The sequence below is a fragment of the Cyprinus carpio genome, chromosome A4 (genome assembly GCF_018340385.1).
Source record: "Cyprinus carpio isolate SPL01 chromosome A4, ASM1834038v1, whole genome shotgun sequence".
Classification (NCBI taxonomy): Eukaryota; Metazoa; Chordata; class Actinopteri; order Cypriniformes; family Cyprinidae; genus Cyprinus; species Cyprinus carpio.
In genome coordinates this window covers 29,433,633-29,505,721 of record NC_056575.1, presented here as the reverse complement: position 1 = coordinate 29,505,721, position 72,089 = coordinate 29,433,633, and the positions used below count along the sequence as shown (strand labels likewise).

General features: G+C 39.1%; 1 pseudogene; it reads right to left on the bottom strand.

Annotated features, from left to right (window-relative positions):
- Nucleotides 1–22,398: 22,398 nt before the first annotated feature.
- Nucleotides 22,399–46,064, bottom strand: LOC122141011 (annotated as a pseudogene).
- Between the last annotated feature and the right edge of the window lie 26,025 nt (nt 46,065–72,089).

Here is a 72,089-nt window from a genome sequence, read left to right as displayed (position 1 = left end):
ATTTCCTTCAGGTGTGCCCCATCACACGCCGCCAGCCCTGACTCGTCCAGCGCCCCTCCTCTCCCCCACACCCACTCCTATCGGGAGCCTGGTGAAGGGCGGCGATTTAGGAACGGGTGCCGGTGATTATCAGGGAGGAGGCAGCTGACTCGCCACATTCCCCCCCCCAAGCGACATCCCCGTCCTCAGGGCGCAGCCCACACGGGAGTGCTACCTTCCTCAACCAGGCCCCAAACGGTCGGAGTGGGCGGGGCGGGGATTCCTCTCCGGGCAGTCCTCCCTCTCGCAGCGCGCCGGAACAGGGACAGAGGAAATGGGATTTAGTCGACAGCCTCAACCAACCACAGGGTAAAATGACCGTAAAAGAGAAGTCACTTACCCCTTTGTGGTGGTTGGGAGGCCGTCTCCTCCGTTTCTCTCGTCCCAGTCCGGGTACGCGCACTTTTGCAAACGAGAGGGAGTGACGTCCATCAGATGTTTTCCCAACTGCGCTGTCTAGGCTCCGCCTTGCCCGCATTCTCCACCACTGTGACGGGATGAGCCAACGACAGACACAGTGGGCGTGGCGTCAGGCCTCGGAGAGGTTTTTATTTATTTTCACCTCTTTTATTTTATTTATTTCACCTCTCTCTACCATCTTGTTAGCCAACATACAGTCTTTGGATAACAAACTTGACGAACTTAATGCAAGAATCACATACCAGTACTGGACATTCTTAATTGCTGCGTTCTGGCCTTCTGTGAGACGTGTTTAAACTCAGAAGTACCCGATACGGCCATTACACCACCTGGATTCTCAGTTTTTTCATGACAGATCACTAAACTCTGGTAAGAGCAGAGGTGGGTTGTGTTCTTTATGATTAACACTCGCTGGGGCACTGATGTTACAGTTTTATCTACACACTGCTCCCCTGAGATCGAACTGCTCTCCATTAAAAGTGCGTCCCTTCTACCTCCTGCAGGAGTTTAATTCAATCTTTCTCACAGTTGTTTACATCCCGCCTCACGTGGACAAAACTAAAGCATTGGACGAACTGTACAGCACCATAAATGGATTAGAAATTGCTCAACCTGAGGCTGCTTTCATCATTGTTGGGGATTGTAACAGGGTGAATATGAGGAAAGTTCTTCCCAAATTTTACCAGCACATAAATTTCCCCACACGAAGTGATCAGACATTAGATCACTGCTGTTCAACACTAAAGGACAGTTACAAACCCCTCCCCAGACCAGCATTTGGCAAGGGTGACCACATTAGCATACTGCTGTTACCAGCCTACAGACAATGCCTTAAACAGGAAAAAACGGTTTCTAAAACAGTTCACAAATGGAGTGAAGATGCCATCTCCGCACTGCAGGACTGCTTTGAATCCACAGACTGGCAGATGTTTCAAGATGCAGCAGGAGACAACATACAGGAATACACAGATTCTGTGATATGCTACATTAACAAATGCACAGAGGATGTTGTCCCATGCCTTAATGTTAAATCATTTCCAAACCAGAAACCATGGGTCAACGGTGAGGTGCGTGCCAGATTAAGAGCACAAACTGCTGCCTTTAACTCTGGGGATCTAACTGCTTACAAGAAGTCCAGGTATGACCTTCAAAGAACCATCAAATCAAAAGAGAAAAACCAAAAGAGACTTTAGGAACAGAGTGGAGTCAGAATATCATGGCTCTGACCCCCAACGCATGTGGAGCAGTTTGCACTATATCACTGACTACAAAGGAAGGAAAAGCAGTGTTAGGTCTTTGTCTGCCTCCTTACCGTATGAGCTCAATACATTCTATTCTCGCTTTGAGACAGGCAACACATTCCCTGCTGTGAAAATACCTGCTGACCTTGACACTTGCCCTTTGGTTCTAACCACACTCAAAGTTAGTAAGGCCTTCAAGAGAGTCAACGGCCAGAAAGCTCCAGGTCCAGATGGCATACACGGACGTGTCCTGAGGACCTGCGCTGTCCAGTTAGCAGATGTCTTTACCAACATCTTCAACCTCTCCTTGAGACTAACAGTGATCCCCACATGCTTCAAGCAAACCACCATCATCCCTGTTCCCCAAAAAAAACAACTGTCTCCTGCCTGAATGACTACCACCCTGTAGCACTGACATCAGTCATCATGAAGTGCGTTTCGAACTTCTAGTCAAGTCCCACATTTGCTCCTCTCTACCTGACACCTTGGACCCATTCCAATTTGCTTACCACTCAAATAGATCCACTGATGACGCCATTGCAATGGCCATACACTCTGCCCTGGAACACTTGGAGGGAAGAGACACCTATGTGCAGATGCTGTTCATTGATTACAGCTCTGCATTTAACACCATCATCCCTACCAAACTTATAGCCAAACTGAAAGATCTGGGTCTTAACAGTCACTTATGTAACTGGGTCCTGGAATTCCTGACCGGCAGACCCCAGGTGGTTAGAATTGGCAATCACACGTCCTCCTCACTTTCACTCAGCACTGGTGCCCCACAGGGATGTGTACTCAGTCCTCTCTTGTACTCCCTGTTCACTTACGACTGCTCTGTTAAGCATAGCTCCTACATCATCCTCAAATTTGCTGACGATACAACTATCCTAGGACTCATCACTAATGGCGATGAGACATCCTACAGAGATGAGGTTAATGCACTCACAGCATGGTGTGCTGATAACAATATCTCTCTAAATGTCAGCAAGACCAAGGAGATGATTGTGGACTACAGGAAGTCACAGAGAGAGGTTCACGTTCCCATTCACATCAATGGAGAGATAGTAGAGACAGTTAAGAGCTACAAGTTCCTTGGCATTCACATCTCTGAAGACCTTTCCTGGAGCCTACACTCAGAGACCATAGTGACTCAACAGCCCGTCAGCGTCCCTACTTTCTGTGGAGGCTGAATAGGTTTGGCATCTCCTCTAACATCATGTCAAATTTCTTCCGCTGCACTATAGAGAGCATTCTGACTGGCTGCATCACTGTATGGTACGGCAACTGCTCTTCTTTTCAACCGCAAAGCTCTTCAGCGAATGGTGAGAACAGCAGAGCTCATCCTTGGACATAAACTCCCAGCCTTACACTGTGGGGAAGTCGTGGCCTAATGGTTAGAGAGTTTGACTCTTAGTAATCCAGTTATCCTTCATCTAAAAACCGGAATACATGCTGCTCTTATGTTTACTTTTATTGTACTTGCACTGCCACTTTTTAATATTCCTTCATGTAGCTCTGACACTCTTCAATGACATTTTGGACATTGCTCTACTCGGAAATACAAAATCGGAATGTGTGCTGCTCTTAAGTTTATTTATTGCATCTGCACTGCCACTTTATTTTTCTTTCATGTAGCTCTGCAACACTCTACAATGACATTTTAGACACTGCTCTACCCCAATAATCTTATATTAGTACCTCAGGACTACTAATGACTACTTAAAACTCTTAACACTGTCTACCTTTATTGTATCTGTTACTGCCACTTATTTGTATATAATGCTCTGTCCATGTCTTTTCTGCCTATGGTCACAGAAGTCACTCAAAATCTCAGTGCCCTCCACATACGTCTATGTCTGTTTATGTCCTATTATTGTCACTGTATGTCTGAGCCTCGTCACAAGCATTTCAATGCCCAGTTTTCCCCAGTGTTAACTATGCAAATGACAAATAAATGCCTCTTGACTATTGACTCTTGATGTCCTGAAAGTTTTGATGATGTCAATTTTCTGTTGATTGGAACCCCTTAATTATTCCCCTGATGGTGGAAATGGGAATTTTCACTGCTCTAGCTCTTTTCTTAAAGCCACTTCACTAATTTGTGAAGCTCAATCATCTTTTGCTGCACATCAGAAATATATTATTTGATTTTTCTCATTGTGATGGATGACTAATGGAATTCGGGCTTTGTTTTCCCTCCCATTTATATATCTGTGAAACAGGGAGCCATGGCTGGATAATTCCATGTTCATAATCACCCTAGAGTGCTCAAAATTGTAAATATGAATGGGAATACAGGTGCTGGTCATATAATTAGAATATTATCGAAAAAGTTGATTTATTTCACTAATTCCATTCAAAAAGTGAAATTGTATATTATATTCATTCATTACACAGACTGATATATTTCAAATGTTTATTTCTTTTAATTTTGATGATTATAACTGACAACTAAGGAAAATCTCAAATTCAGTATCTCAGAAAATTAGAATATATCTTAAGACCAATACAAAGAAAGGATTTTTAGAAATATTGGCCAACTGAAAAATATGAACATGAAAAGTATGAGCATGAACAGCACTCAGTACTTAGTTGGGGCTCCTTTTGCCTGAATTACTGCAGCAATGCGGCGTGGCATGGAGTCGATCAGTCTGTGGTACTGCTCATGTGTTATGAGAGCCCAGGTTGCTCTGATAGTGGCCTGCATTCTTGGGTCTGGCATATCGCATCTTCATCTTCACAATACCCCATAGATTTTCTATGGGGTTAAGGTCAGGCGAGTTTGCTGGCCAATTAAGAACAGGGATACCATGGCCCTTAAACCAGGTACTGGTAGCTTTGGCACTGTGTGCAGGTGCCAAGTCCTGTTGGGAAATGAAATCTGCATCTCCATAAAGTTGGTCAGCAGCAGGAAGCATGAAGTGCTCTAAAACTACCTGGGCATATGGCTGCGTTGACCTTTGGACATCAGAAAACACAGTGGACCAATACCAGCAGATAACATGGCACCCCAAACCATCACTGACTGTGGAAACTTTACACTGGACCTCAAGCAACGTGGATTGCGTGCCTATCCTCTCTTCCTCCAGACTCTGGGACCCTGATTTCCAAAGGAAATGCAAAATTTACTTTCATCAGAGAACATAACTTTGGACCACTCAGCAGCAGTCCAGTCCTTTTTTATCTTTAGCCCAGGCGAGAACGCTTCTGACGCTGTCTGTTGTTCAAGAGTGGCTTGACACAAGGAATGCGACAGCTGAAACCCATGTCTTGCATACGTCTGTGCATAGTGGTTCTTGAAGCACTGACTCCAGCTGCAGTCCACTCTTTGTGAATCTCCCCCACATTTTTGAATGGGTTTTGTTTCACAATCCTCTCCAGGGTGCAGTTATCCCTATTGCTTGTACACTTTTTTCTACCACATCTTTTCCTTCCCTTTGTCTCTCTATTAATGTGCTTGGATACAGAGCTCTGTGAACAGCCAGCCCCTTTTGCAATGACCTTTTGTGTCTTGCCCTCCTTGTGCAAGGTGTCAATTGTCGTCTTTTGGACAACTGTCAAGTCAGCAGTCTTCCCCATGATTGTGTAGTCTACAGAACTAGACTGACAGACCATTTAAAGGCCTTTGCAGGTGTTTTGAGTTAACTAACTGATTAGAGTGTGGCACCAGGTGTCTTCATTATTGAACCTTTTTACAATATTCTAGTTTTCTGAGATACTGAATTTGGGATTTTTCTTAGTTGTCAGTTATGTTCACAGAGCTCTGTGTCCAAGCACATTAATAGAGAGGCGAAGGGAAGGAAAAGATGTGATAGAAAAAAGTGTACAAGCAATAGGGATAACCGCACCCTGGAGAGGATTGTGAAACAAAGCCCATTCAAAAATGTGGGGGAGATTCACAGAGTGGACTGCAGCTGGAGTCAGTGCTTCAAGAACCACTACACAAAGACGTATGCAAGACATGGGTTTCAGCTGTCGCATTCCTTGTGTCAAGCCACTCTTGAACAACAGACAGCGTCAGAAGCATCTAAAGATAAAAAGGACTGGACTGCTGCTGAGTGGTCCAAAGTTATGTTCTCTGAAGGATCGTGTGACTGGAGTAATGATGCTAAAAATTCAGCTTTGAAAGTCAGCTTTGATTGTTCCTAATAAAGTGTTTAACTGCACTCGCAAGTGAATCTCAAGTTATTTTGTGGGATAATAAAATATATTCTAAATAAACTACAAACCTAAAAATATATACATTTATTTTGTCCTCACATTCTTTATTGTAACTCTTCCCTCTCAGTCACATACCTGACTGAAAGGCTCATTATGCAGCTCATTATGTGGGTCTTTGTCTTCTCAGGTGTGAATCACACAAATATTCATGATAGTTGACACCTACTCGCATATGCCCTTTTGAAACAAAGTTTCTTAGAAAATTTAAATTAATCTATTGTTTTCTGTGAGTGAGTAGTCAAGATGATTTTCACATCATTTTGAAGCAAAAATTCTAGGCTACAAGCTCCAGGTTTGACAGTCTTGTGAACAAATGTTTTGTATGTTTTTTTTTAAGACCTTATTTCAGTGACTTCAAAATTGTTGTTTTTTACTAACCATGCATAAATTCTGTTTTCTCAAAAACACAATCATGTACATACATGCTATTTACATATTATTGTAGCCCAGTTTGTATTGATTACAGTGTTATTAGACTTTAGCAATGTATCTATTTATAAGCAACTGAAAAATCACAAACGTCAGGGGATGTCAAAACTTCTCCAGGCCCCCAAAACCCCTCAGACCCCAGAGGGTTAACTAACAACTACATATGTTTTATAACTACCTGAATTAACCCTGAATTACAGTAGAAATACATGTTAATAAACCATTTATTAACACTCTAAGTAACTATAACTATGTCTGAATAATAAAATGTATGAATGCACATTTAAATAGTTTATTAATCATTTACTTACAATTTTCTAAGTGATCTTATGAACCACTGACAACTCCTTTATAACTGGTGTGTAAATAATGCTATACTTCATTTAGAAATAATAAATTGATCATTAATAAAGTATGAAAAAACAATTATTAAATACATTATAGATATGCTTTTAAATCAAGTATAAAGCATTTATATCTGTATTTATAAACTGCTTATTAATGTCTTATTAATGCTTTATAAATGATGAATTAACTGTTTCCTAATGCTTAACTAATGATTAATAGCGTGCAGTTATTATAAAGTGTTACCATTATTATTATCTCAACTCCTGGAAGGGGGAGGAGCAGGAGAGTACTGGCTCTCTAGCCCTGTCTGTGATCCTCAGATCATGATGGGCCAGAATCTTCAGAGGGAAAGAGGACCTAAACTGGCTAGGCATGGACTTCCCGATACTGCTGACCGCACCCACGCCTTCCTGAACTCATAGACCATCGCCTCGACGGATATGTCAAAGGAGCCCTGACAGCCAAACTAACTAAAGATACAACATCATGAGCATCATGGCCACCCATGCTCTCAAGCATTGGCAGCAAAAAACTGACTGAGGCGCAACACAACAGTTGTTTCAGGGGACGCCCCCAAACCAATCTAGGTCACTAAAACACCATGGGAGATAAGCTTGCAAGCATTTCTCCACAGTAGTATTCATTTCATTAACGAAGACTATGATGAAAAATGTTCGTTGATAAACTTTTTTTTCCATGACTAAGACAAGACAAAGACGAGATGACAATAAGGTCAATAAATGATAACTAAGACCAGTGATGGTCAGTAGCGTCGCTACAAGTAGTGACGGTAGTAGTTTAACTACATTTCTCAGTAGCGTGGTGGTAGCGTCGCTGTTTTCTTAATCAAATAGCTTTTCAGTAGCTAAGCTCTTTTTTGATCAAGTATCACAGTAGCATCAACAAAAGCTAACGTTACATTATCCAAAGCATTTCTGAAACTCAAGCTCAAATCGGAAATATAACTGCTAAGGATCACTGATCCTGGACCAGTAAAAGTGACACTAAACCTCGTAACATCATTGGCCCCTCAAACTGTCAGTCAAACCTAATTATTCTTCCCGCCTCTCTCATGAATGAAGTGCAGCTCAGCTTGTTTGCAGTCTGAAGGTAAATAAAAGAACTGTTGATTAAATAAGTACAGCATTATCTCTACTCAAGAAACACAATCTTGTCAGCAATAACCTGTCCATGGACTTTTTTGATTACTGCCAGTTTAAGTCCCGGCGATGCAATGTTGCCAAATATTGCTATTAAAATAAACAAAAACCTATAAATAAATCAAATAAACCGAAATTTTTTCACATCTTTTGGAAATTAAATAAGATAAAGATATCGCTTAACTTAAACCACAACTTCCTATTTTATTAACTTTGTAATGTGTCAAATTAAGTGGAAAAGACAAGTCAAAAAATGCTTATAATAGCTGGATCTGGCTGCATCCACGCTCTCGCTCACAACTCTCCGAAGACTCATTCACTTCGGCAGCGTCTCACAGCAATCTTTTTTATACCACGGACGTTAAACATTCTGAATTAAACTGAATTATACATGCAGACACTAAATATGAGTGTCATGAATCTGGTCTTCGAACTTCCGTTCACTCACCACCAGAGGTCAACCGCTCACTACATAGACTCTCACATTACACAGACTGTTACACATACCATGGACTACATTTCCCATCATCCATTACACTGATTGCACATAGCTGTCAACAATCTCAGATATGCAAAAGAAATCTATTGTATCTCTTTCTCTGGCTACTGTGTATAGACCACCAGGGCCATATACAGAATTCCTAAAAGAATTTGGAGATTTCCTATCAGACCTGTTGGTTACCGCTAATAAAGCGCTAATTTTCGGAGATTTTAACATTCATATTGATAATACAAATGATGCATTAGGACTTGGGTTTACTAACTTATTAAACTGTTTTGGAGTAAATGCAAAATGTCACCGGGGCCCACTCATCGTTTTAATCATACGCTAGACTTAATTATATCACATGGAATCGATCTTACTGACATAGATATCGTACCTCAAAGTGATGATGTTACTGACCATTTCCTTGTATCGTGCATTTTGCGTATTGATGATAATAACTATATGGCTTCGCGTTATTGTCCGGGCAGAACTATTGTTCCAGCCACCAAAGACAGATTCGCAAATAACCTGCCGATTTATCTCAACTGCTCTGTGTACCCATAAATACACATGAACTAGAAAAATGACTGGCAACATGGGAACTATCTTCTCTAATACATTAGAAGTTGTTGCCCGCATCAAATTGAAAAAGGTTAGAGAAAAACGCACTGTGCCATGGTACAACAGTAATACCCACGCTCTCAAGGAAAGAAACTCGTAGTCCACCGTGAGCGCAAATGGAGAGAAAACGAACTTGGAAGTTTTTAGAATTGCGTGAAAAAACAGTATGTCCAGCTACAGACAGGCTCTAAAAACTGCCAGGGCCGAGCATATCCACAAATTCATAGAAAACAACCAAAACAATCCAAGGTTTTTATTTAGCACAGTGGCTAGATTAACAAATAACCAGACGCCACCCGATCTAAATATTCCCCTCACAGTGTAAATAGTAATGACTTTATGAATTTCTTCACTGATAAAATAGATATACATCAGAAAAGTACAACCTAACAAATGTTAGATTCTACAGCGTCTAATACTTTTAGTTTTATCCATCGCACCCAAAGATAAACTGCAGTGCTTTACAACTATAGGACATGAAGAGCTAAATAAACTTATCACTGCATCTAAACCAACAACATATTTATTAGATCCTGTACCCACTAAATTACTGAAAGAGTTGTTACCTGTAGCAGAAAAACCGCTTCTCAATATTATTAACTCGTCGTTATCTTTAGGTCACGTCCCAAAACCATTCAAGCTGGCGGTTATTAAGCCTCTTATTAAGAAACCACAACTAGATCCTAGTGAACTGGCAAATTACAGACCCATTTAAAATCTTCCATTTATGTCTAAAATTTTAGAAAAAGTTGTGTCTGCTCAATTATGCTCCTTCCTGCAAAAAAAAAAAAGATCTCTATGAAGAATTTCAGTCGGGTTTTCAGGCCCATCATAGCACAGAAACTGCACTTGTTTAAAATTACAAATGACTTGCTTTCTTGCTTCAGATCAAGGCTGCATCTCATTGCTAGTTTTTAACTTGATCTTAGTGCTGCTTGCGTTCGACACCATAGATCACGACATACTCATAGATAGATTACAAAACTATACAGGTATCCAAGGGCAGGCTTTAAGATGGTTTAGATCCTACCTGTCCGAGCGCTACCACTTTGTTTATCTAAATGGGGAGTCATCTCATTTATCACACCAGTAAAATATGGAGGCCACAAGGATCTGTCCTAGGTCCTCTGCTATTTTCAATATACATGTTGCCCCCTTGGTAATATCATTAGAAAATACGGGATTAGTTTCCACTGTTATGCTGATGATACTCAACTATATATCTCAACAAGACCAGGTGAAACTTCAAAAATTATCTAAGCTAACAGAGTGTGTTAAAAATGTAAAAGATTGGATGACCAATAATTTCTCCTATTAAATTCAGATAAGGACAGAGATATTACTTATTGGACCAGAAAACAATACACAGAGACTCGTAGATTACAATTTGCAATTAGACGGATGTACTGTTACTTCCTCTACTGTCAAAAATCTGGGTGTTATATTAGACAGTAACTTGTCTTTTGAAAATCATATTTCCCATGTTACAAAAACAGCATTCTTCCATCTTGCCAAGCTACGAAAACATTGCCAAGCTACGAAACATGTTACCTGTTCCTGATGCAGAAAAGCTAGTTCATGCATTCATGACCTCTAGACTGGACTATTGTAATGCACTTCTAGGTGCTTGTCCTGCATCCTCAATAAACAAGCTACAGGTAGGTCCAAAATGCAGTGGCTAGAGTCCTTACCAGGTCAAGAAAATATGATCATATTACCCCAATACTACAGTCTCTGCACTGGCTATCTATTAAGTTCCGTATCAGTTACAAAATATGCTTACTTACTTATAAGGCCCTTAATGGCTTAGCTCCTGCGTACCTAACTAGTCTTCTACCACGCTACAACCCATCACACTCCCTAAGGTCACAAAACACTGGACTTTTGATAGTACCTAGGATAGCAAAGTCCACTAAAGGAGGTAAAGCTTTTTGCATTTGGCTCCCAAACTCTGGAATAGCCTTCCTGATAATGTTCGTGGTTCAGACACACTTCCTCTGTTTAAATCTAGATTAAAAACACACCTCTTTGTGGCCAAGCATTCAAATAATGCATCTCATAATTTTGGACGGCAGTTATATCTGATCAACATGCGCATTAATATTCTTTAGCTTGGGTTAAACTAATTAATTTTACTTGGCTGGAACAGCAGCTACGCTAATTATGTCTCTATTTGTTTCTCTGCTTTGCCACGAGATTTAACATCCCGTGATAACTAGGATTTACACAAGCTCCAGTCTGGATCCAGAACACCTGAGAAGAGATGATGCCAACCCCCTCAGAGGACCTCAGATGACGCTAACCCAGAGACAACAGACATATACCACATTTTGCTAATAATTTGATGCATAATTGCTGTTAATAGTGTTAATCGTCTAACATTTCTGAACTCTTTATTGATTTTTCTGAACATTTCCTGCATATGTGCATGAACTGACAGTCACCAACTGATAAGCTACTACTAAATATTGTAGAAATTATTTTCTGTAAAGTAGCTTTGCAATGATTTGTAACGTAAAAAGCGCTATACAAATAAACTTGAATTGAATTGAATTGAACTATATAACACACACTCAGATCTTGCTCTAATGGCCGAGTAGTGTTTAGCGCTTATCACTCTCCTAGAAAAGGTACTTTACGGATGTCACTTCTAGTTTAGTCTTAGTTTGTTTCCTGACCTTCTGCCACTGTTTTTATTGGATTAACCCTTTGTCTTCTGTTTCGACGGTTCGCACTGTGAAAGGATCGCATTCGCCTGGACTATTGCTCGTATCATGGGATTCCCCCCTCTTTTCGCTGCCCTCGGGATTCCTGTTTGCTGATTGAAGATCCACGCTTGTGTTCTAGGATTGCTCTTTGTTTTTATCTGTGTTATATCTGATTGCCATTGTTTGACCCACAGCCTGTTTATGACCATTCTCTTAACCCGCTGGGAGTCGATTAACGTGTATACGCGTTTTGGGGAATTTTCTCCTGATAACCCCGAAAAGAACATTAAATTACACTATTCAGTTTTGATCGTACAGATAAGAGGCATACATCAATCGAATCTGTAAAGGGTTCTACTTTTTTTTTTTTGTATACAGACATAATAACAACAACAACTTGTTGCACTTAAAATAAAATAAAAATCAAGATAACAAACCAGGGTGTGCTGTCTGGGGCAGCCTTTTGTCTGCGCTGACTCTTCAGAGTTACAAAACACGTCATTAAAATGAACTGTAACTCAGTGAATACTCACACAGAGACATGGAGAGAGAATCTTATAGAAAGCCTGACAGTCTACTTTAAACTAAAACAATTTCTGACCGAAAACAAATATTCTGTGATAAAGTATCCCATAATGAAAACAACGCGATGTCCGTTTTTCACGTCTCCCTTCATTATCTTGCTAATGCGCCCACGCCCACGCGCCGAGCGCGCTTTTCAAATCTCAGTCAGTTCATGGAACTATGCTTTGTTAATGGGTGGCTCAATGTTCACTGTGGGTGTTGCGGAGGCACACGACCCCCCTACACTCACTCCACGTAATGGGCGGCTGCCCTAGAGCACGATTGCAAAATGGGCGGCGCTTTCACAGGTAAACAGCGCCCTGTCAGGTCACAACTGATCTTCCCTAGTCAAGTCAAGTCACTATTGATCTTCCCTAGTCAAGTCAAGTCACTGCTGATGATCTTCACGAACCAAGTCAGTCACCAGTTGATCTTCACGAGTCAACTCACTGGTGATCTTCACAAACAAGTTCCCTATTGAACTTCCAGAGTCTCGTCACACCTCAGCTGATCATCTAGAGTCCTGTCACTTCCTGTCTGTTGCACACACAACAGTTCTTCAGTATCCCAGACTGGCATCCAGCGTGGAGGACCCACCGCTTGTGTCGGCACGTGCAGCTGGTATCGCTAAGCCAGCGCTCTCAAGCCCTCCATTTCCTGAAAACTAATTTCCCCTGTCTGTATCACTTACCCACTATGGGGATCGCTTTATTGTTATATGGCTGCATACACCACCATTGAAACTTTAAAGATGGTGGCGGCGCCATGTGATTTCTCCCGAAGATGGTGGCTGATGCTGCAGATCCTCCCGAGGTAGGGCACATGCTGCCGTTTTCCCAGAGGCAATGGCGCCTGCTGCAGCTCCTCCGAGGGTGGCGGCCCATGCTGCAGAACCTCCCGAGTGGCGGGCGGCGCTCGCTTCAGCTCACTGTATGATGGTGGCGCCCAGCAATGCACTCTCAACCTGTCATGTTAAAGAGAATGTAAATAAACTCTCCCTATTTCCTGTGAGGCTGCTGCTGTAGAACCTCCAGAGGTGGGCGGCTTTCGCTGTTAGACCCCTCCAGAGGTGTCCCAGTAGTATCCATCTATGAACTCCGTTCTGTCATGTCACGGCTATTGAGGCCGTCTATGAACTCTCGTTCTGTCCTGTCACTGCTACGGAAACCACTTCTGAGCTTGTGCCTGGCTCTGAAGAACCACTGAGGAGTGCTATCTCTAAACTCTCTCAACTGCCTCGTTCCTGAACCATCCATGGTGGCATGATTATGAATCTGTTCCTGCCCACTCAGCTTTGTCACCAGGGGAAATGGTTTATGAACTTCTTGTGTTCCCTGCCCCGGGCCCTTGAGACTCTAATCTGGGTTTTGTTGGTCTCAGTTTTCCTGGGCTCCAATTCTCTGCTGTGGATTTCCGGCTCAGCCTGTTCCATTGTGGTAGTTCTCTCCTGATCCACCCTGTGGGCTCCTGCTCCGTCTCTGCTCCGCTGTGGTGGGGCCTTCTGTCCTGCTCATGTGTCCTTCTGCTCTGCCGTGGTTGTCCCCTCTGCTCCGCTGTGGGAGATCCTCTGACCTTCTGCTCTGGCTGTGGTTGGTTCCTCGGCTTTCCATCCTTCTGCCGGCTCCATCATGTCCCCTGTTTTGCTGGTCCTACCTCATTCCCAGGGGCTGTACACCGTTACATGGACCTGGCCCTCCCATCCCTTCTCATCTTCCCCCCCCTCCGTCTCCACCCCCTCCTGGATTGTGTAATGTTTAGAGCGCTCGGAAGCCGCTCCTGTGTGGGCGTTCTGTCATGAATCCGGGTCTTCGAACTTCCGTTCACTCACCACCAGAGGTCACTCGCCATCACTTACAATGGACTCTCACATTACACAGACTGTTACACATACCATGGAACTCATTTCCCATCATCCATTACACTGACGATTGCAAATAGCTTGTCCACAATGCTCCTGCTCACCTGAGATGTGATCACAGTCCACTATATCACACATACTCAGATTCCTGCACTACTGGCCGAGTAATTGTTTTAGTGCTTTATCACTCTCCTAGAGAAAGGTACTTTACGATAGTCACTTTCTACGTTTAGGTTCTTCGTTTGTTTTCCTGATCCTTCTGCCCTGATGTTTTATTAGAGTACCCCTTGGTCTTCTGTTTCGGACTGTGCTTGCACCTCGCATGTGACTATTGCTTGTTATCATTGGATTTCCCACTGCTTTTTGCTGCCCTCCCTGGATTCTGTTTGCCCCTCGGAAGACCCACGCTTGTTCAAGGATTACTCTTTGTGTGTAACCCTGTGTTATACCTGGATTTGCAATTGTTGACCACACCGCCGGTTTATGTACCATGTCCTCTTAATAAAGGCTTGCATCTGGATCGCGCATGGTTCACGTCTCGTCAGCCCCGTAACAATGCGGAGGTTTAACAATCAAAAATTAAATCAATTCAGGAAACAAATTGTTAATATTTGGACATAAAAAATTTGTACCCCGAGGCGTATGTCGAACGTATGGGCCTGTACATCTGGCTTAGGTCCCTGTACATCTATATGGTAACACTATAAAGTACAGTAACCTAACTAGTCTTTTCTACCCACGCTACAACCCAGCAACGCTCACTAAGGTGACAAAAAACGATGGACGGTTGATAGTAACTAGGATAGCAAAGTCCAAACTAAGGAGGGTAGAGCGTTTTCGCATTTGGCTCCCAAACTCTGGAAATAGCTTTCCTGATAATGTGTCGGGGTTCAGACACACTTCCTCTGTTTAAATCGAAGATTAAAAACACAACTTTTTGGCCAAGCATTCAAATAATGCATCTCCATAATCTTGGAGCTGCAGGTATATCTGATCAAAATGGCGCATTATTATTCTTTAACTTGGGTAACACTAATTAATGTTACTTGGGGTGGAACAGCAGCTATTCTAATTAGGTCTCCTATTTGTTTCCTCTGTTTTTGCCACGGTGATTTACATCCGTGGTAACTAGGATTTACCACAAGCTCCAGTCTGGATCCAGAAACACCTGAGAAGAGATGATGCCAACACCCCTCAGAGGACATCAGATGATGGCTAAACCCAGAGACAACATACCGAACTACACACATTTTGCTATAAGTTTGATTGCCATAATTGCTGTTACTAGTGTTTAATCGTCTGTTTGTGTTACGTCTTTTATATGATTTTATGGCTGAAACATTCTCGCCGTCATCCACATAAATGGACAGTCACCACTGATAAGTACTACTAAAAATAGTGTAGAAACTTATTTTCTGAAAGTTGCTTTGCATGATCTGTTAGCGTAAAAAGCGCTATACAAATAAACGTGAATTGAATTGAAGTGATGTTAGCTAATGTAACTAAACATGACCGTACACAGAAACCCATATACCATTTAACACCAGCCATTATTTAACTTTGTTAATTTCAGTTCAATATCATTTGGATTTCATGTTTATTCATTAGTACATTAAACTAATGTCAACCAACACAGCGTTGGTTTCATATATGCACGTAGGTAATGCGTTCGAAAATCAACATTTAAAAATGCTGCAGAAGTATTGTTCATTCTTAGTTCATGTTAACTACATTAGTTAACTAATTAACCTTATTGTGAAGTGTTACCATTTACATTTAGACATCTATATTTAGACATTTAGCCGACGCTTTTATCCAAAGCGACTTACAAATGAGGACAATGGAAGCAATCAAAAAAAACAAAAGAGCAAAGATTTTTTTTAAATCATATAATAAATAAAAAGAAAACAGTAGAATAGAACAAGGGAAAAGCAGGCTCTGGGGGTGTTATTGGCTTATTAAACTATAAAAGTTTAGAGAAACAAGTGTTTAGTTTTTTTTATTTTTTTAATAATGACAACAGCCGTTAGTAAATAAATAGAGTGCAAGTCTAACACGGGAGCAAGTTTTTTACTATTTTTTTTTATTTTTATTTTATAAAGCATAGAATTCGGAATATAGCGTGTTTAGAAGGTGGAGGTTTTATAACTAACGATGGAAGAGATATGTTTTTTTCGCCTGAGTCTTAACGACTGGCGAAGGACTCAGCTGCTGGGGATTGATTTGAGCCATGTCATTCCACCAGGAGGGAACATTTTAATGAAAAAGTCAATTAAATTGATTTTTGTGATTCTTTTGGGAGGAACAATAAAGCGAACGTTCACTGGCATGAACGCAAGCGTCTAGACGAATGTCTAATGGGAACATCAAAAACAATACAGTTACATAAATGTTATCCGTATACAATAAAGCCACAATACCACTACCAATAGGAGGTTTCAGGCTGACAGCACAAAATTATTTTGCCTGTGTCACAATAGGTAGTAAATCCAGCCCTGTAACATCCAAACTGATTGTTGTTGCTAAAATTGGCTTTGGAACAAGTTGTTGACTAACCTTCAAACTGAATCTATTATCCCTTGTCAAAAAAGCCTAACGGATTACAATAAGAACATTGTACAGGATTCTAATGGTAATTGTCTATCATATTTTTGGAACCGTTCATAGAGGTTTACGATCGGAAAATTCTTATAGGACAGAGACATAAATATCCTGTCGATCATTCCTAATAGGGAGTGTAATGGGATCCCAGTTGGGTGACTGTTTTATATGGGATTTTCTATTTTTTTTATTTTATTCTAAAGGGGACACTTTTCCATTGTATTTTGTTTATGAACAAATAGTACTTGCAGTTTGTTTAAAACTCACCCTGATGTAGACCATTGTTCATTGTATGTTGCACAACCTTCAGTAACATTGGTAAACAACATGAGGAGGTGATTTGTGCAGCACACAGCATTAGTGCAAAAATTTCTAAAGGCAACTGTATAATGGATTGATCACACACCCACACACACACACAGCACAACACACACACACACAAACACACACAGTATGTAGCACTTGTGTCTTCCCAATGTAAATATCCCTGGACCAGTTCTAGACTCTAAAAGGAGTGAGGAGGAACATATAAACACGTATACAGGAGACCAGAAATTGAATATAAAAAAACACTTTCTTATACTTTTACGTAACAATAATATAATAGGCAAATACAATCACAATCACAACACAGACAATAAAACAAATCAAACAATGTAGAATTTGATATAGGAACTCAGTTTAATATTCCCTTTGAGGTGTATAATACTGTTCATTCATGCAATAAATGTAATAAAGTTCCGTTTGTTGTGTAATGTAAAAAGGGAGAAAAAACTGAAAAATATTGTATCAAATATATTCCAAAGCCATCACTAATGCTCCTGTCAATTGAACATATGCACGATTACTTTCCTGGTTTTGTAGATAAGCCACGCTCAGTCATTTCCGTCAATTGTACTGTGCTTTAAGGGGAGTGCCCTTTGGCTCAGTTTTCTCTACAAAATCCCTTCACAATTGAAGAAAATTTTTGTTTTTACTTCTAAGAGGACCAACTTTCCACATTTACCATTCAGGAATGACAAACACGGGTGTTAAATATTACGCAGGTAAATCTGCTAAAATTGTTCTGGACTCATTGCTATGGATTGACAGTAATAACGGGAAGACAAGCCAATGTCAAAATAGAGCGGGTCCCATTAAGTGATTCAGATTAAATTCCAGAGTTGCAAAAACTACCAACAGTAACAAGGTCTGTGTTGACTGAATATACATTTAGCAGCTTTTACAGTTAACAGCTAAAACTTTAAAAATGTAGTTACTAAATTGAATCTAAAAATATTTCAAACATATTAAACTGCCTTATTATTAATTGTTATAGACCCATTGAATATTTAACATTTAATTCATTTGTAGTTAACTAGTCTTCTTCCTTATACGCTGTTTGTGTCGGGGCATATTTTTTTTTGTGATTAAATGACATGATACTTTTGTGATTCCTTGCACTTGCTATACTTTATACTTCAGTACAATAAAAGTACACAAATTTGGAGTTAAAATCTTTAAAGTGAATTGTACTGCACAGGTATAGAGTTGAGAGGGCAAATATAATAAGTGTTTAAAATGTGTTCATGACTATGAAGGTAAGTAATAGATTATCAATCACTACGCATTATGATGTCATTTGGGAGATAGCATCTCTAATGTTAGCCTAAACCAGTGGAATCTCAAAGTGTGGTACGAGTCCCTCTAGTGGTACACAGAGAATCACTAAGTTAATTATAAATTAATGTTTAAAACACAATACATTTTATCTTAAATGTAAAAAACAACTTTATTCAAATAAAGATTAAAATACAATCAGTTTTTATTTAACTTTTAGGTACAACACTTTTAATTTAATCATTATTTACGTTTTTTGTATTTCCTGTATGGTAAGCAAAGTGCAGTGTTAATGTTCAAAAACTGTATATTTTTCAATGTTGAAGTGGCTGACAACGGTAAATAATCTATTAGGAATAAAACTGTCTGGTTTTTTTTGTGTGGGTAATATTTTTTTTTTTTTTTTTTTTACTGTGCAGAGCTGTAGTTGAATAGTTAGGTCTACTATGCTACTGAATTTTAATGCTGGTTAAGTTTGAGCACCACTGGGGCCTAAACAGTTTACTATATAGTGCTTAGTTGGTAGCATTTTAATGTCTTTACATGTCTAGGTATCACCTGGGATTACCCGGCTCGGCATATAAAAAATATTTGTTGTTAAATAACATACAAACATAATGCCATCATCTAGTCATTATGTTATGCTATCATTATTTATCATGTTGCATGTTTTTTGGAATTTTTTTTTTCTTAATTTTTATTTTTTTTAATTTTCTGACAAGAAACTAGGCAGGCAATGTAATGTAAGTATCCCTTATTCTTTCCTTTTTTAGCATCTTTAAATAAACTTTTTAACAAGTTAACAACGTTAATCACTCGATTTCTCAGCTTCCTCGTCCTCACTTGACCGTTCCTCAAAAAAAAATTGTTCAAAGTAGTGCGCGCTACAGTTGCACGCGCACTACGTTCGGACTTTCTTAAAGGGGAAGCGTCCCATTATAGATGTTTGTGTTTCTATGAATTTTGTAGTCACATGTAATACACTTATTTAGTATATTCACATGCCTTACGGTATTAGGAATTTCAGTTTTTATATTTGTGTATATTCATGTAGGCTGCATTTTATAGGTTACAAGCACACACACACACACACACAGTGTTACTCTAAAGTAAAGTTACTCTTAAAAAGTAAGTAATTAACAGAATCAAATAAGATCCTGCAGGACAAAGTGAATTTCCATTTAAAAATCACAATGTCCAATATGATACAAATCAATAAAAGATCCTACATGAAAAATTTAAATCCCATTAAATAAAACCAATGTTCCAATAAGATTCTAAGCATCAAAGAAAATCCTACAGGACACAGTAAAATCCCATTTAAAATCAATCAGAATGTCCAATAGGATTCTAAGAATCAAATTAAATCCAATAGGCAAAGTGAAATTCCATTAAAATAAATCAGAATGTCCAATAGGATTCTAAGAATCAAATAAAAATCCAATAGGACAAAGTGAAATTTCCATTAAAATAAATCAGAATGTCCAATAGGATTCTAAGATCAAATAAAATCCAATAGCACAAAGTGAAATTCCATTAAAATCAATCAGAATGTCCCAATAGGACTCTAAGAATCCAGTAAGATCCAAAAGGATAAACTGAAATTCCAATAGGATTTTTTGACAAGGGATGCCTGTCTATCTGCTTGACTGACAGTTTTATTGATCACTGAGAGAGATGTAGTAAACTACTTTTGCCATGTTGCTGTAGCTTAGCTTGCTACATTTCACAGGGCTGTAGCTTTAGTGTAGTGAAGCTTCATTTAACAAAGACTAACTGTTAGCTTAGCTCACTACATTTTCCAAGTAGCTTGCCCAACACTGACTAAGACTATATCAACATGCAATTTCATTGACGAAATAAGACGAGACTAAAAACTTATCCAAAAACCATAAAAACTTTATCTAAAACCTCTTTTTATTTTCATCAAAAAAAGAGACAAAATGTTATTGTGGACTGCTCTACATGCATCTACTACGCAAGCTTTCATGAGTGCGGTTGCCAGATATCAAGAGTTCTAATCCCCGAATCAGAACTTTGCTGTTAAATTAATAAATTTTCTCCCCTGTGTTTTGCTTATTTTAAGCAATCTGGCAACCAAGCGCACACGCTCGCTCCTCATTGCGGAAGTGCCGCCGCAGATGACCTGAATACACTGACAAATAAACTGGAGTTTAGCGATCTAATTGAAAGCATCATTCAGCTGGTCTGTGGTCTGTCCATGAGATCTCCGACTTTTTTATTGTTTGCGATTGTGACTCGCTGAATAAATGCACTTACTTCATCACTGTTGTTTTTTTGATAGAGAACTAGGCCCCTTATTGCCATTTTAGAATTAGAGGAATTACTAGGAATTTCACTGTTATAATATTTTTCATTTGTTTTAGCTGTTTTCATAATGTAGACAGAGAGATTGCATAAGTCTTTGGTATTGCCAAAAAAAGCCTATAATAAATCAGTACACTAGATGAGGTAAAATACACCATGTATGTGTCCACATTCTATAATAATCTTATTGCTAAAATGTCAAGTTTTCATTGACTGAAACTAGACTAAAATACTTAACGTTTTCTTCGACTAAAACTAGACTAATATACTTTAGATTTTTTTGAACTAAAACTAGACTAAAATGTTGAGATTTTTAGGCCCGCTTAAGCCAGGAGTAGGCCTTAGTTAAATTAAGATATTTAAGCAACTTTTACAAAAATGCTTTAGAAGAAAATGTTACAGGTGTGCATCTTGACGCAGAACAATGACACTGACATATTTTAAGATATATAAGAACAAGAATATTGTCCAGACCCAAGACACTCAGAATGTAACTCGTGCAATTTTAGCAGTCATCTGGGACTAAACCTGCTTAACAAACCTTGTCTGTGAAATCATGGGTTAGTCCCGCACTAAACCTTGACTAAAACTACAATCGGAATAATGTTGAACACACTACTGCCATATGAAATCTGCGATGCTATAAATCCACGCTGCCAAGCGATACCCTTCACACACACAATTATTGCCATAATATAGAAAGCACAGGCCTAGGTGAATATAGCTCCGCTCCAGCCCATTATCTCACCTCAGCTCAGGGCTAAAAACGGACTCAGTGCGTTACACTTCATCTTCATAACAACACAAACCTATCTGCAGCAAAACCATTGCCGCGAGTGGAAGCTTTGACATTGTGCTCATCACAATGAGTGCATAGGACTAAACGCTGGCATGCTCCTCAACTATCCGAGACATTACACACAAAAGACAGAATATAGCCCTCAAAGACAGACAGCTCCTGAAGACACACGGAGGCACACATTTCCTAAAGCGCTGCTCAACTCACCAGAAACATGCTTCACACACACTAAGGAAACAGAAACCTCCTAAACACACGGGCACCCGCCTGTGACATCACTTATATACTCTCCCGGGCCGTCACAGCCCTATGCCTCTTCTGTGGACGTCACAGGCGCTATTGTGTCCAATTTGGATCAGAGTGGTTTCCAATTCACGGTGCTTCATACACGTCCTACTGGCGGCAGTCATAACGTTGTTTTCTGTTCTTTCAAATATTTGGTACTATTTTGAGTAATTTTAAGATTCTCAACTGTCAATACAAAAATCATGCCAAAAGGTAGCCAATTTATTCAAATTAACTTTTAGGCATCTATAACCACTTCATAACCATAACTTAACAATAGAGGCACTACAAAACTTTTTATGCCACTCTAAGATCCTTTCTCATATTTCTCATATTGTTTTAATAAGCAAGTAAGCGCAATAATTTTAAAATCAACTGAATCACTTTTCAAACAGACGCTTAAAATATTTGATCAGAGGACTAATAGTTATCAAAATTGCAACATAGTCCAAAACATAATTTATAGAGTTTTGATAATATTAAACATTTGGTTGATCCTTGCTTGATTTTTAAGATTCTAAATTGTTGCGCGCCAATTTTTTCAGCTGGTTTCCCAGTGTTACTGGGTCAGTGGTTCCCAACATCATCATAAATGAACTGACACTGCTTACCTCTAGGGATTTCAGGTTACTTCCCATTAGTGTCCTTGAAGGAACGCTTCAGTGAAGCGCTTGTGTTGCCGTGCTGCTAAGATGTTTGGTGTTCAGAGAACACATCCTTATGTTCCAGAGGGAAGGAGTCCTTCAGCTTCTCCATTCACTTTGGTAAACCTGAAGACCCGCCCTTCACTGCAGCCGCCATTCTCAGCGTCGTTGCACATCCGCTATTACAGCGTTCTCCAGACATGGCACGCCAAACGTTAGAGAGGATGGTGTCCACATATGTTTTAGCCAGATGACCCAGAACTTCAGGGAAAAGAAATGTTAAACACAGAGCGGCGAGTAGAATGGTATTGATAAGCATGAATGGTGTTTATTGTATGTATGCACATGCACATTTTCTTTCCAATCACCTCTTCCGGTAACTGTGTGTCCATCTTTCAGCCTCTTCACACAGCTGTCATGAAAGACAAACTGGCAGAAATGATCTGTGACCTTCAAGAACTCAGAGGAAATGTCAGCAGAATCCAAGCTCCCCAGGCGAGACATATTTTCTGGGGCTGTTGGAAAGGGGAAAGTGAAGCACTTCCTGGAAGGGAACGAATCTTGGATGCATTCCCTGGGAAAGTTGTACTCGATCACACTTCTTGAAGTGCCTAGAAAAGATGAGCACATTCTCTAGCTGCTCTCAGTTCTAGAAAAGAACGTCTGTTTCAGGAATGTAACTGGTTGAGCTACTGGACATAAAATGCTGAGATATAGGAAATAGTAAACTTGAATACCAAACAATTCAGCACAGTAAAACCATAAATATTAACTCAATAAATTATGAATTTTAAAACAGAAATGCAAAAGATCTGTTGACAAGCCATCAAGTCTGAAAAACTAGTCCAAGTAGTAGTTGTGATAGTGAGGATTCTTAAAAATAATCTTGAATTAGATTATTTTTTAAATTACCATGTTTCAGCTTCAGAGCGAATCTAGATATCCTCCTCCTCTGTTACATCTTTGCCATCGATCTTTAAGCTCCAGTGTGAGTCCCTCACAGCCCAGATGAAACTAGGGAAGAACTTCACAAACTCGCTTGAATCATCAGCATCCTCATCTGATGATTTGACCTTGATGCACTCTGATAGTTCAGTGACATATCTGACAGTTTGTTCAGGCATGAGCTAAACAAAAGTGTCATTCCATGAGGTACTAAGCAAATTCACAACACTGGTTGTGTTTTTAGTATCATTAAACCTAGCTGAGGAAGTGGTTAGTTGTAAAATTAAATTATGACAAAAAATGTGTAATTAAGTATCACTTTAAATATTATGTCTGACTGAATTTGCATTTCTATTTGTATAATTCCAATTTAGGATATCAACACAGCAGCAGTTATGGAATAAAGGTAAAAAAAACGGGTTTATTATCCACAAAATGTTTATTTTAATTATTTTAAAAACACAGCTGTAAGGATGTCCATGGAAAGTATTACTAGGGTTGACACTATCATTCACACAGGACAAATGTGTGACGTGTTTGCAGGGTGAAAAGAAACATGAATGTCAGCATACATTTCATTTTAAAAAAAGGCCAAGCAAAGCATGTTTCTTCTTTGAAATCAAAGAGTAATGAAATAGATTAATAATAATTATGAAGACTTGTAACAAAAAACAGTAATTTCAATGCTTTTGATTTCTTCATCTACAAGTTTTTTAATACAAGGTAAATGTTTTGTAAAAGATTTAATTCCAAAATCAATAATACTGTAAAATGCATAATAAAATGCATTTTAATTAAGTTTCTTAATATTCTATATATTTAAAAATCATATTTAAGCATAATATGGTTCAAATCACTGAAATGTTCAAAGTTTTGCAATTACTTTTGTAGGAGTTAGAATTTAGTTTCTTTTTTAAGGAAACCAAAGTTAAATAATGTTTTTACAGCTGAGTTTTGCAATATGTTTGGATGCACATTTTGTGTTCTTCACTGCATCAAGTTGCCTTGAAAATGTGTAATTTATGGTATGCAGAAGAAAGATATAGAGTTACTTCCTATGTCTTTGCAACAGAAGATGGTGTTTGGATGAATACTTAAACATCTTGTTGTTTCTATAAATGTGGTCGGGTGATTTTTAAAAAAAGAGTTTGTTTGAATACTGTACAGGTATCTATAAATGTTCAGAAGGATACTGTAGATCCATTACAGCCTTGTTGTCAATCGTCCCTCGACTGTTGTAGACCAGAGTGCTGCTAAGTAACACACAGCCAGGACTGAAGATGTTGGTGTCATGCTTTGGGTCTCCCTGTGAGAGACAAAGACAATCATGGACAGGTTTTTTTTGCCATTGTTTAATTATCAGCATCACCACCCGATAAGTTTTCTTATTTGCCAATAATTTGTCCTAAGTGGACTTTTATTCAGAAGTTTTCATTCTCCATCTTTATTCAGTTACTTTTTTTTAATTGTTTGTGCATTTGTAGCCTTAATGATCTGAAATCACTCTTGCAACCAAACTTTAAATCCTTGATTTCAGTTTCAAGGTGCTCTGATATAGAAGGCACCTTATCTTAGTCTTTCAGCTTTGAAAACACTGCACAGAGGAAACACTCATTACACTGTAGTTTTTATATGAATATGTTTTTATCTCTGCTCTGAGATGTGAAAGTATTCTTGAACCCATGATGCTTAGTTGTGTTTTCTTGTTTAGGTCACCTTACTTCCACGTCAATCTCCGAGTCCCTCGGTGTCCAGCAGCACTAGAGTGGTTCTGCTTTATTGGGGATGGGACACACACACATCCCAGATGCCCTTCGTCTTGGACTCAACGTTGTGCTGCCATTGCGCCCAACCAACCGCGTGATGAGGACAGTGACTTTGGTGCCTGTAATGTCATTCACTTGAACTGCATGATGTTTGCGGGTGGAGAGCTAACCTGTTTGTTTTCCCAGCGAGGCGGTTCACTCAGTGGGACTATCCCGGTGCGGTAGAGCCCCACCACAGCCACCACCACCACCGTCTGCTGGATCTGGATGCTCCAGGATCTTCAGCGCTGGACTGCTGCACACGCAGCTTCCTCCAGCTGAGTCCGGTGTCAATGAAGCACTGACTGGTTTTTATCCATCCTCAACTGCCAACACATGTGCACTACTTTTAAACCCTTGAAGAACTGCAGTAATTGGTGCTACTAATTGGTGCTTGCACTATTTTAGATTTCCTAATTAAAATCACTCAGAAATTCCTAACTTTTGTGTGATTCCCTCTATCTGTCATTTGTACCATATTGTGCACAACAATTTTTGGTTTTTACAGGTGCTTACAGAAACCTCAAATCTAAGCTCGACAGGATGATATACGGCCTACGCTTGGTTCTACAACTAAATTAACCCTTTAAGAGCCCTGAAGTCATTTTTGCCTCCCTGAAGGTTTATTTCTGAGTGACATACACAAAAATAATGACTGATAACTCAGGGTTCCTGCGGGTCCTTAAAAAGTCTTAAAACCTCTTAAATTTAGTTGTATCAAGTTTAAGGCCATGAAAAGTCTTAAATTATACAAGAAATTCTTAATTATGATCTCAAGATGTCTTACATTTTGGGACGGAAAGTCCAGAATTGCGATATGGCTTGATGTGACGATTAAACTTCAAAAGGCTATGATTTTATTAAATAAACATAAACATTACACGTTTCAGAGTCTGGTGCTGCGCTCAGAGGGCTACTTTGTGTACTGCTGTTTCTGGCGAAACAGTTATATGTCTGCAGCTCCGAAAGCGCCTCCTGCTGGCAGAGAATGAATGTGCGTTTTCAATCTAAGATCTGTGTGTATTGGGGTTGTTTTTGTTCAGACCAATGTGAAAATTGACCCATGTTTTTACCACTGCAAACATGAAGAGCTGTAAATGTGAACTGGTGGATTGATGAGAAGATAATTCATTATAAAAATCTAAACAGTAAAATGTATTTGTGTTATTTAATTAATATAATTTATTGATAATCGTTTAATTTAATAATTAATACTTTTGACCCGTCTAAATGTGAAGTTGTCAATTTTATTAAGTTTTTGTTTCTGTGAAAACTTGTATCTGAACTGTAAATCTTGCTTTTTACAGTCATTTTAAAGTTTAATATGTTACTTTAGACATTGCCCTGCCCCGCTCATATGGTATTAATTTTACTTGTGCAGGTCTTAGAAAAGGTCTTAAAAAGTCTTAAATCTGATTTAAAATTGAGCTTAAAAATCCTGCAGAAACCCTTTAACTCCAAGACTTCATCAAGGAGAGTCAAAAGGTTGGTATCATTTGATAGAAAACTTTCGGTATTTATAGATATTTACAGAAATAACTTTCTGTTTTCTGAGTGACATTTGCAGAAATAATGCCTCGCTCAAGTTTATTCAAACCCTGCTTGTTTTATTCTACTCTTTGAGAAGTTTCAAATGTCATATGACACATGACTGTCTGAGCTGTATGATATTTTTGACATAGTAAAGTATATGGCACAAAAAACATTTCTTAAATTAAGAAAACATTTTACTTATTTATCAGCAAATAACTCTATAAGCACTACTTAGGAGTTATAAAGGATTTTTTTCTTTTTTTTTTTGCTAGGGGGCACCTGCCGGCGGTACACTCCGGTTTAGATAGACTACTCAGCAGTCGTTAAGAGTTGATAAAATGGTGTTTTTCCACTGCGTGGTATGACTCGGCTCAGCACGGCTCAGTATGGTTTGCGTTGCCACTGCAGTTTAGTATCGCTTTAGAGTGGGCATGTCATTATAGTTATTCTATTGCCATAACTCCTAAAAAAAAAACTTTTCAATTCCGCGTCGTCCCATCAAGCTCTCGCTGGATCTGCTTCTCTGCTATCAACCAGAGGAATGTCTGTACTTCCGCAACAGATAACGAAACTTTTTGGTTGTTAAAAAAAGGTTCTGTCCATGGACTTCCGTTCGATCACCACCAGAGGCCACCCTTTCATTACATTGACGCACTACACAAACTGATGCATGTCATCCCGAACTACATATCCCATCATCCATTGCACTGATTGCACACAGCTGTAACCAATCACATTCACTATATAACACTCACTCAGATCCCTTTCAAACTGCTGAGTATTGTGTGCGCTTATCGCTAGTTGTGATAGCTACGTTACGGGGCCTGCTTTAAGTTTCTTAGCATTAGCATTAGCATTAGCCTGCTTGTGTTTTCAAGAATGTAACAAGAAAGTAAGCTGTAAATAACACTGACAATAAATATTCTATGTGGTAATTGTGTTCTTTTTTTTCCTGTAAATTACTAATAGTATCAGTGACCATCACAATAATGTTAATAATGCAGTTTATTTGCGTAAACAGCATGATTACTTTTTTATTTCAGATAAATAATAACCTGTTGCAAAGCGAGCCAATGCAAATAAAAAGCCCACTCAGGAACCTGGAACACAGCTATGACCAAGCGATGCACACACTCCCATCTATTCAAAGTCTCTTCAAGAAAGTATGTCCTTCAGAGCACATAAACAATATACATTTTGGAAATGCCAGGTATGTGATGTTCATTTATATATTTCAACATGACACATGAGCCTGCATTTATTTGATCCAAAATACAGAAATTTGCATTTGCTAAAGCAGTAATATTGTGAAATATTTTTGCTATTTAAAATAACTGCTTTCTATTTGAATATATTTTAAAATGTAATATATTCCTGTTCAGAATCATTACTCTAGTCTTACTCCAAGTGTAACAATATATACTATACCATTTAAAAGCTGGGAGTCAGTGTGTGTGTGTGTGTGTGTGTGTGTGTGTGTGTGTGTATATATATATATATATATATATAGTATGTATATATAAATATTCATATATAATATATGTATGTACAGGTGCTGGTCATGTAATTAGAATATCATCACAAAGTTGATTTATTTTATTAATTCCATTCAAAAAGTGAAACTTGTATATTATATTCGTTCAAGGGCCGCGGCGTTAACTGCAAGTCAGTCGCGTGTTAAATTCATTCACGAAACTACCACCAGGTGGCGCAAAGAGACGGATTGCGAACTGAATGTAATTGTAAAATGAGATAAAAGGAGGAGGTAAAACAACAATAACATTATGATATAACATTGTACCATCTTTAAAAAACCATTAAAAAATGTACAGTGAGTTAATTTCAAAATGTAGGATAGTCTTAGGCTACAGTCTACTCATCAAAAATTAAAAGAAGACCTTTACACAAAGGATCTTATGCTTGCTATCATTATTAAACAGTCATTAAATAAGGCCTATATATACGGATAAAAAGCTAAATGTTTTCATTTCGGTTCATTCTTGGTTTTAAAAAAAATCCTTCAGGTTCCATTTGCAGATCGAAATGAGAACGTCCAGCATTTAGCAATACTTATTATTAATTCTGTTATTATTCTTGATTTTTCAAACTGCTAACACTTTGCATTTTTGAATTATGCCTTTACTGTGTGACCAAAAAATTGAGTATTTTTCTGTTTCAAGCTGTTTGATCGCGCTGGTGCCTCGCGCACATTCATTGGAAAACAGTAGCCGTTCACCCGTGCCATTCGCCGCGAGCAGCGGTCCACTTTGGCATATTTTTGTTAATTATGATTTTTTATTTTTTTTCCGTCGCTACTGAAACATGCGTTAACTACAAAGCCTATTTTTCCTAATGAATAATAGTTAAGCTTGAAATAGGCAACATCACGAATATGGAAACGTTTGGATTTCTCCCGAATGAGAGCCCAACCTTACCTTATGGTTCGCTTTAAATTATTATTCATTTAGTTTGTTTATAGCTAAGCCTATATTATTATATACTGCAATTTTATTTATCCAGTAGAATTATATATTTGTAATTATTGTTCTGATTATTGTTCTGTTCTGATAAATTTGTTAAATTTAAAGGATTTGTTGTAAAGTGAAGAGAACTAAAAATATCCTGTTGGCACATTATAACATTATTAGGCCAGCCGTTATTATTTCTGAATGTAATACAATGCAACTTATACATGACTTATATATTTTTTTCCTCTCACAAACTTAATTAATTTTTTTAGCCTGTTTTAAAAAATAAATAAATAAATAAATAAAATAACATTCAGCAACAAAAATAGGCGATTAATCGGTTAAACTTTGTTACTGTGGGGTAATTCTAATTATTATATACTTAGGAACAGAGTCCTAGGCCTAATCTAGGCTATCCAGGGTTTTTTATTTTTTTTTTATTTTCATTGCATCTGAAAATGACTTTGTGCAGCACATTCACTTCGCACGCTCAACCTGCCTCGCGCGTTGCTAGACATGTAGATGATTTAAAAAAATGTTTGATATAAAGGTTGCTGTCCCATTTTATACACGAATTGTTCATTTAAAAAAAAAAAATAGAATTATATTGTTAGTTCTAATTATATTGTTTACACAAGTTCATTTAGGCTATTTAACATGCACTGTGACATTTTACCCTTTTAACGTATAAACTCCTTGAGATTTTAAAGTCAGTTTAATAGTATTGAAGTTCAAGTTTTAAAAAAAAGGTTTTAAATGCTTAAATTATTTCTATGAATTAATAATATGTTATCATGTTTATTCTTGTAGAAAATAAGTGTTTATTATATTAGAAAATAAGGGAAAAAAATAAAGGACGATCCAAATATTATTCATATTTGTGTTGCTTCACCTATTTATGTAAGCTACAATTATTCTAAAAAAACAAAAACAAAAAAAAAACTTAATTTATTTAAAAGTGCCATCGACCTTAGTAAATTTTACCATTATAGTATTGTGACTTTAAAGGTAAGTGATTTAGGAGGTGAAAATACTGTGATATTACAAATGTTATGGGATTTTAAAGCATAACAAATGAAGGTCTATAAAACGTTAGCCAATAAAGCATTTTTTTTAAACAATGGCACTTAAAGTTTTGAACTAAAATATTATTTCAACCATATAGCCTGTTAATAAACAAAATGCATACTTTTCAATGAAAGAACACTGAGAGTTTGCTTCTGGTGTTTGGATTTGTACTTCGATATAATGAGCTCCAAGTTTAGGGAATAGCCAACACAGTTTTTTTTTCTCTCTCTCTCTCTCTCTCTCTCTCTCTCTCTCTCTCTCTCGCTCCATTTAACTCTCTATTTAACAGCATTAACTTACAATGAAATACATCTTCCTTCAGGTAGACTGAATGTTTTTCTGTCTTGCTAAATGTTGGGCTCATGATCAGTAAGTTGTATTCGCTCAAACTAATTTAGTTAAATCAAAACTCTTGCGGACTTTTGAAGCTGGGTGCAGTTAGCGCGAGTCCCGCCACGCTGTGAAGGCGGAGCAGCTGATGGAGGACTCCGCTTGCTCTTAAAGCCTTCCGCAAACGCTACGTTTCACAATAACAATGATTTACGTAAAATAATGATTAATTATCAATTGATAATTTGTTATTATTATGGTCTTGTGAAAACAATAATATGGGCTGCGGGAAAATAATGAATAAAAAGAGTAGGTCTGCTGTGAGTGCAGGAATGTTTCAACCCAGTAACATGACAACACACCGTTCCTCACAGCCAAAAAACAGACCGAGTTCAGTTCAGCTGGAGGGGGCTGGGGGGTAGTTCTGTATAGCTTGTGGGGGTTGATATAAAGGTGTGAATCTCTTGGTCTTTCATATGGACAGTGTCTTATGAGGGTATCAAAATTTGCAGAAACAGGTTTAGATAGGACTCGTTATTTTGGTTTTAAGGCAACTTTGAAGAAAGATTTTGATCCACTTCAAATGTTGACTAATGTATAGCGCAATATAGTTTATTAGTTATTACAACTTCAGAGGAAGTTGCCTTAACTCAAAAAAAAAAAAAAAAAAATCGCAAACTGTTGCATTAATTTTATTTTGTTTTGTCTAAACAATATTTTTTTAGACTATGAAATATAAATTCTCACAGAATGTAGCCTTTTCATAACCATATATTGAAGTATCTCTTTGTGTTTTTCTAAATCCCCAAACAGAGTCCAGACATCAGTATGATCCGTCTATGATGTTTTATAGGCTTTTTTAGATTGGGAATACACATGCGTTACAGACATGACAAAAAAACATTTTGGAGTTTTTGGATACATTATTATATTATTATTTTTTTTTTTTTTTTTAGTAAACCTAGTTACAATGCCCAAACAGAAGCAACAATATCTGCAGAGAAGAGTTGGCCATTCTCAAAAAAGAAATATCAATTTTATTTCAATTTTCGTTTTTGTGTTTCAGAGGAAAAATCAGTGTTAAGACATCTCTCCAGACCGTTCTGAAAGAAGAATTTATGCAAACGCGTATAAAATGCTTTAAAAACTTTAACAGAGATGGCTAGAGGCTATTTAATAGGTCTGCCTCCCATTTAAGATTTTTCTAGTTACTAGTCGTTCATTTGTCATTATTCAACTAATCGCAGGTTTATATTACATTTACATCTATAATCCATAATGAACCTTAATATATTCCGCGCTCAAGCACATGCATTAAAGTTTGCCCCAAAGCACAGGCAGAAGTAGCCCAATAATTGTAAAAAATGAGACATTATAATCATTTATTAATAAACAAATGTTTTCTTGTCGGCTGCAAGATGAAATTCACAGTGCTGACTCTCTCCACATGAACGCGCCTTTAAAGAGAAATACAACCTTCACAGATTACATAATGCTTTTGTTCTGAATTGATTAGTTTAAAAGACATTTCAAGCTTTCTGTAGATGTATTTCTCATGTATGTGAGACACCACAATTTTAAGTTAATTCATTATCAGGAAAAATTCAAGTGATCTAGAGGGCGCCTCCCTGTCCTGCATGCGCATTAATAATTTTCGCACAAACACTTAAATATGAATAATTATTCACATTTTGCATATGCATTACAAAGTAAATTATTTTTTACATGCAATTATCCAAAATAAAACCAAACAAGATTTGTAATGAAGATAAAACAAATAAGAATAAATGCTGCGTGTGCACTCAGCATCACTCGCCGCGCAGCGCAAATCTTGCACGCAGACATTTTACACACCTGCATTTAAATGCGGCTGCAATTTTTTTTTTTTTTTTACTTAAATTCTGTGTAAGCAAGTAACGGCGGCTCCCTTTAAAATCACTGAAGTTGTCTATTAATGAAGCTCTTTTTTAAATCATTTGCACTTTGGTGATTATAATGAGAGAACTTGAGTTGTAATCGTGAGGACGTTTTATTAATCAGTCCCATTCTTTAGAATTTCAATGATTTAGCTAAATCATGGCAGGTTTAATTTCTTCGTTTTCTTGTTTTAATTAGGCCTAAATAATGGGAACGAAATTATACAGTGCCTAACGTTTTACTAAAATAAATAAAATAATTTATAAAACGCGCAACAATTTCTTAATCAGTGTACAGACAAATATATTTTCCCAAGAAGTTGTCTGTCAAAATAAAGGACAGGTAACGAATAACAAAAATGCATGTTGTTTAATTAAAGGAATTTTAAAATATAAATTAAAATATAGGCCTAATATATGAGAATATTGACATTTTGCATATAAATCCATGTAGCCTAGATCACTAAAATAGGCTACCACTTTTAATGCTACGATGCAAAGTAAAACACAATTTCTTTAGAATAATATAACACATAATTCATATTATATAAATAATACTGCACACCTATTAAATGTGTCAAATCTAAAATATGGTGTAATACTGTGTAGCTTAGAGAAAATATAAGCACAGGCTCAGGCACAGGCTTGACATTTATCCTGCTTGAGTTCGTTCTAAGAAATGCACATATCTTCATAATTACCAAACTTTCATCTGTGAATATTAAATATTTTAACTGTAGTGTTTTTCTTTCATTTTCCCTGACTGCAGCCTTCAAATGTAACATCAGCGAGGCAAAACTGACATCTATTTGCGAAAATGTGCTTTGATGCACTTGTTTGAAAACTTGTGATTAAAGCACCACTCATCAGTAAAAGCTGCAAATGCAATTTGCAGACGCCGCGGCGGCGGTACGAGCGGTGGTAGAAGCAACATTTTGGATGTCCACCTACTGTAACTGACAACTAAGGAAAACCCAAATTCAGTATCTCAGAAAATTAGAATATAACATAAGACCAATACAAAGAAAGGATTTTTAGAAATATTGGCCAACTAAAAAGTATAAAAATGAAAAGTATGAGCATGTACAGCACTCAATACTTAGTTGGGGCTCCTTTTGCCTGAATTTCTGCAACAATGCGGTGTGGCATGGAGTCGATCAGTCTGTGGCACTGCTCCGATGTTATGAGGAGCCCAGGTTGCTCTGATAGTGGCCTTCAGCTCTTCTGCATTCTTGGGTCTGGCATATCGCATCTTCCTCTTCCCAATACCCAATAGATTTTCTATGGGGTTAAGGTCAGGCGAGTTTGCTGGCCAATTAAGAACAGGGATACCATGGTCCTTAAACCAGGTACTGGAAGCTTTGGCACTTGTGTGCTGGGGCCAAGTCCTGTTGGAAAATGAAATCTGCATCTCCATAAAGTTGGTCAGCAGCAGGAAGCATGAAGTGCTCTAAAACTTCCTGGTATACGGCTGCGTTGACCTTGGACCTCAGAAAACACAGTGTACCAACACCAGCAGATGACATGGCACCCCAAACCATCACTGACTGTGGAAACTTTACACTGGACCTCAAGCAACGTGGATTGTGTGCCTCTCCTCTCATCCTCCAGACTCTGGGACCCTGATTTCCAAAGGAAATGCAAAATTTACTTTCATCAGAGCACATAACTTTGGACTACTCAGCAGCAGTCCAGTCCTTTTTGAAGCGAGACACTTCTGACTCTGTCTGTTGTTCAAGAGTGGCTTGACACAAGGAATGCGACAGCTGAAACCCATGTCTTGCACACGTCTTTGTGTAGTGGTTCTTGAAGCACTTACTCCAGCTGCAGTCCACTCTTTGTGAATTTCCCCCACATTTTTGAATGGATTTTGTTTCACAATCCTCTCAGGGTGCGGTTATCCCTATTGCTTGTACACTTTTTTTCTACCACATCTTTTCCTTCCCTTCGCCTCTCTATTAATGTGCTTGGACACAGAGCTCTGTGAACAGCCAGCCTCTTTTGCAATGACCTTTTGTGTCTTGCCCTCCTTGTGCAAGGTGACAATTGTCGTCTTTTGGACAAGTATCAATTCAGCAGTCTTCCCCATGATTCTGTAGCCTACAGAACTAGACTGAGACCATTGCAGGTGTTTTGAGTTAATTAACTGTTTAGAGTGTGGCACCAGGTGTCTTCAATATTCAACCTTTTCACAATATTCAAATTTTCTAAGATACTGAATTTGGGATTTTCCTTAGTTGTCAGTTATAAACATCAAAATTAAAAGAAATAAACATTTGAAATATATCAGTCTGTCTGTAATCAATAAATATAATATACAAGTTTCACTTTTTGAAAGGAATTACTGAAATAAATAAACTTTTTGATGATATTCTAATTATATGACCAGCACCTGTATAAAACTTATTTAGCACACAAGTGATCATAAATACAATAATCATGTTAGAAACAATGCTGTTCTTTCAATTAAAAAAAAATCATCTCTTTTCAACATTAAATAATAATAATAATAATAATAATAATAATAATGTTTTTTTGAGAAACAAATCAGAATATTAGAATGATTTCTGAAAGATTGTGTGACTGGAGTAATGATGCTAAAAATTCAGCTTTGAAAGTCAGCTTTGTTCCTAATAAAGTGTTTAACTGCACTCGCAAGTGAATCTCAAGTTATTTTGTGGGATAATTAAATATATTCTAAATAACTACAAACCTAAAAATATATACATTTATTTGTCCTCACATTCTTTCTTGTAACTCTTCCCTCTCGGTCACTCACCTGCCTGAAAGGCTCACTATGCAGCTCATTATGTGGGTCTTTGACTTCTCAGGTGTGAATCACAAATATTCATGATAGTTGACGCCTACCTCGCATATGCCCTTTCGAAACAAAAGGTGTCTTAGAAATTTTAAATTCATCTATTGTTTTCCGTGAGTGAGTAAACAAGATGATTTTCACATCATTTTGAAGCAAAAATTCTAGGCTACAAGCTCCAGGTTTGACATTCTAACAAATCAAATGCACTTTATTTATGACATTACCTCATTTAAGTGACTTGTAGTGACTTGTAAATTGTAGTTTTTTTTTTACTAACCACGCATAAACGTTGTTTTCTCAAAAACACAATCATGTACATGCATGCTATTTACATATTATTGTAGCCCAGTTTGTACTGATTACAGTGTTATTAGACTTTAGCCATGTATCTATTTATAAACAACTGAAAAAAAGCACAAAAGTCAGGGGATGTCAAAATTTCTCCAGGCCCCCAAAACCCCCTAGACTTCAGAGGGTTAAAGACACTACAAATTCGTGAAGGTCCCCGTTCTTCTCTAAGTAAATGTATGGATTATGCTCTATTGTCTGTTGGTTCAGTGTTCACTGTGGGTATCGCGGAGGAACGTGACCCTCCACTCAACCACATCTTCCACCACCACACCACTAGATCACGCTCACAAAATGGCGGCGACAGAGGAGCCTGATTGCAAAATGGTGGACACAACAGTTCCCCGTTATATCACAGCAGATCTTCCTGAGTCAAGTCTGGTCACAGCTGATCTTCCAGAGTCACAGTTGGTCTTCCTGAGTCAAGTCACCGTTGATCTACATGAGTCAACTCAAGTCCCCGTTGATAATTTTGAGGCAAGTCAAGTCACCGCTGATCATCATGAGGCAAGTCGAGTCACAGCTGTTCTTCATGAGTCAGAGTTGATCTTCCTGAGTCAAGTCACGTCTCAGCTTGTTTCTCTAAGAGCAGGCCAGCCAGTTCATATCAGCAGCAAACTCAGAAATCTAGCACCAGAGCTAGACCCAACAACAGACCTCATCAGAGTAGGTGGGAGGCTACGGCAGTTACAGCAGGTCAGTGACCTTGATATCCATACCATTGTCCTTGACCCTCGTCACCCTGCTACCATGATTCTTTTTAAAGACTATGATGAATGGTTGCTACATGCTGGCTCTGAAAGATTATTTGTAGAAATCAGAAGACAGTATTGGATCTTGAGAGGTCGACAAGTCATTAAAAAGTACCAGCTTCACTGCCCATAATGTGAAAGATGGAGAGCACAGCCTAAAGTTCCTCAAATGGCAGATTTGCCAACAGCTCGCCTCCGCATCTTCTGCCCACCCTTCTTCTCAACAGGTGTTGACCGTTTCAGACCATTTATTATCAAGATAGGTAGATGAAATGAGAAATGGTGGGGAGTGCTTTTTAAGTGCCTGACGACATGTGCCATTCATTTGGATCTCCTTAATTCACTGGATACAGTGCCTTCTTACTAGCCCTCCACAGGTTCATCGCACAGCGAGGCAAACCAGGAGAAATAATTTCAGATCAAGGTACAAATTTCAAAGGAGCTGACAGGGAGCTCAAGACAGCTTTCAAGGAATTGGAACCGCGGCTTCAACAACAACTGGTAGATTACCAGATCGATTTCAAATTCAATCCCCCTAATGCGCCACACTTCGGAGGACTGTGATTCGTTCCATCAAGAGTACACTGCCGTAGCCTCCCACCTACGCTGATGAGGTCTGTCAATCATTTGAAGTTAAATATTGCAATCGATCACTGTGACTTGTGTAAGTAGAAGGTACTTTATTTTGTTTATTTTTATCTATTATGTAACAATTAAGTGATCCATCTGCTAATTATTTTTATTTTATTGTTCTAGAAAACCTTGCACATGTCCATCTGTTGATGCCAGAGCAACCATTAAAAGGCTATCATTAAGACTCTGAGTTCTCTGACAAGAATACTGTAGCGGTCAGTGCAAATTGATCCAGCTATAAATCTTAAATCAGAACAATAATAATATTTGAATTATTTATTTAGGTAGTATGCATGACTTTTACTGATTGATGTAAATATGTGAATACAAGTTTAAACCTTTGGAAATGTAAAAGCACATAATTATGTACTTATTTGTTATTGTTTGTATTAATGTCTTTTTTTTTAATTTGTGTTGGTTGTTGGTATAATGATCACAATAGGAAAAAATAATTGAAAGGAGAAGAAGAAAATGTAAATGATTAATGTGAAAAATATTCTTTATAAAATAAAATTTATTACTATGCACCAGGGTCGTCGCCAGAAAATCTTCAATGGGGGCATTTCATTTTTCATAGGGGGCACACTTTATATGATCTCAGGGACAGAAAACATAAAAAAAAAAAATGTTAATCCTAGAATTCAGATAAATTTATTTAAAAAATTCCTCCCCCTCCCCCTCCAATTTACGTTTTAATTTTAAAACGAATTTCAACTATAAAAATAATACTAAAAAAATCAATAAAAACATCAAAAAAAAAAAAACAAAAAATTCATAATAAAATTTATAATTAAAACAACAATAGTATTATCTTTAATTCAATGAAGTAATTTGTAAAGTGTTTTTTTTTTTTTTTTTTTTTTTTTTAAAAACTATTTTTTAAAACATTTGGTGCATGGATCAAAAAAAAAAAATCTACTAAAGACATATCAGACAGAATTGTGTTGAGAGAAAGAAACAAGTTGTCTGTCATGTTTCTGTTCTGTTGTTTTTTGGTTTCTCTGCTTCCCAGTTTGCCTGTGTTCCCTCGTTTGTTTCTATGGTTTTTGATGTTAATTAGTTTCACACACCTGTTCTGCTTATCCTTAATTGTATATCAGGCTCAGAAAAGAGGTTCAACAAAACTACTCTGAGTTAAAACTTGAAACGCTGAGTTGACTTACCCTGAGATGGAAAACTTGAGTTTTCAGTTTCTGAACAGCTGAACGGTGTTAGTTCAATCCACTCTGAGTAGGTTGACTGAAGCCCCATCCACATGGAGACACGTTTCGCTGTATACGCATAAATTAAGTATCATATAGGTGCTTCATCCACACGGATCCGACGTTTTGGGAAACTGAAACTTATATTTTAAACAAACTTAGATTCCAGAGTGGATAAATTTGAAAACGCTGCCCTTGCATTTTCGTGTAGACAGTGAATCTGTATATTTTCTGAAACGTTGACATCATCAGCCCACGTCTCGCCCCTAGTCAGACACCACTACGTCACGTAACAGCAACAAAAACATGAGCAAACACTGAACGATTGTCTTTTTATTAACTAACATTATGTGACAATGGCGGCGTGTCCACATGTAGCGGCTTCTCTCTCTCCCGTCAGAACAGTGTTTTTGTGTTTTTTGTCTTGTGAATCGCATTGTTTTTGTACGTCTTCATTGCGTCTACCTGTCTTTAAGCATGCATACAGTCGTGAGTTTCTGCTGGATGTCGGCAGAACCACATTTTTAGAGTTAAACTCCGCACACGTGGAAGAGCTACGCGACCTCGGTCCACTCTGGAGGCCTTCACCATCACCGACCCCCAATACTGCATCTCGCCCACAGCGGAGGTGCCACAAGCGGCGTGAGAGGAAGCAGAAGAGGGGTAAGTGCGGAGGTATCCGGGCTAGGCTAAAGGCTAACCAACACAAGCCAGCTATCCCCACCATCGTACTGGCTAACGTACGCTCTTTGGACAATAAACTGGACTACATCTGATTACTATGCTCAACTCAGAAGACTGTAAGAGACTGTTGTGTTTTTGTGTTCACGGAAACATGGCTTAGCAACAGCGTTCCAGACGTCATGCTAATGCTGCTCGTTAAAGTCGCCAAACCAGTTCACAAACAAATTCAAGTGTGGCCGGAAGGGTTGTCAGAGGCTCTTCAAGACTGTTTTGACACCATTGACTGGAATATATTTAAGCAGGCTGCCACATACAACAACACCACAGACCTCCAAGAGAACTTCGAGATGGTCACTGCCTACATCACCATCACTGTCTGGGCCAACCAAAAGCCGTGGATGACAGGGGTGATGAGGTGGGCCTGAGGACAGCTAGGGCCAACCTATCCCACGGCATCAGAGAGGCTAAGAGACAGTACTCCAGGAGGATAGCCCATCGTTTCAGTGACAGAGACACTCTGAGCCTCTGGCAGGGGATACAGACCATTATGGACTACAAGCCCCCACCGCAGACCTGTGACAGCAACATCTCCCTGCTGAACGAGCTGAATGCCTTCTCTGCTCGCTTTGAGGAACAAAACAGAAGACTCCTCCTCCTCCCGGTGACCAGGTGATGATGCTGACCCCAGACAGTGTGAGGAGAACCTTTAGCAGGATCAATACACGCAAAGCTCCGGGTCCTGACAACATTATTATTTTTTTTTTTTTTTTTTGAATATTGATACTTTATTGAACAACAACAATCAACACAAAGTGTTCAAAAGGATAAAAAACACAAAAAAAGCCCCATAGGCTTATTTCCATTGGTGGTCCTTAAGATGGAAGATTAGTAACAGTACATGTACTAACAACATTGAGGACAATGAAGAAAGGGAGCATAAAAAAATACATACAAATAAACAAAAAACACTAATAAAAACATTAAAAAAAAAAAAAAAAACACACTAAATTCCCAAAAGACAAGCAGACACACAAGCAGACAATACAGTATTCCTACTACTTCAAGTATTCTTACTTTTTTTCTTTTTTTCCTCTTTTTTTTCCTCTTTATAAGTTTAATAAACCATTTTTTTTTATTGAAGATTTAAAATGATAATAGGAAGAGCTCAACAGTTTAAGGTTTAAAGGTAAATCATTCCACAAGACAGCTGCAGAGTATAGGAAAGAGTACTTTCCCACACAGCTCTTAAAGCGGCAGGGCCTGTAATCTGTGGAACTCCCCCTGGTGCAGTAATTGTGCATATCACTAATTTTTGAAAAGTAATCACATAAATATTTGGGTGCCAGATTATTTCTTATCTTATAAACTAAACACCGTTTAAGTTGAGAAACCCTCTCCTCCACTCTGAGCCACCCAAGACTTGAGAAATGGTTAGGAAGAAGATGAGTTCTAGGATGTAATTTAAGGATCACTCTGATTAGTTTATTTTTGACAGATCTGTAGCTTGTCTTTAAGACCTTTAGTAGTGCCTGTGTACCAAGATGTACAGGCATAGTCAAGATGACATTGAACAAGCGCATCAGCCAGGATTTTTAATGTTTTACTATCTAAGAGGCTGGATATTCTTTGCCAGGAACTTAGTCCTTTGGCTTACCTTGAGATAATTTTTTTGGTGGGCTAGCCATAAGCTCCCCTGATAGTTTGTTATCTAATATACAGCCCAAGCAAGTAACTGCTTCCTTGGCTGTAATTTCAACAATACTACGACTACTCTGAACCCCCTAGCCTTTTTCAGTTTTATCTCTGGACCCCAAAAGAATTGACTCTGTTTTGCCAAGGTGGATCGACAACTTGTTGTCTGTTAGCCAAACACTGAGGTTACAAGTTCTAAACTAAGCCGCATTTCCACCCTCTGATTTGTCTTTATGAGAGACTAGAATAGCTGAGTCATCTGCAAATAAAAACAAATTACAGTTTATAGCTGACGACATATCATTGACATATAATAGAAAAAAAAAATGTATTGAGAGACTGTGCAGCGGAACTCACTGATGTCTTCACAGACATTTTCAACATCTCGCTTAGTTAGGCTTTTCCCCCCACATGCTTCAAAGCTACCACCATCATTCCAGTCCCGAAAAAGCTGTCTCCATCCTGCTTCAAAGACTACTATCCAGTTGCACTTACTCTTATTCTCATGAAGTGCTTTGAATGGCTAGTCATACACCACATCAAGTCTGCCCTCCCTGGACCCCTTCCAGTTTGCATACCGGTCCAACCGCTCGACCTCCTCTCAGCACTCACACATATAGACAAAAAGGAATCAAAAGTCAGAATGTTGATCATAGACTTCAGTTCAGCATTCAACACAATCATACCTCAACAGCTCATTTACAATCTGGTCCAGCTGGGGCTCAACACTTCGCTGTGCAACTGGCTGTTGGACTTTCTGACTGGAAGACCTCAGGCAGTACGGGTTGGCAGTAACACATCCAGCACCATCACACTGAACACTGGGGCCCCCCATGGATGTGTGCTGCGGATCCCCCTCCTCTTCACTCTGCTGACCCACGATTGCACACCATCACACAACTCCAACCTCTTTTTTAAGTTTGCGAATGACACAACTGTGGTGGGGTCTCATTAGCAACAGAGATGAGACAAACTACAGGAGCGAGGTGAGCCGTCTGGCCGGGTGGTGCAGTGACTCTGAATGTGGAGAAGATGAAGGAGACTGTTGTTGACTTCAGGAGAGTGCACACTCAGCATGCACCTCTGACCATCAAACGTGCGGCTTTGGAGATGTGCACATCATCCTGGGTGTGCACATCACAGCGGACCTCTCCTGGACTGACAACACCGTAGCACTGGCCAAGAAAGCCCACCAGCGTCTCTACTTCCTCCGCAAACTGAGAAGAGCTAGAGCCCCGGCCCCCATCATGTGCACCTTCTACAGAGTCCCCATCGAGAGCATCCTGACCAGCTGCATCACTGTGTGGTTATGGCGCCTGCAACGAGTCCTGCTGGAAGACCCTTCAACGTATAGTGAGAGCAGCTGAGAAGATCATTGGTGTCTCTCTTCCCTCCCTCCAGGACATTTATCAGAATCAGAATGAGCTTTATTGCCAGGTATGTTTACACATACGAGGATTTTTTTTTTTCATGACAGAAGCTCTGGAGTGCAACAGAATGACAGCGACAGAACAAAAAAAACACTTCAGGAGCTTGACAGAGGGGCCCTTAGATGTGCAATCATTGGTGTACAGGGAGAAGAGAAGTGGGGAGAGAACGCAGCCTTGGGGAGCTCCAGTGCTGATTACACGGGTGCTGGATGTGTATTTTCCCAGCCTCACTAGCTGCTGCCTGTCTGTCAGGAAGCTGTTGATCCACTGACAGACGAAGGTGGGCACGGAGAGCTGAGTTTGTTTGGGCAGGAGGACGTTTGGAATGATAGTGTTAAAGGCCGAGCTGAAGTCCACAAACAGGATCCTCACGTAAGTCCCTGGTCTGTCTAGATGTTGCAGAACATAATGTAGTCCAATGTTTACTTCATCGTCCACAGACCTGTTTGCTCTGTAGACAAACTGAAGAGGATCCAGTAAGGGTCCAGTAATGTCCTTCAGCTGGCCCAGCACCAGTTTTTCAAATGACTTCATGACCACAGACATGAGAGCCACAGACCTGTAGTCATTTAGTCCTGTAATTTTGGATTTTTTTGGGGGTGGGGATGGTGGTGGAGTGTTTTGAAGCATGGACTTCACACAGCTCCAGTGATCTGTTTAATAACATCTTTAAGAAGATGAGAGCCAGTTGGTCAGCACAGGATTTCAGACAGACTGATGTAACACAATCTGGGCCTGGTGCTTTTTTCCTTTTCTGCTCCTGGGAGACCTGGCGCACCTCATCCTTGCTGATCTGAATTGCAGGTGGTGGGGGAGAGGGGGGTTGCAGGAGGTGTGAATGGTGTGAGCGGTTGTTTGGAGAAGTGATCAGGGCGGGTTGAAAGAGTTGTGAATGGTGTGAACGGTTGTTTTGGAGAGGTGTTTTGGGCGGGTTGCAAGAGGTGTGAATGGTGTGAACGGTTGTGTGGAGAGGTGTTCAGGGCAGGTGATGGGTGTTCTTTACGGAACCCGTCTCACCCGCATAGCCCTCTGCATCGCAGGTGATCCCTCCCACCCGCACACAGCTTCTTCAGTCTGCTGCCATCAGGGAGGAGTCTGCAGAGTCTCCGGGCCAGGACGACCAGCAGACTGAAGGACAGCTCCATTATCAGGCTGTCAGGAAGCTGAACTCGGTTCCCAACCTTGCCCCCCCTCCCCTCTTCTGCCCCTGGCACCACTGAACTATGAACCCCCCCCCCCACCCCACCCCAACCCCACCCACACCCCCCCCAGGTCCCACATCCCCAGGTCCCACATCCCCAGGTCCTTCCACTCCCCCCTCCCACTATCATACAAGGACATGCACCAGTCACTTTGTGCAGGATTGGTCTGCTCTCTACCTCACTGAAGCACATAACACAACCCATTCATTCAGCTTAAATAAGAACTGCTTTCAGAGCTCTTTGACACTTAATCAGACTGAATAAGCTCTTTTGCAGTACAGTCTTTTTATCTGCACTGTTTGTTCACTTCACTGGTTTGCACTCTATCTGCCATGTGCCTTGCACTGCCTTATTTAACCTTATTTTTATTTTTCTTATTTTTTTACATGCCCTTATTTGTATAGTTGTATTTTATATTTCATATTTAATCTGGATCTATCTGGATTTTTAGGCTCTACTGTTAGGGTTATCTGTATGCACCATGGGTCTGAGAGTAACGCAATTTCAATCTTCTGTATGTATGCTGTACATGTGGAAGAATTGACAATAAAGCAGACTTGACTTGACCGATTAACACAGATTAATAAATGTATTGTTCCATGTTCGTATTTTATAGCTCATCAAAAAAAAAAAATGCGGCAGCAGAAAAAAATTAAACATAAAAACATAATTCAATCAGGTTAAGCTTCAAGCGTGAGGTTAACTTCAGCGTGAAATGGGTGAAGGCTAATGTTACATGACTTTACAATGTTTGACATTCAATAAATATCATTCAGTGTATATTTCAATGTGCAGCATCTTTTTCCACATAGTCTAATGCTTTTTCACATAAATAAAATTTCTCTAATCCAACATGCTGCATTTCTTAATCAGGGTAATAAAAACATTTGACTTCTATACAGAACACAACAGCAAGAAGGCTGAGACTTGTAAAATGAGAGGGGGACCTGAACCATCACTGACAGATGAAGAGGAGATGGCCAAAATACCAATATTAAAATCCAACAGGGAAAAAAATAATTTGTTGCTTTTGTATTTGTATAACATAAAGATGACCAAATAAACTGTGAATAATTTGTGTTTATTTAACAGCTGTGGTGGTGGTTACAGCATATATCTTGCACTACCCTTCCATCTGGCATCATTCCATTCCATATAGTAATCAGCTTCATTTTCGGAAGGTGTGATGGTGAGAATATGTGTGTAATCAATGCATCAAACCACACTGGAAATCCTAAAGGAAATTCTAATTATTTGGTTACTTAGAGGTTGCCACAAGATGTTATAATTGTTTTTATCAATTGAACGCCATTAAAAAAAAAATGGTACAGTTCAAATAAATATGCATGTGGATATGGCAAAATAAAAAAATTTAATGAAATCCTCTCCTGATGTAAATGTAACTCCCCGCCAATTAATGCAGCCTCCTCATCTACAGGATCCCTTATAAAAAAGACATGCCATTTTTGTCATATTTACAGTGTCTGTATGATGAAAATGAAAGTGGTCCAGTGAGAAAAATAGTTTGTTTCCATTTTCATTAAGATTATTTTTCTTACCCCATTGGCAATTAATTTGACTTGTTTACCCCAGGAAACAAAACGAAATATCGTACATATTTTTTTCTTATATAGAAAATGCATCATGATTTAAGAATTTTTGGATATTTGTATTTGAAATAAGGCAAAAATCTCAGCAATAAAAGCAATTTTTGAATGAGATATTTAAACATTGCTTACACTTTAAAAAGGGGGAGGAGACCGAAAGAAACTCTGGGTTTACTGAAGAAAACCTGCTCCTGACCAGGTTAAGTTCACAGAGTAAATTACTATGGTAACTTAGCGAGAGGTTTAGTTTTGTCTTTTACTGGAACCGAAAAAACTGAGTTTCCCTTTTCTGGGGTTAACAAACTCCAGCAAAACCCATTTTCTGGAATACACCCCTGTTCTAGTATTTTAGCCCTGTCTGTTCCTCTGTTCATCATCTGCTATTATTTGGATTCACCTTGCTGAGCACTTGACACTGTTTGTTCATGGACTTGTGGATATTCTCCTGGATTTATGATTAAAAACTTATTTTTAAACTCTACTCCTTCTTCGTGCTCTTAATTACAAGCCAGCAATGCCTAACTTTGTCAACAAATCTTTTAAATTTACAGAACCGAATTGAAAAAAATTCAGAAAATATGAGCAGCTATAAAATTATAGTACAAAGTATATGTAAAAATTATAAAATAAATCAAATTATACTGACATTCATTATACATGAACATCTAGTCTAGTCAAAACAAATTGATCTAGAGGGAAACTGAAACGCACCTATACATCTCTCATTCGGCACGAATACAAAAGATTCCCACAAGAGGCTCCGGCACAATCGCTTGGATTTTTCCCTTATAGCAGTGGAAATTACATTTTTGGGCATACAGATAAGAATAAGACATTATTCAGAACTGTAAAGGGTTCACTTTTATGTGTGTACAGTTACAATAAAAACAAACCTTCTGCTTTTGTATAATAATGAAAACATATAGTGTGTGCTTTCAGCCATTTGAGCTTGTGGTACAGTCACAAAAATGAAATGGAGGTCGGACATGTTGCATAGTTTTTTATTTAGTTTTGTTAATTATTTAAGTTAAATATATTACATTTAGGACTATTTATTTTATTCCTTTGTTGTTTTATTCTGTTTGAGGTGACGATGTGTGAATTCTTAGGCTGGTTTCACACCGCACTCGTAAGCAGGACGCAAGCAGCGTGTATATTTTTTAGGTGCCCATGTTAATAATAGTAATAATAATTAGTTACATTTATATCCAGAATAAAGCTTTCAGGGTACTCACACCATGCTGTACATGGAAGGGGGAATCTCCTCATCCACCATCAGTGCGCTGCATCCACCTGGATGATGCGACGGCAGCCATATTATGCCAGAACGCCCACCACACACCAGCTTATTGGTGGAGAGGAAACACAGAGTGATGAAGCCAATCAGAGTAGATATGGGGATTGTTAGGAGGCCATAATAATGGACAGAGGCCAACAGGCGAATTTTGGCCGGGATGCCAGGTTTACACCCTTATTCTTTTTCGAAAGACATCCTGGGATTTTTAATGACTACAAAGTCAGGATCTAGGTTTAACATCTCATCTGAAGGACCGAGTGATTTTTGCAGTATAGTGTTCCCGTCATTACACTTGGGCATTAGGACTGACCACAAGGTGAGCGCCCCCTGCTGGCCTCACTAACACCTCTTTCAGCAGCAACCTAGTTTTCCTAGGAGGTCTCCATCCAGGTACTGACCAGGGGGCTCAATCATGCTTAGCTTTAGTGGGTGACCAGTCTTGGGCTACAGGGTGATATGGCTACCAGCTGTTAATAGGTCAGAGTATTTACCCACCGCACACAGAGGCGGCACAGCAGTGCGTAGCAGGAGCAGAAAAAGCGGCAGTGCAGCGGGTTGTTACGGTGCCGAGTCTAATTTTCTGCACCATTCATGCTTCAAAATAGAAAGAGTAAGCATGAAAAATAACAACTTTCACCATAAAATCAAATAAATGAGCTGTTCTGTTTCACAACCACCTGTTCTGTTTTCGCAACCATAAAATAATGTTCCCAGAATGTTGCAGGGTGGTTATTTTAAAATAACCTAAAAAAAATAACATTTACATACCTGCCAACCTTAAATAAATTTTATGAGTACTACAACCCCCACCTCCCCCCCCCCCCCCCCCCGCGCGCGCACGCGCGAGAACCTGACAGCCCACCGCCAATGTATGCTCCACACCGTTGCACACACACACCTGTGAGAAAGCCTATGAGATACCTACACTATAATACATATTATACACATAATAATCCTTTCACCAATTAAGATTTATTAGTTACTCCATAACATATATACAAGTAGACCATAAATGTTATACAATTACTGCAATCACTCCGAACATTTTGTACAGGAGGCATAGCCCATGGAAACTTCTTCCACCTGAAAATCTTGTCAGAAATAAAAGTAAACTGAGGACATTCTTTGTAAATAAATAAATCAAAACATTAAATAAATGTGCAAAACCAGCAGTTATCAATATCAAAATCAGTTTGCTAAAAACAAACAACAATTTTTTTTATAATTTTCCATGCATAGTGTTTAAACTTTTGCATTGTTTTAACTTGTTAAAGGTTGCAGATTTGGCTTTTTTAAGTAGTGCGTCAGTGAAAGTCTCTTTGTAATCAAATGCTGCCTTTGGAGGCAATCATGACTTTTCTTGTCACCAAGAGAACTAAGCATCTCTGTGCTCAGGCTAGCACGGACATTGTGTTTTGTTTTTAGTGACCAAGCTGAAAATCCTTTTCACAGTCCGCATTGCTGTGAAAAATCACACACACACCCCAAGCATAACTGTGGAGAGGTTTGCAAAAAGTTTCTTCCCTCCCTCCTGATTCCATCACACCTAATTCTCTCCAAGCTTCATCAGCCCGTTTGGTAAGAAAACCATCATTCAAGGTGGAGGACTGAAAGAGCCGAAACTCCTCCTCCACTTCATCCACTGTAACACCATTTCCCAAGAAGCAGGGAAACCTGTCTATGAAGTATGTCAGTGAGGAGAATTTGGCTGTTTGCCGTCTGCTTATATCAGCTACGGCAGCATGACGCAGCAATTCGTCGCCATAGGGGAATTTAGAGAGCATGTACTCAACAGCTGCAGTGAATATTTCCTTACATCCCTGAAGAAAAGCTGCAAGAGGTAAGTTAGCTTCACTTTTGATAAATGTCTTTGTGTCATGTCCAATTGACAGCTCATCATCAGGCAGCTGGTGTTCACTGGATTTGTACAGAGTGGGTTGGCATCCTCTCTTTACTTCTTCCATCATTTCCACAACACACTCAGGTTTGCAGAAGGCCAAAAGCATTTTTTGCAACTGTAGCTCCAATATCTGCATCAATATGGGCACACATGGCTCTTCTTTCTGCAGGTTCTGATGTGCGGTTTCAAATAAAGGTATAGCTCTCTTTAAAAAAAAAGAGCATTCAGCTTGGACTGTGGGTCAATCAAGAAAGCATACAACCTCTGTGGTTTTGTGACCTCTGTTTTTTCTATCTTCTTTTCTGTTTTCTTTTTGGACAGATCCCTCTGTTTTTTGCCCATTTCTTTTTGTTTAAAAACAAATTGGTTTAAGTCAAACCCCTTAGGTGGTTGAGCTGACTGCTGTGGAGTGCTTGGTCCTGCCGGCAGCTGTTTGGTTGTAGGTCCTGTCTGCAGCCGTGGAGTGCTTGGTCCTGCCGGCAGCTGTTTGGTTGTAGGTCCTGTCTGCAGCCGTTGGAGTGCTTGGTCCTGCCGGCAGCTGTTTGGTTGTAGGTCCTGTCTGCAGCCGTGGAGTGCTTGGTCCTGCCGGCAGCTGTTTGGTTGTAGGTCCTGTCTGCAGCCGTGGAGTGCTTGGTGCCGGCAGCTGTTTGGTTGTAAAGTCCTGTCTGCTGCCGTTTTTGGTGTAGGCCCTGTCTGTTGGTGTGTGGAGCTTGGTCCGGTCTTGGACTTTCTCTGGTGGACTTTGGTCTTCAAAAAGCTGGAGGACAAAAGTCTTTGAGACAGCAAGCTTACCGAGGTAGGTGTGAGAGTTGAGGGCTTAGGGGCAGCTGGGCTCTTCAGAGAGGGATGAGCTGAGGATGTGAGAGGTTTAGCTGCCGTTCTTCCCTGCTGCCTCTTCAGCAAAAAAACAGAGTCAGAGGTTCCCAACTGCTGGAGGAGTCGATTGACACATTTGCCAAGAGCCAGCCATCTGGTCGAGCATAATTTCAAAATCTTCCTCACATCAGTGTCGCACAGCATTTGTAGGTCACGCAGCAAAGCTTTCCCTCTTGCTACTCTTGTCAAGGTAGTAGTAGATCAAGATGAGCATGTCTTCAATGTCAATACATAGACTTCTTGAAGCCTTTTCCGCAGCTAAATGGATTAGGTGGCATACACAGCCGACCATGTAAATTTGGGGATTCTGTGACTTAATGAATGCTGCAACACCTTTTCTTAACCCCCTGCATGACAGAGGCGTTTGTCAGCAGAAAAAGCTTACCACAATTGCCCCATGGTATTTTTCCTTTTGTTTAGTTCCTGGTCAATGAGATTGTATATCCCTTCGCCAGTGTAGGACTCTCTAAACTCAACAATTTTCAGGAGTACTACAACTATTTTTCCCAACACTGGGATCATAGACACGGACAACCAAAGGATAAAAGCTTGAACATCATCCATGTCTGTGCTACCATCGGTTGCAATGCTGAATGGGGAACGGCACATAAGGTCACTGATGGACCTGTTCATCATTTGAGGAAAGTGTGTTTTAATATAGCTGCTGTCTCTTGGTTCGGGCACAGCCGTACTGCTGGGCAATTTGACTATCTGGAAACATCTTCTTAAATAATGGTCCAGCATGGTCAGCTATAGACACTGGCACATAGTGCTCAGCAATAAAGTTCGAAAAAAGTGTTTCTGCCCTGATGGTCCGTAGATCTTGATCTCCAAAAAACTTTGTGGTGATCTTAGGGACTGAGGCAATGGCACTTTCCAGTTTCTTGTGCTTTGTTCCTTCCACATGGCGTCTGCAATCTGAAAATGTAGGTGGAGAGGGGCGGGGGATTATATTCCTGCATGTTGTTACAAATATTATGAATTGCGTTACACACACATCACATCAACATTCAAAATTCATTCAAAGGATACATGTAATTTACATTAAAATACATTGTTTGGCTCATCACTGGTACCTTCTAGATTACAATAAATTATTATTACTGTGTAGTGGTAATGGAGTGGATGAATGGCTGTACATGTATTGAAACTACACAAATGTTGTCTTATATCGCGTCCAATATTTTGTGCCCATATTTTTGTTAGTCTAACCAATAGGAGGCGGAGTGAGCTAATAAATAGGCCTAAGTAGTAATGTTTAAAGATGAGAGTAAGACCAGGTTACACTTAGCCTTCTGAATTACACTGCGCAAAACCAGAAGTAATCCTACCCACTGGAGGAAGAAGGGCTGGTTCTCCACAGAACATAAAATATTCATTCATTTTATTTTATTTTTCGTGTTCGCATTTATGAGTAAAAAAACAATGTTCACACAGAGGTGACAGTGTCTCAGTTAACGGACGTGAGCGCTCTGAAAGCGGCACTAAAAGTTGCTGCTTTAACAACTTTCACAGAGACCTCAAAAAGAAAGCACAAAGCCTTTCTTTAAAGTGAATTTCGTTTTATAAAATTGTATCTTAATTTTAATCAATGTTTCATCAAGCAATTTGCCTGGATTTAAATAAATAAGAAGTAAATACAGAAGACAAGAGATAATCACGACACGGAGGCGGCAGCGCCTGAAACTGGAGCTCGCTCTCATAACTGAGTAACCGAAACTCAGCGCCATATAAACTTGAACTCACAAACTTTCTATATTTGACATTATTCATAACAATTCAAAACGATTTTATCTTTTATCTTTATCTTTGCAGTCGACACGACATTGATACAGAAAACACTTGTTTATTAATAAACAATTAAAACTCTACTTTCTATATTTGACATTATTCATATCATTACTTTTGCCGGTTCTTTGTGACAGCTTTTAGGTGCGTTATTGGCAGCGCCACCCTTACATGTGTTAGCCTACATGAACGCGTGAACTGAACTGTGCTCGTCACAGCTGGACTGCCTGTTATGATGTCAAGGTCATTTTTAATGTTCATAAATTCAATTAGGCTAAAAACAGCCTAACTGTTACCTTTATCTTACGTTAATCATCAAAGCACCTGGCCTGTCTAAAACTTCTAGATTTCTAACCATTCCACCACTTTTCTAACTGCCAACTAAATATCCCCAACTAATGGGAAGGATGGCCGGTTTGATAAGCTAGCCTATTGACACTATGAACGTTTTTTTTCTCATCATCCCTTTTATTTTTAATATAATTATGTTTCTGGGGATGGGGAGTATTTTGTGTGTGAGACTGTGCTCGTTACCTGTTGCCCCATGGTGACTGATGTCGACGTCCGTCTTGCAGACGGTGCAGAACGCATGATGAGGTAGCCTGGACATCTGGAGGCAGGCCATCTCTCACGATAGCGGTCCTAAAAATCTTTGTGTTTTCCCGAACCTTTTTTTGTGGCGGTTCAGCCATGGCATGAAAGCCTAGTATCTTATCCGGAAACCAGTCTGGCTTGTGCTTGAGAGGCACTGTGACTGAATTGAATTGAGCACGCGAAGCTTGTGGATAGTGAGGGGCAGGTGGGCGGCGGGTTTAACATGCAGCGCTCTGATTGGCCGAAAGCTTTTCACTCCACTTACACGCTGTGGTCTCAGCTAAACGGCAGAATCAAAGCGTCATAGATTGCATAGAAACTGAAATCGGCGAACGAAACATGCGAGAAGCAACAAAAATGCGTACCTAGAGAGCAGCGAATCATACAAGCGTACTTATGGGTCAAAATGCGTGCCGAGTACGAAAAATGCGTACATGTTGGCAGGTCTGCATTTAGAGAACGTTATTCTTAGGTCATTTTTATAACCCTGTAAAACTATTTTTCCAATGGAAATGTTGCAGATGTTTTTGTGTATTGATTCACAGAGCCCTGAAATTCATTTGATGCAGTATTTATTAAAATACATAAATTAGAATCAAAACACATTTTAAATTATAATATTAAGCCAGGGTTTTAAGCATAGAGTGATAACAGAAATCATACATTTGTGGGTTTGTTCCATCTTCATTTACTGCGCACCTCTGATCTGCATGAGCTTCTCCAGCACACGCTTTCACCTGCCCTCCACAGAGAGCTGCGCGCTTGCAGAATTAAAAAATTAATGGTAATTTCTTTTTTACTGGCTGACTTACTTGTTCGTTTATCTATCTCTTTATTGAATGAATACTTAAAATGAATATAGTTATGAGAGTAAATATGATTTTGGAGGGATTTGACATGCCTAACTGAAGAGATGATGTTTAAACGAGAGAGTTTTTTGATTACGGAACAAAAGAAGAATATCCCACTGTACAGTGGTAAGAAAAGAATGTACTGATATTCTACTTTAAGTTATTTTTTTATTATTTCTTTTTATATCTGTGAATAAATGTCATATTATTTTAAGTAATTTTTATTTGGAAGTCCATTTTTTGTTTGGCACTAAAGAAATCTGGGTGTCCTGTAATGGACAGATGAAGCAATTTATTTTTATCTTCAATAAAAGTAGATAGTTGATGTGTTCAGAATGTATTTTGTATAACAATAGATAAAAAAACAAGATGTTTTTTATGATACTGATTAGGCATCCATACAGATCCTTTCCATGGCTGCTTATACTATACTGGGTCCACGAGTGTGCTGGATAATTACTGACATACAAAAAATTCTGGGAACGTTAGAATAACTTTATGGAAAAGTTCTACAAACCAAAAACTAACCTTCTGAGAACCAAAAACTAGTGTTTTGGGAATGTTATAATAACATTAGAATAAAGTTCTAAAAAACCAAAAAACTAACACTCTGGGAACCAAAAAACTAATATTCTAGGAACGTTAGATATATGTTTATTGGAACTGTTCTACAAACCAAAACTAATGTTCCGGGGAACGTTAAGAAAACTTTCCTGGGCTAACCAAAAACACAAACCATAAAAAAATAACATTCTGGGAACCAAAAACTAAAATTCTGGGAACCAAACATAGTAACTGGGAATTCCCCAATAAGGTGAGAACCAGATCCGTTAAAATCCTAACAATACTTGATTGAATTATATGAATTGAAAATTGAGTACTATAGTCAGTAGTAAAAAGATTATATATTTATGGTCGTAATGATGAGTAGCGCACACAAAATAGTAGCTGTTCTGTAGCTGACTCCACTGTGTGGTTAGTGCTCACACTACAGGCATGCATTTTAGCGACCTGAGCCTAAACTCGCAAACCGTGCTCCTGGCCACACCTCTTCCGTGAGCCAGGGATGACTAAAGATACCGGAAGTGATATGAAGCGATCACAAGTCTAAACAAACCAGGCTTTGTGGGTCAAACGTGCTCAGGCACGTTTCAGATCACTTAGTGTGAGGAAACCACATACTAAAAACCTTTAATTTTTTCACATCTGTTAATCCACCACATTCATTCTACTACTGCAAAGGTTCTCAAACTTTTTTTACAGGCGGCGTAACCCCCTGGGGCATTTAACATTCTGTAGACCACAGTCTACCTTTTTCATATAAAGGACAATATTTGCTCCTTTAAAGGGTTAGTTCACCCAAAGTAAATTAAAATTCTGTCATTAATTACTCACGATCATGTCGTTCCAAAACCTGTCAGACCATTGTTCATCTTCGGAACACAAATTAAAGATATTTTTGATGGATCTGAGAGCTCTCTGACCCTGCATAGACAGCAAAGGGTCCTACACGATCAAGAGTCCAGAAACCACATTAGCAAGGAGATCGGTAAAAATAGAGGATCCAGCGCGATGTGACATCAGGGGTTTCAACCTTAATTTTACGAAGCTACGAGGATGCTTTCCATGTGTGCAAAAGAAAAAGAAAATGACTATTCAAATTTGTCTCCTCCGCGTCACCCTAGCCACAGTGGTTTTAACCCCATTTTTTTCCACTGGTGCCGCACCTAATGGTCCAAGTGCAAGTCACATGTGCCACACACCATATCATTACATATTATGTCACCAATACAAACCAACACGATTTATAATAAATAATTAATTATTCTCACCAGAAATAAAACACCAGATTCTGTCGGAGCTGACCCAATTCTGTGAAATTTCGGCTCGAAAGGAGGTAAAAGCACATGAAGTTGCGGATTGTAACGTGGCAGTCTGTAAGACACGCACATAAGGTGACATGACAACGTGACATTGCAGAAAATGTGCGTTCACAAATGTAGCCTATGTTAAGTACTTTCAAATTTAATAATTTGAGGTTTCTCCAGTGATGTTTTGCACATTTCTGCAGTTTAAGGATGATTGCTGCATAGTATGGGTGTTTCTTTTTGGCTGAACTAGAGCCCTGCATTTCAGCCCAACTTTTTTTACGGCCCTAGGGCCAGGCTTCGGGACAATTATCACGTATACATTCAGACGTGGGCTGGGCATTGGGCTTGTATTAGGCTTCTCGTTATTTTTATATTTTAGACATCCCATCAGTTAGTGATGAAAACAAAAATTGCCGCGCTGGGTGGAAACAACACAAGACCGTGCACGGTTGCGACTCGAAAAGTGTTTAGTGTCCCGAAGCAGTGAGCGTGCCACCAGTGCAGCTTTAACAGTTTCTGCGTTCAAATGCACGCAATCGGCTAAAGCTTGCCGCAAAGCCCCCAGCAAAAGCAATTACCATGAATGTCAATGGGGATAAATAGTAAGGAGATATTTGAATTATTTTCTATATAAACTAGTGTTTTCTGAGCAAGGATGAAGTTGCCGATTCTTGACCACCGATCTCCTCCGATGTTGCCTTTAGAGGAGAAAGTGCATCTTCCTGGATTAGATTTATAATGAAAGAGTTTTGTTTTGATTTGTTTTTTTTTCTTTCGTGTAAGTCGTATTTAAGAGCTTTCTCTAGATGTATTTATCATGTCTTGAGGCATGTTATTCGCTGAGGTTTCGGTTAATTTTTCTTGAAGCGCTCCTTTTCAAGATGAGAGGGCCGACAGCGCATTGTGTTTGTTTTTTATTATTTTACTTTAGTTTTTATAAAAGCACTTTTTTTATATTGTGAATGCACACACATATAAGTAGAACCTTTACAGTCTATGAATTGATGTATCTTCTTACCTTTATGAGTAAAACTGGACAGCAGATCCACTTAACAAAATGCAAGTGATCATGCTTGCACCCTCCATACTGCAAAGCGTGCTTTAGCGATTCTACACTCTGCCTGCCCATGATTGTGTTTTGATTAAAGAGCCCTAAAATTTTCTTTTGATGCTGTTTATTAAAATACATAAATTAGAATCAAAACACATTTTAAATTATAATATTAAGCCAGGGTTTTAAGCATAGAGTGATAACAGAAATCATACATTTGTTTGTTCCATCCACATTCACTTACCACCTCACATCTGAACTACATTCTCCAGCACATGCTTTCACCTGCCCTCCACAGAGAGCTGCGCGCTCACAGTGCAGAATTAAAAAATTAATGGTAATTCTTTTTTACTGGCTGACTTACTTGTTTGTTTATCTATCTCTTTATTGAATGAATACTTAAAATTAATATAGTTATGAGAGTAAATATGATTTTGGAGGAATTTGACATGCCTAACTGAAGAGATGATGTTAAACGAGAAGTTTTTGATTACGGAACAAAAGAAGAATATCCCACTGTACAGTGGTAAGAAAAGAATGTAATGATATCCTACTTTAAGTAATTTTTTTATTATTTCTTTTTATATCTGTGAATAAATGTCATTTTTTTTAATCATACATTGTGTTGAAGTCATTTTTGTTTGGCACTAAAGAAATCTGGGTGTCCTGTAATGGACAGATGAAATTTTATTTTATCTTAAATATGATAGTTGATGTGTTCAGATTATTTTTACAACAATAGATAAAAACAAGATGTTTTTTATTATACTGATTAGGCATCCATACAGATCATTTCCATGCTGCTTATACTATACTGGGTCACGAGTGTGCTGGATAATTACTGACATACAAAAAATTCTGGGAACGTTAGAATAACTTTATGGAAAAGTTCTACAAACCAAAAACTAACCTTCTGAGAACCAAAAACTAGTGTTTTGGGAATGTTATAATAACATTAGAATAAAGTTCTAAAAACCAAAAACTAACACTCTGGGAACCAAAAACTAATATTCTAGGAACGTTAGAATAACGTTATTGGAATGTTCTACAAACCAAAAACTAACGTTCTGGGAACGTTAAGAAAACTTTCCTGGCTAACAAAAAACAAACCATAAAAAATAACATTCTGGGAACCAAAAACTAAAATTCTGGGAACCAAAAATAGTTAACTGGGAATTCCCAATAAGGTGAGAACAAGATCCGTTAAAATCCTAAATATACTTGATTTAATTATATGAATTGAAAAGAGTACTATAGTAGTAGTAAAAGAATATATTTATGGTCGTAATGATGAGTAGCGCACACAAAATAGTAGCTGTTCTGTGCTCCTGTGTGGTTAGTGCTCACACTACATGCATAAAGCGCCTGAGCCTAACTGAACCGTGCTCTGGCCCACCTCTTCCAAGTGAGCCAGGGATGACTAAATTAACCGTGTGATATGAAGCGATCACACTAGTCAAACAAACCAGGCTTTGTGGGTCAAACGTGCTCAGGCACGGTTCAGATCCGTTAGTGTGAGGAAACACATAATAAATTCCTTTAATTTTTCACATCTGTTAATCCACCACTTCATTCTACTACTGCAAAGGTTCTCAAAACTTAAGTCCAGGCAAACTCTTGTTTAAAGGGTTAGTTCACACAAAAATGAAAATTCTGTCATTAATTACTTACGCTCATGTTGTTTCATTAAAGGGTTAGTTCACACAAAAATTAAAATTCTGTCATTAATTACTCACGCTCATGTCGTTCCAAACCTGTCAGACCATTGTTCATCTTCGGAACACAAATTAAGATATTTTTGATGGAATCTGAGAGCTCTCTGACCCTGCATAGACAGCAAGGGTCCTTACACGATCAAGGTCCAGAAACATAGCAAGGAGATCGGTAAAATAATCCATGTGACATCAGGGGTTCAACCTTAATTTTACGAAGCTAAGAGGATGCTTTTTGTGCGCAAAAGAAAAAGAAAATGACTATTCAAATTTGTCTCCTCCGCGTCACCCTAGCACAGTGGTTCTCAACCCTTTTTTCCACTGGGCCGCACTATGGTCCAAGTGCAAGTCACATGTGCCACACACATATCCTTTACATATTATGTCACCAATACAAACCAACACGATTTATAATAAATAATTAATTATTCTCACCATTAATAAAACACCAGATTCTGTCCGGAGCTGACCAATTCTGTGAAATTCGGCTCGAAAGGAGTAAAAGCACAATGAAGTTGCGATTGTAAGTTGCAGTCTGTAAGACACGCACATAAGCGTGACATGACACGTGACATTGCAGAAAATGTGCGTTCACAAATGTAGCCTATGTTAAGTACTTTCAAATTTAATAATTTGAGGTTTTCTCCAGTGATGTTTTGCCACATTTCTGCAGTTAAGGATGATTGCTGCATAGTATGGGTGTTTCTTTTTGGCTGAACTAGAGCCCTGCATTTCAGCCCAACTTTTTTTACGGCCCTAGGGCCAGGCTTCGGGACAATTATCACGTCATAGTTCAGACGTGGGCTGGGCATTGGGCTTGTATTAGGCCCAGTGCAGCTATTTTTATATTTTAGACATCCATCAGTTAGTGATGAAAAAAAAAATTGCCGCGCTGGTGGAAACAACACAAGACCGTGACGGTTGCGACTCGAAAGTGTTTAGTGTCCAGAAGCAGTGAGCGTGCCACCAGTGCAGCTTAACAGTTCTGCATTCAAATGCACGCAATAGGCTAAAGCTTGCCGCAAAGCACCAGCAAAAGCAATTACCATGAATGTCATGGGGAATAGTAGGAGATATTTGAATTATTTTCTAATAAACTAGTGTTTTCTGAGCAAGGATGAAGTTGCCGATCTTGACTCACCATCTCCTCAGATGTGCCTTTAGAGAGAAGTGCATCTTCATGGATTATGATTATAATGAAAGAGTTTTTGTTTTGATTTGTTTTTTTTCTTCGTTAAGTAGTAATTTAAAGCTTTCTATAGATGTATTTATCATGTCTTTGAGGCATGTATTCGCTGAGTTTCGGTTAATTTTTCTGAAGCGCTCCTTTTCAAGATGAGAGGGCAGAAAGCGCATTGTGTTTGTTTTTTTATTTATTTATTTTTTATAAAAGCACTTTTTTTTTTATATTGTGAATGCACACAAAAATAAGTAGAACCTTTACAGTTATGAATGATGTATTACTCTTACCTTTATGAGTAAAAATGACAGCATATCCACTGAAAAAAATGCAAGTGATCATGCTGGCACCTCCATGTCCTGCAAAGCGTGCTTTAGCTTCTACACTCTGCGCAAATTATTGGATATAGCACACATTTATCTAGATTTAATGTTTAAACATTGTTATATGTTTGAACTGTTTTATATCTATAAATTTTATTTTAGGCAAGTCGTGATGATTTGAGAATCAATATACCTCCCTCTGTATTTGGATCCTGGACCTTCTAACTGGAAGACCTCAGTCAGTCGGTGTCAGCCACAACACCTCGAGCACTACCACACTGAGCACAGGTGCCCCACAAAGCTGTGTGCTCAGCCCGCTGCTCTTCACGCTGCTGACCCACGACTGCACTGCCAAGTTCAGCTCCAACCACATCATCAAGTTTGCTGATGACACAACTGTGGTAGGTCTCATCAGCAACAATGATTAAACACCCTACAGAAAGGAAGTGGCACAACTGGTTGAATGGTGTAGTGCAAACAACCTGTCTCTCAATGTAAGACAAGAGGTTGTGATGGACTTCAGAAGAAACTCTGTTGACCACCCCCCCCACTGACCATCGACAGCTTGACTGTGGAGAGAGTAAAGGCCCACATTTACTTCAAACGAAATTGAAGAACAAACTGATTTGATGTCATTTCGAATGAAAGAAACGATTAAACGAAGTTCGTTTTGGCAGTTCGAAACAGCTGACCAAAGCGAACTTTTTGGGGGAGTTTGTTTTGGCTCCTAAACACCTTTGAGTTTCCACCATTCAATTTACACAACACAATCGGTGGGTGTGTTCTGAAACTCCATCTTCTTTGACTAGCAATTTTTTTTTCCGGTTCGTTTCTCATTCAATGGAGGTCAGGCAAGAGAGAACAATATCTCAGGCCTACTCACTACCAACATGAATACACTGGAGTGTCGAATAGCTGAGCTGGCACAGATATATCCGCACCTGTACGATCGCTCACGGAGAGACTTTAAAGATTCAGAGAAAGCATTTAATTCCTAGAAAGAATTTGCATTGAAGCTTGGTGTTGACGACCTGGAGTTATGAAAAAATCAACGTAGAGAAACATCCGAGACACATTTTCCAAAGCCACGAAAAGAATGAAAGGAAAGAGTAAAGATATAAGGTAGCAAGTACCAAATACATGTTTCAAATACGTTACACCATACTGCTGCTGTTGTTCTTTCAGTAAGCGAATTTAAAGGGTATACAATAAATGAAATGCCAAACGAACATACAATAATAAACCTTTGTTTTTATCAAAAGTAAATCATGACACCACATAAAATATAAAAAGGTGTAACAATTTATCTAGTTTAATCAAATAAATTAAAGGTACAATTTGTAAGATATTTGCAGTAAAATATCCAAAAACCACTAGGCTAGTGTTATATATTTTGTCCAGCCGATTACTAACAATATCTCTAATGTTTTCAACTACTTGTAAATCATGAGAAAATTCCCATTCTAAACAGTGACACGGGGCAGTGCAGTCGCCTGTCAATGACGTTAGTTACCCTTTGTTACCACCATTATTGACATAGAAACCATATGACAACAGTGTCGTGGACAAATGCAGAAGTAGTGTCTAGCGTCCAGCAAACCACTAGCTTGCTTCAAGCAGTTCCTTATTTACTTCTTCTTGCACGTTTTATGGTGGATTGTGTTACTTATTTATGGAACATAATTACTGTTTACCATCTGCCACTGGTTCTGTCGACAAGGACAGCTCCCGTAAACGTAAGCGTACAGGCAAATCAAACGACCCAAGAAGAGTTTGGGACAAGAGGAGAGAAAGAGCGAGGATCAATATCGGTGTTGCATTTTCTAGATGGAGAGAGCTTCGTGACAAACTTCAACTAGAAAGAGATGCCGATCTCGCTTGTGTTTTACTCGACAGGTGAGTAATTTTGATCCGTCAGCGGTTGGGTAGAAGACAACAAATCCCATCATTCCACGCTCCTTCTTAGTTTTGATAGTGCGCCCTCTAGTGGCAGGTCCTACAACCTGTACCTTTAACACTAATTAAATAAAGTGACAAACTGACTCCAATATTATTTTCCACATCATGCTAAAGTTCTAGATTGCCTACACTTCATCATCATTGTGTTTAGGGGATACACACAAGCATCGTGAGTTATGTTTACATTAATCTACACCCTGCCTCCAGCAGCGCGGGGTGTTGGAATGTTTGAAAACAGTATACCATCGCTCAGCCTTTTTGAACTTTTTTTTGCCCCCAAACGAAGAATGAAAACGAACTTTGTTTGAAGTATACTGGCACCTAAAGCAGTACTAAATTCCTGGGGGTGCACATCACAGAGGATCTCACCTGGACCACCAACAATACATCACTCTCTAAGAAGGCGCAACAGCGGCTCCACTTCCTGCTCAGACTTAATAGAGCAAGTGTCCATCCATCCTCACCACATTCTATAGGGGAACCATTGAGAGCGTGCTGACCAGCTGCATCACTGTCTGGTATGGGAACTGCAGTGCTGCAAGACCCTACAGTGAAATCAGTTGCAAAGATCATTAGTGCCCCTCACCCCTCCATTCTGGACATTTTCCTTGCATGATGCTCCAGTAAAGCTACCAGTATCGTGAAGGACCCCACCCATCCCTCCCACAGTCTCTTCCAGCTCTTGCCATCAGGAAGATGGTACCGGAGCATCAGGGCCCACTCTGCAAGACTGCTCAACAGCTTTTTCCCCCACGCTGTGAGAGCCCTCAATTCCAATCACCTCACCCCCGACAGAAACCTCATCCACAACCCTAGCTCCTGAAACCAGAACCCTCTCTCTCCCCACCCCACCCCACCCAACCCCACCACACCACACCACACCACATGAAAACTGTTGAAAACCTCAAGAACATTTTGCAATTCTGAGTGTGCTACACAGGTGAGTAGGCTGGACAAACCACCTGTAGAAAAACACACTCTTTTCTCTCTATACCCACCAGATATTTTCTTATAAACACACCATGTTACAAGGACTTAAACAGATAACAAACGTTTACTTGTGAATGCACCACAAATCATCCTGCACTACTTGCTTCTTAACCTTTAATACCTCTTTTGCACAATATCATGCAGTCATAATATAAAGTACTTATATAGTCTGTCTTAGGTTATGTGTATTTATAGTCAATTTTTTTATAATATGTATAGTTAGATTACCGCTTCAGATAGTTAGGTATGTAGGTTTAAAAATTGTTCTCACGTTTAGTGTTATATGTTTATATTATGTTGATTTATGTAGCACCGTGGTCTTGCGAGACACAACATTTTGCTCCACTGTATGTCCACATGTGTACTGGAATGACAATAAAACTCAACTTGGCTTGAACTTGACTTGAGTGGCGGGGCAAATCGAAAGCTGTTGCCGAAAGTCCAGCAATCTCCTACTTAAACTGCTGCAACTACGCTTGTTTTTATGTGTTTCCTCCACTATCATTTTCCGCATTTCGTTTTTCTCCTCCCTTAATAACAAATGTGTCCATTCTGATGCTAAATTTTCCCAAAGTAATGGCTGCTAATGACTATTTGAATTGAAGGTGTTTTGTAGTTTTGTAGAAGAACATAAGAATCTTAATTTTCTCCCTACGTCAGAGCCACTGAGGATGCAGTGCATTAGTTTTGTTTTAAATGTGTCAGGGTTCAGAAAACAGGAAGCAATAATGCAAGTAACGGTATTTATTTAGATCACAAACGAGGAAGGCTTTAGTAGAGGTGGGTGATGCAGGGACCTCGATGGCAGCTCAATACGGGTGAGTTGGTGAGTTGAGTGCGTTGGTGAGGACAGATGAAAGGTTCCAGAGATGACGATGACATCCAACAAACACAACCGGAACAGGACCACGAGAATCAATGCCGAGCAGGAAGAATCAAACATGAAACACGACGAACCTCAAACAACGATCTGACAAACAAGAGACGAAAGACAGGGCATTAAGTAGGCAGTTGGTAATTAGGTGCAGCTGCCGCTGATCACTGATGATCAGCGGTAACGCCCACATCAAACAATCAGTGACGTAACATGAGACGAGCAGGAAACAATGCATTCATGAACCGTGACAGTACCCCTCCTCCTAGGGATGCCTCCTGGCGTCCCCAGACTCCCTTACCTGTCGATTGTAATCATCGATAAGTGAGTGATCCAGGATGTCTCTAGCAGGCACCCAACTTCTCTCCTCTGGACCGTAACCTTCCCAGTCCACCAAGTATTGAAATCCGCGTCCCCTCCGTCTTGAGTCCAGAATACGATTAACTGAATAAGTAGGTTCCCCATCTACAAGTCGCGTTGGGGGGGACCGGAGCAGGCGGATTAATCAGGGAATGAAATACAGGCTTTATCTTTGATACATAAAAGGCGGGATGAATTCTCCTGTATGCTGGAGGAAGTTTAAGGTGGACTGCCACCGGACTAATGGTCTTGGTGACAGTAAACGGGCCAATGAATTTGGGAGCAAGCTTATTGGAAACGGAAAGGAGAGGAATGTTCTTGGTAGAAAACCACACTTTTTGACCCACGACGTATACGGGAGGCTTAGACCAGTGGTGATCGGCTTTAGCCTTGGTGTGCGTCCCCACTTGGAGTAGAGTCTCGCAGGCTCTAGTCCATGTGCGGTGACACCCCTGGACAAAGGCGTGAACAGAGGGGACCGCGACTTCGGATTCCAGACTGGGAAAAATTGGTGGCTGGTATCCTAAACTACACTCGAACGGAGATAGGCCCGTAGCTGATACTGGTAACGTATTGTGGGCGTACTCCACCATCAACAGTTCCAGGCTCCAGGAGGAAGGATTCTTGGAGACCAAACATCGCAACACCCTTTTCCGAATCTTCGTTGGCTCTCTCGGTTAGACCATTGCTCTGGGGATGAAACCCTGAGGACAGACTTACAGTTGCTCCCAACAATCTACAAAACTCACGCCAAAATTTGGACACAAACTGGGGTCCCCTCTCGGAAACCACGTCTGTTGGGAGGCCACGTAAGCGAAAGACGTGATCTACGACGGTCAACACTGTCTCCTTGGCTGAGGGTAATTTGGGCAAGAGAATAAAGTGGGCCGCCTTCAAGAACCGGTCCACCACGGTCAAAACTACCGTGTTGCCCTGGGAGGCCGGTAATAAAATCGAGTGCAATATTGGACCAGGGTCTCGAAGGGACCGACAGCGGTTATAGTAACCCATCAGGGGGTCGATTGGAAGTCTTACCAGTGGCACAAACCAAACAAGCCAAAACAAAACTGTGAATGTCGCGAGCCAAAAGTGGCCACCAGAATCGTTGCTTGACCAAAAATTTAGTACGGTTAACTCCTGGATAACAAGCCACATTGGAACAATGCCCCCACTGAATAATGTCGGACCGTAAACCCTCCGGCACAGATAATCGATTCAGTGGGCACCCGGGCGGAGGCGTTACCCCTTCTAAGGCCGTCTTGACCTTCGATTCGACCTCCCATGTGAGTGTGGAGACCACTAATGTCTCAGGTAAAATACACTCGGGAGAAGATGGGCGTTCGGAATGGTCAAAAATACGTGACAATGAATCGGGTTTGATGTTTTTAGAACCCGGGCGGTACGAGAGAGTAAAATCAAAACGACCGAAAAAAAGTGCCCACCGAGCCTGCCTGGAGTTCAACCTTTTGGCAGTTCTAATGTATTCTAAATTCTTATGGTCGGTCCATACTATAAAAAGAACCCCCAAATGCTTCTAACCAGTGGCGCCATTCTTCCAATGCCATCTTGACTGCCAACAATTCTCGGTTACCAACATCATAATTACGTTTAGCAGGGGATAATCGGTAGGAAAAAAACGCACAAGGGTGCATCTTGTTGTCTGAGGGAGAACATTGGGATAACACCGTACCTACCCCCACCTCTGACACGTTGACCTCCACCACAAACTGACGTGATGGATCAGGGGTAATTAAGATGGGGGCCGAAACGAAGCAACCCTTCAGTTTGGCAAACACAGTCTTGGCTAGTTGGCTGAAGTTGCGAATAAAACGCAGGTAGAAGTTGGTGAACCCCAGAAACCTCTGTAGGGCCTTACGGGAATCTGGACTTGGCCACTCTACCACAGCCTTAACCTTCTCGGGATCCATATGCATTCCCTCAGTCGACACAATGTATCCAAGAAAAGGAACATACTGTGCATGAAAAGTGCATTTCTCTGCCTTGATAAAAAGCCCATTCTCTAGAAACCTCTGAAGCATTCGTCGCATGTGCTGCACGTGTTCCTGGAGAGAAGAGGAAAAAATCAATATGTCATCCAGGTAGACATATATGAATTGATCGACCATATCTCGCAGTACGTCGTTGACGAGTGCCTGGAAGACCGCTGGGGAGTTGGACAAGCCGAAAGGCATGACCAAATATTCATAATGCCCCCTGGGGGTGTTAAAAGCGGTCTTCCATTCATCCCCCTCCCTAATATGGACCAAATGATAAGCATTACGTAAGTCCAATTTCGTGAAGATCGACGCTCCCTGCAACCTCTCGAAGGCTGATGACATCAACGGCAAAGGATAAGTATTCTTTACCGTGATGTTGTTCATTCCCCAGTAATCGATACAAGGTCGCAGAGACCCATCCTTCTTCCCCACAAAAAAGAACCCCATCCCCGCTGGAGAAGAGGAAGGGCGGATGAACCCCGAAGCTAGAGAATCAGAAATATATTTCTCCATAGCCTCCCTTTCCGGAACAGAAAGCGAATATAATTTGCCTTTAGGCGGAGACTTACCTGACAGTAAATCTATTGGCTCACTCATTATTAAATGTCCTGGGTTGAAGAGAAAAGTGCATCGAGCATCGTGTTAGAAAAGCTCTGCAGTAATTCGGCTCACCAGAGTACGGTTCCGGAACAGGAAGGCGTGGTTCTGGCTGAGAGGGACCTTCTGGTGGTGTGGGGGGAATGGGCGGCGTAGGGGGTGCAGTGGGAGCTCACAGGAGTTTTAACTGCTGGGTGAGCTCGGACACCTGCGTCACCAATGCCTGAACAGCGCAACAAGTCTCGTTCAGCGTCTTTTCCTGTGAGTCCATCCTCCGAACGCTGGCGCTGAGGAATTCCTCCAATGACGACGATGGGTTACTCACTGCTTCCATCAGATGGTCAGATCGTTCTGTCAGGGTACAGAAAACAGGAAGCAATAATGCAAGTAACAGTATTTATTTAGGTCACAAACGAGGAAGGCTTTAGTAGAGGTGGGTGATGCAGGGACCTCGATGGCAGCTCAATACGGGTGAGTTGAGTGCGTTGGTGAGGACAGATGAAAGGTTCCAGAGACGACGATGACATCCAACAAACACAACCGGAACAGGACCACGAGAATCAATGCCGAGCAGGAAGAATCAAACATGAAACACAACGAACCTCAAACAACGATCTGACAAACAAGAGACGCAAGACAGGGCATTAAGTAGGCAGTTGGTAATTAGGTGCAGCTGCCGCTGATCACTGATGATCAGCGGTAACGCCCACATCAAACAATCAGTGAGGTAACATGAGACGAGCAGGAAACAATGCATTCATGAACCATGACAAAATGGTAATGCGCCACTGAATACACCTAAATTTGTTTATGTCTGCGCAAATAATTTTACTCCAGACTGGCTTCTGAATGAGACAATTCAAGACAGGTTTTGTTAAAAAGTTAAAACTCAAGGATAGATCAGTTCCCATTGTTAATGATCCAGCTGCACTTCCAGAAGAAGTAAGTCTGACACTTTATATTTTTTATGATTATTTGCAAAGAGCCTTTGCTCTTCCATGGAAGAAAGGGGCGGGTTAGCAGAGCTCATTAGCATTTAAAGGTACATGCCCCAAAATGAGTTGCTGTGAATAGAACATGGTAAAAATTGTGTTGTTTTACACAACCGCTAAGGAATTTTAACCAAACTATGTTGCAGACAGTTCATGAAGACCCTAAAGAATCCTACCAACTTGTGGAAGATCAATGTCCCCTTTGAAGCACAGCCACCACAAAATCAGACTTCCTTTGAGATTATTCTGAGGTTAAATACATATTTAAAATCATAACAAGAAATATTAACTATGATACTGTTTTTGAAATCAAATCTTTACATAGCTATGACAGTAAACACTGGAATCTAACAATGCCTTGGAAAAAAAAACAGTTAATCTTTAAAAGATGAAGCATAGCTATACAAAAACCCATATAGGAAATAAAAGAGTTATCGAATAAGCATGTCCAAAACTCCTGAAACATTGGTGTTTCATTTTTTTATAGCAGTCACTGCAATTCATGAAAGAAACCAATTAAATCTGTATGTTGGAGTGTGTGTGAAAAAAGCAGATGTAACCTCCTTTGTAATCCTTAACATTTTAATGTAACATTTTCAAGTAACTCATTCATGTAACATTTTCAAGTAACTCATTTAATTACACATTATTTCTTAGTAACTGTAACTGATTACATTTATTTTGTAATTAAATTACGTTATTCTGTTACATGTAACTAGTTACTCCCCAACACTGACTATATTTGTTAAGTACATTTTTAAATTAATATAAAAACTAAAATGAACTGTAAAACTATTTTTTTAATTGTGTTCAGCATGGTGGGCCGCATTTGAATTCGTGACGATACTTAAATGATACTTTAAATTTAAATACTTTAGATTTAAAAATAAAACTGGCAATAGGTGGCGCCAAGTCGCAGTCTTATTGAGCCAGGCGTCGCATCATTCATTCAGTAACAAAGTAAAATGCTGTTGTCACGATCATCAGCTGGAGTGCCCATGATCTCCAGCAGAGGGCACTCCACTCAGGATTCTTGCATTTGGTGTCCATTTCCATTACCAACTCCATTTCCCATAATCCTGTGCTTAGGTCTAATCACCACTCCACTATATAAACTGTGTTTGGACTCTCAATGATTGCGAAGTCTTGTTTAGCCCCGTCTAGCATTTCCGAGCGTTTTCCTTGTGTTGTTCCTTCCTTGTTTTGATATTGGATTGTTTATACCAACTGTGATTCTCTGCTGCCTGCCCCGACCTCTGCTTGTTTCTGTTGTTGATTTTGGATATCCCTGTACATACCTGACGCTGTTCCCCGATCATTGCCTGTTTGACCATTCTGATAATAAAGTGCTGCAGATGGATCCGAACGTCTCTGACTCCACGTTACAGCTGTAGTTATGAATGGGTTATTAATCACTCACTCTTCTAATCATTCAAAGCCATAGATTCGTTCACTAATGAAACACCGCTGTATGTTGCTGTATACGAATTTCATTGTAACTATATTTCGTTGCAATACAGAACAAACATGACAATATTCTGTTTGAAATGTAGGCTATAATTAAAATGTAAAATGTACACTTAATATTAACTTCTTTTGTTGAACTGTTGTAAAAATTAATGGCACATTTGCCATCTTTGGGATATTCAAGGAAATTTGCATTCTTGCTCTTATATTATTAAACATGAAATGATAACGCGCACAGAGTGTGTCTGTATTGAAGAGAGTTTAAATCGATCTCAGTCCATGTCAATATTGGCTCTTCATGCTATTAAGTGAAGATCTACTTTAAAGATAAATTGAACAGCAGCATATTCAGCGAGCATCCTTTCACATGCACACTGCTTGTGTGGATGCAGTCTGTTTTGACCGCAAAAGATGACATAAGCTGATTGGATATCATGTAATTGACCGTTTATGGCACTCCCGTTTTTCTGTTTTTACATTAGAAGCTGCATTTTGCTTGTCAGAAATACATGTTCGGTTTTAATGTTAACCCCCCCCCCCCCGTCGTTGTCATCTCACGCACCCCTGGTTTGAGAACCACTGTACTACTACAAATCTTTTTCATTTTATGAATATATGCATACCTTTTTAAATATACTACAAAAATATTTATATATATTTTCATTTGGTATAATTAAACCAAATTTCTTTTTCCTTACCTTGCAGCAGCTGGATCTGAGTTGTGTGATGTACGTTCATGATATTTTGCCCTTATATATAACACAGCTTTATGTCCAGCCCTTTAATGTTGATTTGTCAGAGAGAATCAGGAGATTGTGTCTGGTCTTTCACTCTCTCTGGTTATTCGCTCTGATTTGCTACTGACCATAAACACTAGTGTCCAGTTTAACACAAGGTTTCACTTTCACAATCAGCAGATAAAATGCTTTCTGTCTCTGTGTCATACTATCACACCCATATTAGCCTGTTGTATATCTGAGTTTTGAAACTGAAAACAAAAGCTGATGAGTGACAATGCAGAAAAACAAAGATGATCATTTTAACCTATGGTGTTTTTTTCTAAAGAGAGATTCACTGTAAACTCCCAACAATTTCCTTCCTCCTTTCTGTGTATCAGACACCATGAAACTTATTCATAAAAATATTATAATATTAGATTATAATAAGACAGAAAACATTTTTATCTGCTGACACATGGTTTCCAGTATGCAGCTGCTGCAATTGAATTAAAATTTTCTGGACTCCTTTTTAATGGTTAAATTAAAGTAAATTTTATTAAACAAAAAAAAATGTCTAATTAATTAAAATCATAAAACTTAAACAGTTTAACATCAATTTATTAAGAGTTTAACAAAAATTACGTTTAGGGCCCAAAAATGTTTTATTTTTTCCAACCTTATGATTTATTGTTATCAAATTCTGTGTTTTAACAAGTCTAATATTTTGAAAGCATAAAAAAGTTTCATTTATGCTTACAATAGCCTTATGATTTTTTCCCCCTCAGAAATTGTGTGTTGTGTATTTACATTTTTAAGGCATAAAACATTCATTTAATTTATCTTTTAATTAATGAAAATTAAACAAATTTAACTTTTTGGAAAATAAAGGGGATTTAATATTGCAATGAAAATATTAAAGAAAATTTGTATGATTATTCCTTAAAAATAAAGTTTTAATAACTTTAGTCGTAGTGGTCTAATACATACATTCTACTGAACAATAGTAATACATTTCTGCCGCAATGTCTTGAGGGCATATGAGGATAATTTTACTCAGATGAAACAGTAAATGCTCATGAAGTGCAGTTCCAGAGATGTTGTTCATGTATTTATGTCCTCATTAGTAAAGCGCCACACACTTTAGTACGAGGAGTAAAGTAAACAAAACTGCACATCTGCGCCATTCATTAACACAGAGACACGCAGAATTCATATTTAAATAGTCATTTTGCAGCTTAATATTTACAAATACTAGTGGGAGTGTGCTCACTTGTGTGTGCGCGCACGTTTGAGTTTATGTGTGTGCATCGGGGTGGAACTCCGCTGTGTGCGATAACAGAGAGCGCGACCATATAATGTAGAGACAGAAATGACATGCCATTGTGTAAATAGGATAAATAACATAAGACTACTTCGTTTGTTTAATAAAAAAAAAAAAAACAAGATATAGACATGTTCTATAGGAAAGGTAACTTTAAAAGACAGAAATAGACTGTAAATTTACATATCCAGTGTAAAATCACATGAAAAACATGTTGAATGGTGTGTATATATATATATGCTGAACTAAAAGGGCATTCGAGCCCTGCAGAAATAAACTGTGTCTGCTTTAATTCACGATGACGCCTGTTTCACACTACAAGCGTGAGTGTAACTACAGCATCACAGCAGCGGCTCCAAATCTACATATTTCTTTACAAAGACAACTATAAATTTGTTTTTAGAGGTTGGTCAGTTATAAAATTTAATGTTTTGAAGTCTTGAAAGTTTGTTAACACAGGGATTCGTGTGTAAATGGTAAACAACAAAAACTGCTATCATGTTGTTTCAGTCATAGCCTACTCAAATATAGAACTGTTTATAATTTTTTTGTATTAATAATACATACTTTTACCCAATTAGCAGCACCCAGATATATGCTATTAACCAATAGCTCAGTGTGTCCATAATCTCCATGTCCATTTCTTTATAGCAGCTGTCAATATGCTTTATGTAAATTACTTGTGATTAAGCTCCGTTTTTGTAAGTGATCGGGAGAAATGTGAATTATTTGTATGATTTTTACTAATCGTGCGGATAAGTATGTATGTCAAAATGGTTTGTTATTACTCATGTAGAGCTGAATAAAAAAAGTAGGCTATGCGCTTCTAGCCAATCGTAATTTAAAGCTTAATACTTTTCTTAAAAGCTGTAAATATGATTTATCGATTTTTTGTGTCTGTGTTCGTCTTGTGTCCTTGTTTGTCATTTGTTCCTTGTTGTCCATTTTTGTAACTGAAGACCTGGAGCAATATAATATCTATTCTATTTTAGCTAATTGTTAAGTGAGAATATTATGTTTAAGTCATAATTTGTTCATAGAGATTCATTTAAAAAATGAAAAGCTGTGTTTCTAACCGAGGTGAACATGCTGAGCGTTCATAATATTTGTATGAGGCCGAATGTTGAAGATGTCAGTATGTTTCATGTGCATTTGATGTGTCTATAGCTCCGTTTCTGTAACTGTGGAACTGAAAATAAATTGTCACGTCAATCATAAGTGAACATGTGTGCAATATTTACAGATTACAGAATGGTTGAGGAATAGCATAAATTTTTATAAATAAGTGGAAATGTTGATTAATCCCTGCTGAGAGTTACCAGAGTTTCGACGTGCAATCACTTTTAATTGAAGGCCAGTGCTAAAAGGATGCGCTGCAGAACTGGACACTTATCTTGCCATTATTTCAGACCTTGCTACGCCCTACAGCCATACCCTCTTTTACAAGTACCATAAATCTTTCTCTGAAAATCTGCCATGTATATTCATTGATTCAGTCAAAGACTTGACTGGTCTGTAGCAGATATGGCTTTAATAAGCAGACAGTTTACTGCCTTGTCTTGATCTTTATGCGGTTCTTTACACATATACTCCCTCTTTATGCCCAAGAGCCGCTAAACCCACTACTTCATCTGCCTGCTTACCAAAAGAAGGTGGTGAAGAAAAGGCTACCCCTATGATTCATACTCCCAGTAGACTTGCTGCGATAGTCAATGTTGACGGTGTTTCCAGTGTTAAGCCACAGCACCGGTTACATCACTTGCCCACCTCCGTCATTTTAAATTTTATAGTAATAAAAATCATTTACTTCAGTTGAGGAACATACACTTCAATTAAAAACTGTTGCATCACGAATCAGCAGTTGCAGTCAGATTTCATTTATCACGTGAGGAGAAAAAGTAGAGCTGACCGACAAGAAGAGTAATGTAAGAATGACAAGACGAAGGTGGAAGATTTAGTTTCAAAACTAAATAAAAAAACATGTGTTTGGCAATAATTTGGATTTTGAAAAGCTTGTTGACTTAGAGCATTGTGTTAGCATTTTTAAAGGTTTAAAGTGTTCTTGTGGCTCAGTGGTAGAGCATTGTGTTAGCAGCGCAAAAGGTTGTGGGTTTGATTCCCAGGGAACACGTTAGGTAAAAAAAAAAAAATGTTAGCTTGAATGCACTGTAAGTCACTTTGGATAAAAGCGTCTGCTAAATGCATTAATGTAAAGGTGATTTTGAAAGTTTTTTTTAAACATTTGTTTCTAATTTATTTGGTTTATTTGGTGTTTGCTTATTTTTACCATGTGTAATTTATTTTATTTTACATCAAGGTGTATGCCATGCAGTGTTCATTTTCGTTAACAAATTATTTTCCTCGTAATTTTCATCAACAGCATTTTTCTCACAGACGAAAACGAGACGATAACTAAATAAAACCCAGTTTTTTTTGTTTTTGTTTCAACAAATAAAAAACAAGTTGGAAATGTTAGGGAAGGACAATTTGGGAAGATATCCAGTCAGACTCAGTCAGGACTGATGTCTTATGTGGTAGTTGATCTAACCGCAGGAAAACACATTTATGATAAGCGATTGCGT